The sequence below is a fragment of the Cornus florida genome, unplaced genomic scaffold (assembly GCF_030987335.1).
Source record: "Cornus florida cultivar Cherokee Brave unplaced genomic scaffold, ASM3098733v1 CherokeeBrave_3.0.0_Hap2_Chr02, whole genome shotgun sequence".
NCBI lineage: Eukaryota > Viridiplantae > Streptophyta > Magnoliopsida > Cornales > Cornaceae > Cornus > Cornus florida.
The window spans coordinates 38,296,279-38,368,367 of NW_026775572.1; the positions used below are offsets into that span (position 1 = coordinate 38,296,279).

Below are 72,089 nucleotides of genomic sequence, written 5' to 3' on the forward strand. Positions count from 1 at the left end.
TCATTTTATACAGATTTGTTAAATGGACACTACGAGAAATAATGCCTATATATATATATATATATATTATTTATGCCTACATGTTTTTCTTCTTCTTCTTCTTCTTCTTCTTTATATATATATTAGCATAAAAATATTGTTCCTTCTATGTGACTAATGTGAACTTGACAATCTAGTAAAATGTTAACATATTAAAAAAAAAAAAAAAACAATAGAAGTATTAATTTCTTTGAATGCTGTCTCTTTAGGTTATTTATTAAGAAAAAATCAAGACGCACTCACAAAGTAGATTTTCAAATAGGCCTAATGGGTATTTAAATTAATTTCTCTTTCAGCTAACGTCCGTTTGCTAAGTCATCCCCTTGGATAGTTAACGAGATTTTTTTGGCAAAACAATTAAAAAGGAAGATTTAATGCAAAACGTAAATAGAAAAGGGGAGTTTAACGTAGTTCACCCTTAAATTTATTAATATAATAATAATAAGGATAAGTTGTAAAAAATTCCCTTGAACTATTTTCCTTTTGCAAATAACCCCCTGAACTATTTTTCTTTTGCAAATAACCCCTTGAACTAAAAATTGCGTCAGTGAACTATTGGTTTATTGCAATTAAGGACAACCCCATCACAAAAGACTATTTTACCCTTTCTCATTAAAATTTTCATTTCTTATTAAATTATTTTTATTATCTTTTCTCTTATCTAAATATTAATTATAATATTTACCTTAATTTTATTATTAGTATCAACTTATCATTAAAATAAAAAAGATATAAATTTAAAAAAACCTTCTTTTCATGTAATATATTCATTAAAATTTAAAAACATTAATTAATTTTATTTTAAAAAGTTTCTACTAAAGATTTTTATATAAATAATTAATTAAAAAAAATAAAGGTGTATTTATGCAATTTTAATGGAGAATATGTCATCAAATTAGTATGATTTTTTTTTTCATAATTTATTTAAATAATAAAAATAGATTAAGTATAATTCAATAAGAAGGGGCATTATGGTCATTTAATAAAATATAGTATGGGCATTAGGGTATTTTGTAACAAAATATGATAATTTAGGGGGTATTATGCACAAAATATAGTTCAGGGAGGTTATTTGCAAATTCAAAAATAGCTCAGGTTTTTTTTTTTTTTTTTTTGCACTTTATCCTATATAATAATTTGTATTCTAGGAAATATAAAACATTATTTGTATTTTTAGCTTTAAAGATAGTGATTTAATTATGTAGTTAATTGATGTGTGAGAGAGTCAAAATAATAATAATAAATCTTGAACAATTATTGGTATGTAAAAAAAATTTAAAATTAGAAGAAGACAGCATGAGATTGTTGAAGAAAAAGAAAAGAAAAGAAAGTATTGATGAAATAAACTTTTCAATTAAATAAATTTATATTGACTAATATAATAACAATTGTATTTATTAATGGAACTTCTTCTTTTATTAGAAGCCTTGGGCAACCGTCTTAATTGCTCTAAAGTTGAGCCTTCCCAATACTTTAATCCTCAATTTTGAGCTTTAACTCTTTCAACAAGGTGATTGTGGAGGGAAAAAAACTCCCTCCAATAAAAAGCGCACACGTCATCACTACACATATCCACATTCCAAGGACATATAAGGCCCATCATGCTCAAGCCCAAATTGAGGGTATTTATAGCCCAAGACCATTGTTATTTGTCCTCCAACCTCCATCAAGGCCGAATCAAGAAGTCATCAGCCCAACTTGTTAATATTTAACATCCGGTCCGTTACTCAAGCCCAGCCGGATCAAAATATGTTCAGCCCAATTATTCAAGAATGCACAAGTCCTACCAGTTGAAGGATTTACCGTAGAAGGAAAATTCTGAGATAGGAAGTTCTGTACAAGGCAAGTTCTATGTATGGAAAATTAGACAATGGAAAGAACTCTATTAGTAAAGAATGTTTATATAGAAAGAATTGGAGGGCAAGCAACGCGAGTCCTACCATAATTTTACAATTTTTTGTATATAAATAGAGGCTAAGACCTCCAATAAAGGGATCAAGCAATTCTACGCTTCTCTATACACTGTTCTTATTTATTCTTATTATTTTTTTTGAGTGTGTTGTTCTATTTTTCTCAATCATTATTGGTTGAGCGAAATTTTGCACCTACACTTTGGCACCGTCTGTGGGAATCGTATAAAAATATACTCCCACTTGTTCTTCAAATCAAATCCTTAGTCGTATCTGGAATGTCAAACGGAGAGTCAGCAATGAATCAACAGATAGAATTGATGCAAAAGATGCGAGAAGAGTTTTTGTACCAATTTGAGACACTCCGGCAAGCAAACGATACGAGTGTCGCCCAGATAGCTGCGCTTCAGCAGCAGACTCATACGCTGCACACGGCAATGGCCAGGCTAACGCCACAACCACCACCAAGCGATGCTACAGCACCACCCCCCACCCAGAATTTACCTCCAGTTCACGAGCCTCCGGCCAACGGGACACCACCCAACGGGGCTCGACCTAATGAGGTTCAGCAAAAGCAAGGGACGAGGTCCGAGGCGGTTGCTTCGGATAACCTCCCGTGCCGCACACAGGACGAACAGGTCGAGTCCAGCCATAGGTTTACGGTATGGTCCAATGGCGTTCCAGATGGCGCACGCGTACAAGATGCCTTCGACGAAAAGAAGCTATTAAGAGTTCAGACACCAGCTGAGATGGCTAGAGAGCACAAGAACTCCTTGGTCAAGACCCCCTTTACTGACGATGTGTACCTTGTGGAGAGACCAAAGAAGTTCACTATGCCATCCTTCACCCAGTTCGATGGGGCAGGAGACCCCTCTCGGCATCTCGATCATTATGCGCAAAAGATGGCACTGGACGATCATAACGATCCGTGGATGTGTAAGGTTTTTCCTACCAGTTTAACCGGAGCAGCGTTAGAATGGTTCAGGAATAGGTCACACAAGTCTATCCCTGATTATGAGACCTTATGCACTATGTTCTTAGCCCAGTATTGCGGAAATAAAAAGCAGAAGAAAAGTATCGCCAGCCTTTTCACCATAAGGCAAAGGAAGGGAGAAACTCTGCAAGATTTCTTATCCAGGTTTAACATGGAGGCCTCGGAGATAGCAGATTGCCACCCTGCCACGGCAATCGAAACATTTAAGTTGGCAATGATCCAGGGAACCAAGTTTCACACATCCTTGGTCAAATATTCCCCCCCGGATATGCAGACTTTGAACGCTAGGGCACAAATCTACATTCGGTTGGAGGAAAACGTAGCCCACCGTGCACAGCACGCTACCCTCGTCACAGTGGAAAACAAGTCTCGAGAGAAAGCTGTGAGCACAAGGATGCAAAAGGTTCCTCATACCGCCACACAAGTCACCCAAGCGCCTGAGAAGAGGCGAAGGATAGAGGACAGGCTTACCCCTCTCCGTACTACCTTAGCGCGCCTATTCCAAGAGAATAAGACGAGGTTCGCAACTCCTCAGCCTATGAAACAACCCTTGGAGCAGAGGGACAAAAGCAAACATTGTGCCTACCATAGAGATTATGGGCATACCACCAATGACTGCAGGTACCTTCAGCGACAGGTAGAAAGCATGATAGCGAGAGGAGAGTTGGTGGAGTATCTCGCCACGAAGGAGTACGTAAAACCTCGGGAGGTTAACCCTCGACGGGTAGAGGGCGGTCAGGTAAAGGTTATCCATGCTATACACGGAAGGTCAGAGGATGATGAAGAGTCTGAAGAATTGTACAGATCCAGGCTGAGAGAGGCTCATAAGTTACGAAGATTGTCTTCGGTAAACACGGTTGCACCAGGCAGCATCAACATTGGATTCGGTAACAATAATCTGTCTAGAGTCCAGCGCCCACATGAGGACCCCTTGGTCATTAGCCTCCTGGCAGCGAATTATATGATCAGGAGGGTGCTGATAGATCCGGGAAGTAGCGCCAACATCATTACAAAAACAGTTTTTGATCAGTTAGGGGTTTCACCATCGTCCATTAGGCCAACTTCCAACCCCCTAATGGGATTTGATGGTACTAAGGTGAATCCGCTTGGGGTGATCGATCTATCCGTTACTGCAGTAAAGAGGACTCTGAAGGAGAACTTTGTCGTGACGGAGATTCATCCATCTTATAACCTCATTATGGGGAGAGGTTGGATCCATCGTATGAACGGAGTCCCCTCTACCCTTCATCAAGTAATGAGATGTTTATCCCCAGATGGCAGGGAAGTCATCGACCTCTGGGGAGACCAGGTTGCTGCAAAAGAATGTTACATGCTAACGCTACATGAAACAAAAAAGGCGTCGAAATCACCTACGTTAGAGGCGAATCCCGAAGACGCAATCAAATAGCAGTTACAGTATCCTCTGCCCAAGTATCTCAAGGCAGAGGAAGAAGCCGAGGCTGAAGCACCTACCGAGGAATCCCTCGAAGCTATAGAGGTAGTCCTTGGAGACCCTCAGAAAGTCACCTACATTGGCTCATCTTGCATAGCCGAAGAGAATGAAGCATTGATCAGGGTCATTCGGTGCAATTCAGATATCTTTGCCTGGGATCACTCAGACATGGTAGGGATCGATCCTACGGTCTCGTGCCATAGTTTGAGGGTTAACCCAGAATTCAGGCCAGTCAAGTAGAGGCATCGACGGTTTGCACCTGAACTGAATCGCATAATAGCCGAGGAAGTAAATAAACTATTACAAGCAGGATTCATTCGAGAGGTGCAATACCCACAATGGCTCTCAAATGTAGTAGTCGTTCAAAAGAAGAATGGAAAATGGAGGGTATGTGTAGATTATACCAACCTTAACAAAGCTTGCCCAAAAGATAGCTTCCCTCTGCCCAAGATTGATAAAATGGTGGATGCTACGACAGGTTATGAGAGGCTCACATTCCTCGATGCATACTCCGGCTATAATCAGATTCCCATGAACCCTGAAGATGAGGAGAAAACCAATTTCATCACAGAGACGGGCACTTACTGCTACAGAGTGATGCCCTTCAGTCTAAAGAATGCCGGAGCCACCTACCAGCGACTTGTCAATAAAATCTTCAATAATCTACTGGGGAATACAGTTGAAGCCTATATCGATGATATGGTGGTCAAAGGTATACGGAAAGAGGACCACCCGAAGCATCTCCAGGAGGTCTTTGATACTCTCAAGAGGTACAATATGAAGCTGAACCCCACCAAGTGCTCCTTCGCCGTCTCGTCAGGACAGTTCCTCGGACACATTGTAAATAAAAGAGGAATAGAAGTAAGCCCAGCTCAGGCAAAGACACTCATACAAAACCAAGAGCCAAAAACCCGCAGGGAAGTGCAGGTTCTAACCGGCCGAATTGCGGTTCTCAGCCGGTTCATATCCCGATTATCTGATAAGTATAAACCTTTCTTTGATGCTATTCGATCCAAAAACAAAGATATGTGGGGACCTCAGCAGTAGGAAGCTCTCAATCAATTGAAAAGCTACATGACAAAACCCCCAATCCTTTCTGCTCCAACGCCCGGAGACACTCTCATCCTGTACTTGGCAGTATCAGCTGTAGCAACAAGCGCAGTGTTGATTAAAAAAGGAGGCAAGGTTCAGCACCCAATCTTTTACACAAGCAAAACGATGACAGATGCCGAGACACGGTACAGCAAGACGGAAAAGGTAATCCTAGCGTTAATTTATGCCAAGAGGAAACTTCGACATTACTTCGAATCTCACAGCATAGTGGTACTTACAAATCACCCCATACGGACTATCCTAGCTAAACCAGACTTGTCTGGTCGAATTACAAAATGGGCTATTGAACTTAGCTCTTTTGACATCACCTATGCACCGAAGGTATCTCACAAGGGGCAGTCAGTAACGGATTTCCTACTAGAGTATGAAGATCAACCTGAGGAACCGACACTTCAAGAGCCGTACTGGGAGTTACAGGTTGATGGCTCTTCCAACCAGAAAAGGGCAGGGGCCGGGATTGACATCACAACACCCGAGGGTACCAAGCTGCAGCAGTCAATTTTGCTAGATTTCCCAGCTACTAATAACGAGGCCGAGTATGAGGCGTTGCTCGCCGGACTTCGGTTAGCTAAACAGCTACAGGTACGGTGTTTAAAAGTTTTTAGTGACTCACAGCTTGTGATCAATCAAGTGACAGGGCACTATTCTCCCAAGTAGGAACGTATGAAGTCATACAAGGATGCTGTAGAGAGTGCTATCCGGGAGTTCGATCAAATCGAGTTCCATCAGGTACCACGAGATGAAAATGCCGAAGCAGATCGATTGGCCGCAGCCGCATCATCTTCAAACGAAGAGTTGATTCGGCTTGTTCCAATCGATGTTCTCGAAGAACCCAGCATTAATCCCCGGCAAGAGGTGATGGTGATCCCGGAAGTTCCACGCGAGCCCTACTGGATTGATCCAATCGAGGCCTACCTCAAGGAAGGAGTTCTCCTAAATCAAAAAGCTGAGGCAAGGAAGCTTAGGCTTACCGCGGCTAAGTACTCAATCATCAATAACCAGTTGTACCGAAGGTTATTCTCCGGTCCTTATCTCAAGTGTTTAACCCCTACTGAGGCTCTCACAATTCTAAAACAAATTCATGAAGGAGATTGTGGAAACCACTCGGGAGGAAGATCCCTTGCACACAAAATTCTAACCCAAGGTTATTTTTGGCCATACTTGGCTCGGAATACCGAGGAATACTCAAGAAGATGTGACAAGTGTCAGCGCCATGGTCCAATAAAGCATCAACCTGCCGAAGGTTTGCACGCCATGGCTAATCCATGGCCGTTCGCCCAATGGAGCATGTGCTTCTGGCTACGGATTACTTCACCAAGTGGGTGGAAGCTGAAGCCTTCTCTAACGTCACCCACGAAGAAGTAAAGCATTTCATTTGGAGCAACATTATTTGCCGGTTTGGGGTACCAAAAGTCATCGTAATGGACAATGATAAGAACCTCGATAACAGAAGTACAAGAAAGTTCTTTAGCGAACATGGAATCCTGCAAAAATTGGCTGCAGTTAGTCATCCACAAGGCAATGGGCAAGCTGAAATAACTAATCGCACGATATTTGGGTGCTTAAAAAAAAAATTGGAGAAATTGAAGACAAAATGGTACGAGAATCTCCCTCAAGTGCTCTGGGCCTATCGAACCACTCAAAGACGACCCACGGGAGAAAGCCCATTTGCTATGGCATATGGATCCAAAGCTGTCATTCCTACCGAGTCCATAATCCCAACCCTTCGGACATCCTTGGTACTGGAAGGGAACAATGAGCAACAACTCGAACATAGCCTTGATCTTGTGGACGAAAGGAGAGATTCAGCAGCAATTCGGCTCGCGGCATACCAACAGCAGGTGTGTAACAGTTATAACAAAAGCGTCAGATTCAGGAGCTTTGTGGTAGGCGATTGGGTTTTGAAGTAGGAGACAGCTCATGTAAAGAAACTGGAACCTAATTGGACCGGACCCTACAGGGTTACCGAAGTAGTGGGGAAAGGAGCATATCGTTTGGCCGAAGCTGGCGGACGTCCCATTGCGCGTCCTTGGAATGCAATACACCTGAAAAGGTATTTTCATTAGTTAAGTTTGTCAATTTTGCTACAAATTCTTCACAAATAAGGCTGAGTATGTCCACAGTCAGCCAAACTTTTCTTTATTTTGCTTCTATATTCAGTACAACTCTCCTCTATTTTTGTTTCTTTTTATAAAAATGGGGGGCCATACTACTCTATGATTATGCAACTTTTATGCATGCATCGCATTAGGCAATTTTTATGCATGCTAAGTCGCACTATGCAATTTTTATGCAATTAGAAGCAAGCTGCTAAAAAGCATTGGGCTGCTAAAAAACATTCGTCACAATGATTTAAAAAAAAAAAAAAAAAAAAAAAAAAACACAAAAAACATGAGTTATGGCCTGTGCTTAAAACTTTCTATCCCACATCGACAAAAAAGTATGTGCTACATTCTGTTATATATGGGAATATTCAAATAGTTAATTACGGTGTAAGGAGGGCCCACTGGTATTTAAGGCTGTCAAGCTCGATACCAGAGGCATTCCTTACACCGACCTTTTTGACAAAATTTAGTCTATATCCCACATCGGATAGAAATAGAAAAGAAATACGGTTCATATATGCGTGGTTCACAACATTTGGTTGCCAAGAAGGAAGTATCAGTGGAGGAGGAAAATCTCCAAAGTCAACAAATAGGAAACTTCACAGCCACTGTTACTCGCTTTCTTGGCCTCTTATCATTTTTGAATCCTCGGCCTCATGATAGGTTGTTTGAGAAAAGATATAAACAAACTTCCCCTCAGGCTCAGCGCCGGGGAGTAGTTCATTCACTTCGGACCCTAAGTGTCCGGTTCGGTAAAACCTCCCCTCAGGCTCAGCGCCGGGGAGTAGTTCATTCGCCTCGGACCCTAAGTGTCCGGTTCGGCAAAACCTCCCCTCAAGTTCAGCACCGGGGAATAATTCATTTAAACCTCCCCTCAGGCTTAGCGCCGGGGAATAGATCATTCGCCTCGGACCCTAGGTGTTCGGCTCGGCAAAAATCTCGCCTCGGACCCTAAGTGTTCGGCTCGGCAAAAATCTCGCCTCGGACCCTAAGTGTTCGGCTCGGCAAAAATCTCGCTCCGGACCCTAAGTGTCCGGCTCGGCAAAACCTCCCCTCCGGCTCCGCGCCAAGGAGTGTTTAATTCGCCTCGGATCCTAAGTGTCCGGGATAGCTTCGGACCCTAAGTGTCCTATTCAGCACTATTCCTCCACGACTCAGTGCCGAGGAACAATCCGCCTCGAATCCTAAGTATCCGAAACAGCTTCGGACCCTAAGTGTCCTATTCAACAATATACCTCCACACTCAGTGCCGAGGAATAATTTGCTTCAGACCTCTGGTGCCCGGATCAGAACTCTTTCCTTCGGAATCCAAGTGTTTAATACCCTGTGGATGTGGATATATCATAAGTTCATCATGATCCACCCCACATCAGGAACACATGAGAAAGAAAGAGTATGTATACATCTACTGCAGGCAAGTAAAAGGCAAAGAGAGTTCACTTAACAGTGAAATCATTGTCCATATGAATCATCCTGAGATATCAACTAAATTGTTAAAAGGATCTCCTTCTTCCCACCATTCTTGTTTTTTTCTCGGATAGCATAAATCCGAAGCATAAAGACAATGTGTTTTGTTTAAACACATTACCAGTCAGAAAAATATGAACAGTATCAAAAGCATACAGCAAAAACAAATCAGGTATTGAAAGCCTAAAATAAAAAATTATATTCATTATCCCAAACATGCTGTCCATAAAAACAAAATACATGGTTCTACTTCCTCTTCGGATCGAATGGAGTAGATTCAAAGGCATCCACTACAGTAGGACTTGGGGTAGGAGGAATTGAAGCCGCAGGGGCAGAAGAGCTAGGAGTACCCTTCAGGTGCGCCTTCACCATCTCGGCAAAGCGGATTTCAGCTTCCAAAGCCTCTGGCCCTTCATCATATGGGAAGTGCACCCCCACCTGCTTGTCAAAAGCGTTCGGATCCATCGTCCTAGGGCCTGAGCCCTGATTATAGCCAGACCGGAACACTTTAGCACTAGCCAGGTGTGCCAGACAGGAGTAGCGCCCCTGCATTTGCTTCCCCGCCTTGAAGCAAGTAGTAAGAGCCTCAGTCAGGCGTTGAACTTCGGCCTGAAGAGAATCCACCTTAGCCTCAGAGGCTGCCAACTGCCTCTTATACGTATCCTTGGCTTCAGAAGCTATCTTCAGATTGGTAGAGGCAGTGGTGGCTCTCTTCTCTGCATTGTCAAGATCCGTTTCCAGCTTCTTGATGGAGATGGATTGGGCTTCAGCAGTGGCGCAAAGGGCCATGGTGTGGTATAGACTCTATATAACAGTGGAACAAATATGAGCATAAATGGAAACATAAGCAAGCAAGAGTAACATAATTCTGAAGGAACAATGCGAACCTCTATGGCCCGGACCAGGGCAGAGGGGAGTAGTTGTTCCAACCCCATTTGGCTGATGGCTTCTTCGTCCTTTGGGAGCCACATCCCTCAAGCCACCGCCAGTGCAGCTGAAGGGTCTGTAATCACAGAATCCCCTGAGTGCAGGACTGACTTATCAGCCCTGGAGAAGGAAGGAGTCCAAGGAGCCCCAGTCTCAGCCAGAACAAAGGCCCTGACTTCATCTTCAGGTTCGGCCTCTCTAGCCTTTTTCCCTCTGCTTTTAGAAGGGACCTTGCCCTTGCCAGAGGATGGGGGGTTGAGGCGAGATTTCTTCATTGGTGGTTCCTCAGCCTCCACCTCATCCTCAGTAGATCTAATAACGACCAAGGGTTGGGCATCTTTGGCTTTCTTTTTTAAAGCCTCAGCCCTCCGTATCTCCTCATCAGTCATGGGGAAATTGTCAAAGGATGGTAGAGACAGATCCATGAGGTCTGCAGCAACAGCACTGGAGGCAATATCCTTGAGGTTTGAAGAATTTAGCAGGTCCTCGATAGGCGAGGGGTCACTCCAGACTCGTTCCTCAAGAAAAGAAAGTTTGTTCCTTGCTACGGAGGATGGGAATGTAGCTAAAAAAACACCAAGAAACTCATAAGTACGGCGAAACATTAAGACTTGGCAAGGAAAACAGCCAGAACACTTGGTATGAAGGGAGGTTAAGTATTCTATACCTAATTTCCCGAACTTGCGCGGGATGGAGAGCGTAATTGATTGGGGCACGAACCATTTTCCTTTAACTATAACCATCCTTTCTTTCCACTTCTTTTTGGATGAAGGAAGGTTCGTGCATATCCTCTGATGAAGGGGAGAGGTAAAAAAGAAGCGACCAGGCTCGGTCCCATGCTTAGATATATTTTAAGTAAGCAGAAGGTCGGCAAGGGTCAAATCCAAAGCCTCTAATTTTCAGCGCACCAACAGTGCCGAAAGGATGCGAAAGAAATTAGGATTTACCTGAAGGGGGGCAAGACCTAACTTGTTTAAAACTAAATGATAGAAGGGATGAAGAGGGAATCGGAGGGCGTTAAGATGCCCTACCGAAAGAAGCAATTCACTCTCTTCAATTCCCTCGCCGGAGGTAAAATCGGCACCCTCGGGATATTCTGCAATTTCTACTCCCTCAGGAATATCAAATTCTTCCATTACCGAAGCAATAGAGAACTTGATACGGCGAATAGAGATGATTGCTTTCCTCTCTTCATGAGTAAGAACATAATCAGAGCCTGAGGTGGATGTCTCGGCTGGAAGGGGGGAAGTACCTAATGGATTCGACGAAACACGATCTGTAGAAACCCTAGGAGGGGGGGGCCTAATGCGCACGGGGGAAGATGAAGGTGTGGGTTCAGAATCCCCAATGTCTGTACGTTCGGAAGTAGATGAAGTACTCATAATGAAAGATTGAAGAGAAAGATGCAAAAAAAAACTAACCTGACAAAGCGATGGAATGAAGAGTGCAAAAGTGCAGCAAGGGCGAATGTAACTCTTGCAAAATCTTGTATGACGGAGTAATAAAGAAAGACCTCGAACCGTTTCTGAAGCAAAGTTAAAAACCGGTTTCAATTCCCTCTTTAATAGGAGCCGTCACTCAATTAAAAATGAAATTTGGGGCAAAGTGTGGAGGGAAAAAAACTCCCTCCAATAAAAAGCGCACACGTCATCACTACACATATCCACATTCCAAGGACATATAAGGCCCATCATGCTCAAGCCCAAATTGAGGGTATTTATAGCCCAAGACCGTTGTTATTTGTTCTCCAACCTCCATCAAGGCCGAATCAAGAGGTCATCAGCCCAACTTGTTAATATTTAACATCCGGTCCGTTACTCAAGCCCAGCCGGATCAAAATATGTTCAGCCTAGTTATTCAAGAATGCACAAGTCCTACCAGTTGAAGGATTTACCGTAGAAGGAAAATTCTGAGATAGGAAGTTCTGTACAAGGCAAGTTCTATGTATGGAAAATTAGACAATGGAAAGAACTCTATTAGTAAAGAGTAAAGAATGTTTATATAGAAAGAATTGGAGGGCAAGCAACGCGAGTCCTACCATAATTTTACAATCTTTTGTATATAAATAGAGGCTAAGACCTCTAATAAAGGGATCAAGCAATTCTACGCTTCTCTATACACTGTTCTTATTTATTCTTATTGTTTTTTTTGAATGTGTTGTTCTATTTTTCTCAATCATTACTGGTTGAGCGAAATTTTGCACCTACAGTGATCTTAAGATACAAATGAACAATAGCTCAGTTGGTACAAACTCACCTCTTCAAAGGAGAGGTCTGGGTTTATGCCTACGTGGGCCATAGATGTGCGAGTTTGTTTAACATTATTTCACAAAAGAAAAAACAGAAAAAAAGAAAAGAAAAGAAAAGTAAAGAAAAGTAAAGAAAAGAAAAAGTGACCATAATATTTCATCACCAACAAGGCTGATATTAGATTTTGTCCGCACACAATTATAAAACTTAGCTTTAGAAAGAATATATATATCTTTTTTTTTCCCCAGTAAATTAAAGTTGTATAGAAAGAGAAAACATGTAGGGAATACAAAAGGGCATAAACCCCAAAGAGAACCTAATAACCCAGAAACAAACCTTAGGCTAAACACATGAAATAGTTAAATACATCATACGGCCCAATACAAAAAATTAAGATTACCAAGACATTGAAGTCCAAAACACGCCCAACCCAAGCCCATGGTCCTTCATCCACCACAAGGATTTGAACGACAGCAACGCAAATAACAAAGAGTGTGGGAACTGGGAAATATCAACATAATTAGGGCAAAACCACATTTTTGCAGAGTAAAAGCACTATCTAAGAAATTATTAGATTATTTTGTATCATTTGATACTTAATGGACTTATTTGTTGGAAACTAATGTTTATATTTCTTTATAATATATTATTAATACACTCTTGCAGATCATTTTCTCAATTGGAGAGTTTAGATTGAACTGGTCCACAAAGTGTCAATCATGATTGAAAAAATGAGTTTGGGAGGTTCCTTTGATCAGAAATTTTCACAAATTAGATCGAGAAAAAAAAGTATTGCAAACTGATTCCCAGATTATATTTAGATTCCCAACATACAAACATTATCTTAACAATATCTATTCGATTAAACTGTAGGCATTTGCTGTTTTCAAGTATCAATTTATCCACTCAAATAACCCAATGAAGATCATCATTTAAGCAGCTCAAAATGCCTACTGTACCCACTATTCTAGCAGCTTTAAAAAATGGTATTTTCCATACTTCACAAAAGGTTAACGTGGAATTCAAATAGGATGAAAAAAAATCAGATTTGGGCATTTCACAAATAAGCTCAATAATTAATCATCCTTTCTCCTCCCATTGTCAGGGAAAGGATTGACCAAAATTGGTCATGTCTTGTCTATCATGTACGAAAGAGTTTGTGCAGTGGATGTTGATGAGAAATTATTAGATGTTTAGAAAATGGTTTCAAAAGACTAGTCCATCCCAAAAATATGACTCGTAATTAAATTGAGAGAGATTATCATCCCATGATTGAAAAATTGTGTGTTTTTTTATGAACATAATTGAAAATTCGAATCACAATTACTTGATTTTTTTTTTTTTTTTTTTTTTTTAATTCGCATAATTAAATGACACAATTTGCATAGGAAGTGCATCAAATTACGCTGTTATTCATTTTCTAGGGTTCTGGACTCTGTTTTGGATCAAGCAGATGGGATAAAAACGTAGACGGACGCATCAACTCTAATTTGCCCAAAAAACACATCTTCTAGATCAGTCTCACAAATTTCAATAGGTCGTTAACTGAGTTCATAACTTTACCAATATATACCTAATAGTTTTGAAAACCAATTTGAAATGGAAGTTGGATCAATAATTGTTGGATTTGCATAGAATTGAGGTGTATAGTAAATTGCAAAACATGATGATGGATCTTGCAGTCTTACATAGCAATTCACTGAAATACAAAAAAAAAAAAAAAATTAACATAATATTGAAGTTTTATAACATCTAAGGTTGCATATTACAAGGAAAGGTTAGGGTTACATTCCAGCACAAAGAAGGGGGCTGGTGAGGCTTCAAGAGGAAAATAAAAAGTTCCATCAAAACCCCCTGTGGATATCTTCTTCTTCTTCTTCAACCGGTGATTCTTCCGAGCTCGTCAGATGCCGACCTGGGAAGGGCTGAAGACATGGCACAAAACAGAAACAGGACAGCGCTTACCATTGAAAGCATGGAGAAATAGAGGAAGCAACTTGCAATCTTTGGCCTTTTGTGGAGGAAAACCGCGCTAAATGAAGCGGTGAAAGCGAAGATAATAGATATAACGAAGCCCTGGAAGATAGATGGGAGGCCTTTAAAGATGATAGTTGGAACACGAGTTTGATCTATGTACTGGTAGGGAAGTAAGAGCAGCGAAAAAGCTATGGCAGAGCTGGTGATCAATATACATCTTGAAAGGGTGGTTTCACTACTCTCTGATGGAGATGAAGACTGATGGATGTGAGAATTAGAGAGAGGAACAACAACAACAACAACTCTAGGCAAGCTTTGCTTTGTTGCCATTGATGGATCTTGTTTGGGACAAGAAAGAAATCACCTTGGTGATGGTGGAGATTGAAGAGACCAAGTTTCTTTTTGAGGAAAAGAACTCAAAACTCGTTTCTTCACCAACTCCTTGACTTTGGAAGCTTCCGGATGACTAAAACATATTAAAGAAAAGAAAACGCGTATTTAGATTAAAATATGGTACAGAAATTTGACCGTGATGAAATATTTGCGAGAGAAATTAAATTATCATCCTTTGTGTATTATATATGAACAGAACTGAAAATCTGGAATTTTACCTGCGAATATATATCGCCTCACATAGTTTGACCTAGCACTACGATCTCCGAATTGGCGAGCACACAGACACCAGTCAGCACTATTCCCCTGCTTCTATTACTATTGGTATTGGTTTACTAACACTATTTTCCTCTCCTTCTCACATACGAAGTTTTTTCTCAATTTTGATTGTGATTGAACATCTTTTTCTTAGATCTGGATTGGTTTTGTTTGTTGAATTCTTTGCGCAGACCAATTGATGGGAATATAAGAAGCATGTGCTAATCGTTTGGAACATTTTTTTTAGGAATTTTACAAAATATTGATCGTTCCTTCTCAGATCCGAGGTTTTTTTATCAGATTTGTTTGTGTTTAGATATTTTTTTTCTTAGATCTCTGCTGGTTTTGTTTCTTACATTCTCTCTCATGATTGCATATATTTTGAGATCTCTTTCTTCTCTGCTATTTTATTGCTTGCGGCAGAACAATTGATTGTAATTAAGCTCAACAAAAATGTCTTATTTACACCGTATGGACCAACAATTAGAACTGTGTAAACTGTACACCAGATTTTGATTTGAAGTTGATTCAATAATTTGAATATGGATTGAAATAGTAAAATACATAATATATTATATAATATTGCACTACATAATATATACATATTGTTAAAATAATTTTTTTATAATTTTTTCTTCTTCTTCTTCTTCTTCCATCTCCCAATTTTATATATTTCTTTAATAAATAGTCAAATACCTTAATTTCTACTCTTTTTCTTTTTTTTTTTTTTTTTTTTGTGGTTTATATATATTTTTTCATTTTCGGATTCTCTCTTCTTTCCTAATCATTGTTTGCTAATCTCCTTTTTACATTAAATCTTGGTTAACAAAAATTAATTTTTTTTCGGATCCAGTTCTTAAAAATTGGAATATGAATTTAATTCTAAATAATTCATTGAATTATCAAATCAAATGAAATCGAGAATATCTATTATTGGATTAAAAAAATGTTTCAAGCTGCAATTATTAAGAAAAAATTTCAGTTTAACATTTTATAAAATATGTTTTTAAAATACATAATTAAGTTCAAATTAAGCTGCTCACCAGAATTAGACAAAATTTTCAAAGGAAGATCATAGGCGGTTTCTTCTCAGAACCTTCATCCCCACCCTCTTATTCTCTGCAGAACATGCTATATAAGTTTAACATTTTATTCAATAAGAAGTACCAAAATTTCAGTTTTCCGACCTTGTGCAGTATTACAGCATAACACAAGCATTTTTTTCGCGATTAAGACTTGTCCTTTCGCTCCTACCAATTCTACCTTCTCGATCAATCTTAACTTGCAGAACAAAAGATGAAATCACTTTTGAGCGAGCAAGGGAACCTGTTGTCCAAAATAGCAACCAACGGTGGACGTGGCAAAGTCTCTCCTTACTTTGATGGACTAATTCAGATGGGTCTTGCAAAAAACCAGGTAACAATTTAATATGTAGTATTTCTATTCTTAAAACACACATTCCATCTTATAATGCTCAAACATATATATATATATACACGAGTCAATTACTTATCTGGTTTTTGGTTATTTTGCAGCTTTCCTTTGATTTGACTCAATGGTGGATTATGAATAATCCGAAAGCCTCAATATGTACGGTTGAAGAAGCCAACGACTTCAAGGACATTGCCATATATCAGGATTATCATGGCTTGCCAGAATTCAGAAATGTATGTATATATAAACTTTAGAACCTTGTAGCTCAAAATATATATGATCTAAAACCAGGTACCAATTTAACATGTAGTATTTCTATTCCTAAAACACACATCTTATAATATCAGTTGTATGTTAATTGAGTTTACTGCATAAATTGCTTTGCTTGTTCATCAAATTATAATCTTCTTATTGAAGCTGGTGTGACACACATTCTAAAAGCTGGAGGAGCTCAGGTTGTAAATCATAAAATTTTGGTCCACCTATTTTGCGTATATACTATATGCAACATGCCTATGTGTACAAGCAAGGGAAAACCAAGGAATAAATAGATAAATAAAATTTTCAAACCCATTTGATTATTGCATGCAAATTCATTCAATGGGTGAATGGGTCGATCTTTCCTAAACTTTTTTTTTGTCCTTGCAATTGTTCTCGCAGAGCATGTCAAGGCAATATGAAAATGATCTTCTACTGGCAAAGCAATTGATTAAACATATGGAGGAAACGGTTAGATATGATGATGAAACATCTGCATTGATTAGGGAGTGTATCGACTCTCTAGACAACGCAATTGCACTATCAAGAAAGAATATTTGCTCTACAATATGCTTCTCAGACCACCAGACCTTTTCGTGTCCTCTTTGTGACTATGTGAACACCAAGCGCTCAGGCGCGAAGCGTCACAATCATTGCAAGAACTGCGGCACATACTGGATCAAGGACGACGTCCCGGTCGCGCGAGGCTACGGGAAAACCAAGGGGTACAAGTCAAAGGAATCCTCAAAAGCGGCAAAAAATCGCAAGTCCAACAGCGAGAACTCCAGCCTCACCCTGGCCGCCGCAACTGCCGTGGTAGCGTCCGCAATCACCTCGACCGTACCAGGGCTCAGACACAGTTTGAAGGCAACAAAGGCAAAGTTGGGTGATTCCTCTTCGAACAGCTCCTCTGCACCATACCAGGAATGGAAGAGTGAGTATCTTCTCACATTGACACCGGATCAAGATGGCACTGAACGAGTATTTCACATTGGAGATGAGAGCAGTGATGGGTCTCATCTCCAGTCAGGAGTGGATGCAACAGAGATGTCCACTCAACATCTAGTTGAACGGGAAGACATGGAGATGCTTGCGGATCGGCAGGCAAGCAGTTGTCAAACTGCTTGTTCTTCAACAAACAGTGCCGTTCAAGTTACCTTGTTTTCCAGGGTTAAAGCGGTAGCTAGGTGGCCTTCTGTCCTGTTTAACAGGGCGCGTTCTTATTTCACACACAGATCAGATCAAGAAGGGGATACATCACTTCAGCCCAATGGATCATCTCAAGATCTAGAGGCAGGGAATGGAACAGAGATGTCAACTACCCCTCCAATCAGCGATGGATCATCTCAAGATCCAGAGGAAGGGAATGTCACGGATGAGATACATCAGAATCCGCAGTCAAATCATTCTCCGAAGCATTTCGGGATGTTTATATTTTTCTTTGCTGTTAATCTTGTTCTTGCTCATGTGAGGGACACTTACAATGACTCGTCTTCGTCGACTAAAGCTAATTGGCATTCCTACTATTTTGGAGGTACAATTACAGTTAGCTTCATTAGTACTCTATGTGCCAATATACTTGCCAAGTATGAAAAGCCTGCTCGTTTCCTCGAGAAAATTGGTATCGGGTTTGGGGCAAGTGGGTTTATTATGGCAATGGTGGAGTTGCTCCTTCCGAACGTGACGTGGATCGCTTGGATTGCTACTCCCATCGTCTGGATTGCTGTCATTTTGGGCTAAACACTCTACGGTAAAATACTTGACCCATTACTCGAGTCGTTTCCTTCTTTTTTTTAATGCGTTTACTTTCAGGAAGTCATGTAAGAGTGACGTTATTTCTGCTGCTGCAAAATATATGATAATAGAAATTTGATGATAGTCAAGGAATCCATATTGAGTGATACTTTTGCTTTGTTTTTTACTCGGCTCTTCTATCATTAAATTCATTGTTTCCATCTTCTCTCACGTTAGCCAGAGAGTGACAAATCTTCTCACGCTGTGGTTCTAAAGATTTCTCTTTCAATCCTTCAGCTTTTCAAACCCTATTTCAAGTAAAAAGGTACCATCTTAATGATCTTTTTAGTGCATAAATTTATTTTTCAAGTAATGTTGTCACAAGAGCCTTGACAATGTGAGCACACTCCTATCCAATCAATGAATTGAAAAATACATTAAATTACTCAATTCTTTATTACTGGCTATAAGCAGTGAATTATAAAAATATATACATATATGAGTAAGAATGTATCAAATAAAACAGATCTAAGAAAAAAAATCTTTAAGCAAAAACAAATGTGTGAAAAACTATGGATGTGAGGAAAGAGTAAGAAACACGAGGGTGAGAGAGAATCTGACGAAGAGAGAAAACTTGCAACATGTAAGCCATTGGCATTATTCCCCTGTTCCAAATCTATACATAGTACAGTAATAATCTTTTACATATATGACTTTTACATGTTTTCTAAGCTAGATAAGGAGGCTTATAGATTAATATTTTTGCAATTGAGAGTAATTTTTGCAAAATATCATTTTGAGTATTCAGTGTATTTTGATTATTCTGTATATTTTTATATCTTTGAGAGCATATATCTTTGAAATCATAGCGTAATACGAGAAAAACCTTGTAGCCTTTGGGTTGTTTGGAAAGAAAACATAACAGACACAACGAAACCCGATAGATGCAAGGGAGGCCTTTAAAGATGATACTAGGGACTTGTTTTTATCCATGTATTCGCAGGCAGAGGTAGTGATCAAAATACAACTCAAAAATGTCGATAAGCTTGGCTTTGTTGCCATCTTACTCTTTCAAAAGTAAGATTGTTTGTACCATGTGATTGTTTAGGTTGATCATGAACAAGGGCGGAGGTAACGACTCAAAACTAATATTTTTTAAACAAAAAAAAATTCGGCATGACCTCCCCTAAAAATAGGCCTATCATAACCTGTTTAATTGCATTTTTAACCTGTCATGGCTCAAATTCCAAATTCACGACAACAAAAGATAATGATACAACCAACTAATCTAGACAATGCTTCAAACTAGGATTATCCATCCATTCATCAACAAGTTGCATACTATCAAATCCCCATCCAAAACATCATCAATACTTTAGTTATATTATATGACAAAGTTCCACAAAATAATTATACATCTTTGCACTTCTAGTGTTTTACAAAATAATGGGGAATATACAAAGATACAAAAGTGGACTTCTAACGCCGTTCAAGCTTGAGGTGGGTTGTCATCCACCAGTTCCTTTCCAAGACCTGAAAAAAATATATATAGATATAGGGGTGAGCATATAGCTCAGCAGGTGACACTTAAGACACGCATCTTGTGTCACTGTGAATCCATACAAAGAATAGATCAATAGGAATGGGGATCATACAGTGTCGGGATAATACAACATTTCAACCAAACTCAAGTACAAACAATGCAATGCCATGAAATGCGAATGCATGCCGATGTCACTCCCCGTTTTCACATTTAAAATCCATCTCTTTCAAACTGTTAATATAACCCGTCCTTTGGTGACCCCGCAGCGACACGAGAGGAGGATTGGCTAGTGTCCCTGACCCTTGGTAACCCCGCGGCGTCATTATGGGGCCCAGCTAGCTCAACCACGCTAGGGCGACTCCCTAATCCCCTCTAGGCTATATTAACACTCCGGCCCTTTGGTACCCCCGCGGCGACCGGGTTTTCATAAAACCATTTCGTAAAAACTTTTTTCCCAAAATTTCCCTTTTTGTTTCAAGCAAATTCTCCCATTTCATGCAAACCCAATGGTATGTACATGTATATATATCCCATGCTTTCAATATTATGGCATTTAGAATTTTACACCACATAATTAAGCATACATCATGTTCAACATCTCCAAATGAAATATCAAAACATTAAACACAACAAGACAACCTCTAAGCATGCTTTTCTACTCATATTCATAATCATGAATTTTCCCAAACATCATTTATATAATCATTGAAACAATTAACTTCCAAATTAAACATGCTTGTCACAACAAGAGAGATATAATTCACAATGGAGCAAGAAAAACATGGATTAAGAGCCCCCACCTCTAAATTGAACAAAACCCTTGAAATTGGGTCCTTAAATTCGAAGCCCCTAGGAAGACCAAAAACTGAAATTGCTTGTATGAGCGCGTAGAGCTCGTCGCGGGCTTTGTTTTGCCTCAAACGATACTTAAAAACACAAAGAAATGAGGGAGCAATCAAGGATTGAAACCTTGAAGTGGAAAAAGGAAAAAGAAAACAGAGAGGAAGGTGGAAGCGGGCAGCTGGGAAAGAGAGAGTGAGATAGCAGAAAACAAAAACACAAATGTGGTCTTAATGAGTGGGTCCCTCCACTAACACACATATATATAAAAATAAAAACTTAAACATTACAGCGGATGCATGAATTGTAATAGGATGGACTAATATTTCTTTGGGTAGAATAATAATAGTAATTTTTTATTTTTATTTTTATTTTTTTGAGTTGGGCTAAAATTAAGTACAGTAAAAAAAATTTCTAATAGTGACGCATAGCTCATAATAGTGAGAACATATAGGTCAACAACAAATTTTTTGTGATGGTAAATCATGAAATAATTTGTGTGATGTCTATGATTCTATCATTGCTCTTCAAATTAACAAACACTATGTGTTTCATTCTCACCATGGACGGCAAGCATGGTGCAAACAACTCTCATGAGACCACTGTGTCACTCACCACGGTGATATGTCATTTTCAAACCTTTCAAGCTTCCATAATAGCGTCACAAATTTCTTCTGGTACCAGGTGTGCCCTGTCTTTCACTTTCCCCCCCACCCAAACAACCTAACTTTCTTTTCTATTCCTTTCTGTTCCTCTCCTGAGGTCATCACATTCTGATTGGTTCAAAGAGGCTAAGCTCATCATCATCTATAATTCTTTCTCCATCATTTCTTGTCACACCCGAGCAAATCACTGAATCCACCCATGATAGTAAGACCAAGTTAAACTCCTTCATCTCTGAGTCCTCATGGTCCTTCCCAACCACCTCACAACCATACTACCCCAATTACAGCATACATACAGACTGCCCTGTTCACAAAAACATGACAATTTCAATTGGATACCATCTGCTACTGCTACTGGGGAATTCCCAATCGCACAAACAATGGAACATCTGAACCAACACTTACCTAGCATCCCTTGGTCTCATTTGGTCTGGTCCAAGCCAACAATACCAAAACATTCATTCACATTGTGGGTGGCCATCCATCATAAGCTTCCAACACTGAACAGAAGATGTACTGCACACATCAATGCTACATTGTGTATTCTCTGCAATAGGGAGTTGGAATCCCATGATCATCTATTCTTCAAGTGTTCATATGCAAGGTCCTTATGGGCATTTCTACAAGCATGTTGTGGGTTCTATATCCAACCATCTAATTGGTCCCACCTAATTGCATGGTCTTCCTTCCATTGGAGAGGTAATTCAAACAATCACAGTTGCACACTATCAAAGCTCTCTTAAGCCTCCCTGGCTACAATATCTGGAACTAGAGGAACCGAAGGATCTTCCAAAAGAAATTACTCTCTCAAAACTCTGTTTTGCATCTTACTTTGGAGCCGATTAGATTGAAGCCCATGTCTTCAACCATCCCAGATTCCGCTTCAGCTAGGAGATTAATTGCCGAATGGTAACTGCCATCATCCATCTTGAGACCTCCTGCCAGCCTCCTGATAAAAGGAACTGACGAGATTAATTTCCATGGAGATATTCTCCATGGAAATCACTGGAATTGTGGTAGACCAGGGTCATCTCCTCTTTTTACTCTTTGGGTATTGATTCCTTGGGCTGGGTACTCTTGGATCCAATTGAATGTTAGTTGGGCTAACTCCCCTTTTATGGGCTTGTAAAATCTTATACATATTTATAAAATGAAATTTTCATTTCAATTATATAGATATATATATTCTTTCTCCATCATATTTTCTCTTTCTGCTTATTTTACAAATTACTATAAAGTTCATAATTTTTGTTTTCTTATTAGTATAATAATTATTATTTTTAATCTGTGATTCATTTGGTGTGAACTTTGTCCCGTAATAATAATTGGAGATGGTGGGCTTTAGAATAATACGAATTTAATTGTCCGCATGTTTTGTCCTTACCTAAGCTTGTTGAGGTCTCAAGCCACTAACAATACCCATATATGAGTTGTTTTAAAGTAATGGGACTTGCCTAATCAATTATCATTGTCATTTCTTAATTCCAAGCAGGAGAGCAATGCTATTCATTGCGAAAGTGACATCCACTATGTGACCCGTTAATATGGAGCTCATTATGTGACAACAATCGATTCCACATTAACTGTGCTCGGTGTCGACATTTTTTTTTTAGTTAGGGGTCGGTGTCAACTTCTTTCGCAAAGAATATAGTTTTTTTTTTTTTTTTTTTTTTTCAAATATAATTTTATATCAATCCCTTAATCTTATATTAATATAGTGTCACACTTCAAGTCGTGATTGCTTCATGTGCAGCAAAAGAAGCCATTCTCCAGGGGCGCCAAAGCCAAAAATATTCATTTGGGAAGCAAATTAATTATATAAAATTAAATTTTGAAAAAATAATTGAAACAATTGTTCTTTTAGTTAACAACTCATAAATGATATTGCATAGTACTAATAAGTTGTAGCATACAAGGATTACAATAATGGCAAACATTTTTTTATTTATTTTTTTAATACTAAATTTGAATTTTTAACCCAAGACTAAAAAAGTTTATTGAACTTTGAAGGAGTTACAAGTATTTATGTATTTTATTTTATTTTTATTTTTTTTGCAAATAGCATGTAATAACCACATATAAATAATAAATAATTTTTACTGTAATTTTTTTTTAGATGTAGGGTCCAACTTTAATTATTCTATACAAAATCATTACTTATAGTCATAAATAAGTACCATAAATGAAATATTGAGAAAAATGGCCCCTCACTTGCATTCATCTATCATCTGACAAATATATTTATAAATGTGAGTATTTGTCACAATTTTGTACGACTTGTACTAGTCACTTGGCTGTCAAAGTTGAGACCACCTATATGCCACATAGTGATGAGTCCCTCTCTTGTTGAATATTGAAGATGAATTGCTACCTTATACTTGTGTGTGCAAATAAACTTTTATGAATAGTTTGGTCTCGACTCGTTAAAAATTTGATTCGGACTCGTTCACCTAAGAAACGAGTTAAGCTTGAGCTTAATTTTTAAACTCGTTTAGTAAATAAGTCGAGCTTGAACATTGTTAAGCTCGGCTCGTGAGAAAGCTCGTTTACATAAATATATATTTATAATATAAATTATTATATTTTAAAACAAGTCCATATATATAATTCTAGGCCCAAATTCATAAAAGTATTTTTTCATTAGCCCATTTAGTATTTGGGCATTTAGAAGCCCATCTAATTAAGTAGTCCACTAATCAATAATAGATTCATCTCAGCCATTTGACTGTAACTTATCAGTCTTTAAGGGTTAAGAAACCCTAAAAGTAGTTGTGAGATGTTGCGACGGCTTCTGCAATCCAACTGGGGGCTGTTATAAATAAAGAGAGAATATAACAACTCAAATCTCAAGGTTGGCTCCAATGGTAAAGTCATAGAACTTAGTGTCTCATGAAACATTAAATCTCAGGTTCAAATCTTTTCGAGTGCCTATTGCTTAGGGACTATGATTGCAGACATAATTCGAATTTTATCCGATTAATGTGAGTGGACCCTTGATTATCCCAAAAAACAAAATAACTAAGCATAGCAACTCAAGTGTTACAATTCTATGTATGCTTGTTATGAGTGTTCTTCCCACTCTTTAATCATCTCAATAACACACTCTCATTTCATCTCAATAACACACTCTCATTTTTGTGAGTAGAAGTTATCAACCTATATAACTACTAATTTCAATAAATATTAAAATTCATTATTTCCCAATAGTTTATAAGAAAAATTCCTAACAATTCCTACTTTTCTCATTGAAATACAAATAAGTTCTAATTTTTTTCATTAAGACTACTACATCTTACTTTTGAGAATTTTTTTTTTTTTTTTTTTTTCATTTAAGTCATAAATTACTAAACCTTCCATTTATATTCTAACTAAATACAAATAAAATTTGTAATTATAAATTAATTCAAGAATTGATATATAATTTATTTTCTTATATATTCTTTTAAGTTTTAGTTACTTAATAATATTTCATTATGAGTTTAAATAATAATTATTTTAATATTAAAATTCAATTAAAAAACTCTTTGGTGGAATACAATTAATACAAAAAAATTAATTATTTTATTAAATATCAATAAAATGTATATTTTTTTTATTCAAATTTTATGTCTAATTTTGTAAGGGCATATATAAAAATTTGAGTCTAAATTTTATATATGATTTAGGAAAAGTATATCTAATTTAGTAAGGATATAAATGGAAGATTTAGTGATTTATAAGTTAAATAAGAAAAAAAATATCTCAAAGTAAGACTTGTTAGTCTTAAAAGAAGTTTTTAGGACTTATTTGTCTTTCAATAAAAAAATTAGAACTTGGTAATAATTTTTCCTAGTTTATAACAAACTTTCTTAAAAATTAGAGCTCTAAACAAATTCTAATTAAAATTTGAGACAGTATCCAACAGATTAATCCTTGTGGAATAACCAAAAAGCTATTGTCTATAATTGATTGGCCACACTTATGTGAGGTCAATGAACTGATTTTAAATGAAATCAAAGAAGTTGATATCAATTATTTATTTATTTATATTTTTAGGAATGGATTATGTAATATAGGACATTTCAAGCATTCTCCCACTAACAACAACCAATTCTCTAATGACATCAGATGCACAAACGCACACCACACACACTGGCAGGCATTATGGAATTAAGTGCTTACAGTCATCTTTGGACCTAACCTCAAAAGTGGTGAAAACATGTCAACTTCAAAGCTTTTTGGTGTTCCCATTATTAACTTCATTGTCTCATCAAACACTAACTTAGTTTCAAACATTTCCAACAATTGTAACAGAAAGTTCCAAACAAAAACAGTAACACTGTTAGAATTTGAAGAATAGCTCGCATGATCTTAAATAATAGAGAAAAATGAAAGTACAAGACAGTGAAGCAAATAAAAGGAAAATAAGTTTTCCCTCGTGTATTTGTTAGCTTGAAAATTTTCAAAAAAATTATGAAAAATTGCCATTTCAGGTATGACTGTAAGCCAAACCGCGTAAAAAGATGAACAAAGCATTGATTTTGACAATTTTGGAAGTTCACAGGTCGTGAAAGCAATTCCACTCGCCTCTATTGTCAATATAAACTTGTGAACAATTTCAAAAGCCCTTCAATCTTGTGACACCTCGAGGGAAGTGAATAGGTACATATATTTGATTTTTTAATTATTATTATTATTGATTTTAATCTCATTATTTTTATCAAGTTGATAATTTAATCGATTAATTAATCATAAGTGTGACTAAACCTTATAGAGTACATGTTGGGGATAATTAACTTCCTTTAACCCACTCAACGGTCGGCTATTATTGAGAGTTAAATCACTCCTTCATCACACACAGCGAAAACATCATCACATCATATCAACACAAGCATATATGGAGATAACAATCATAAATATCAACGCGCAACACAATATTTTACATGGTTCACCTAACTCTAGAGTTACGTTCATAGGAGAGAAAGATTTCACTATTATAAATAAAGGACAACCACATGTCAAAATCCCACTCACTCACTCATCATCTCTTTTGAGGCTACATGTATACACTCTGGAATTACATATACTTTCTCTCCTCCTCACAACACTCACCCTTAAACCCCTTACATCTTTTCTCTCTTCTCTCTCTCTCTCTCTCTAAACCCCTCATACTTATCTCTATTTATAGAGTATTCAAAACTTAATTTCTTGTTGGACAAGTATTCCTCAAATCCAACTTCTTGTTGGACAAGAATCAACTTGCCTATAAGGAATTACCATATCTATCTTCAATTCTAAAATAGCAGGTATAACTTTTTTTCCAAATCTTTAACCTTTTTCCCCAAGTCTTCCGGATTTCAAAACCAATTAGGAAACTATTTCTCGCAGCTTCCAAAACAAAAAAGAAAACTAATTTTCTGCGCACAAATTTTGAGCTATAAACCCAACAATCTCTACCTTGGCTCAAAATTCAATCTTCACGTGCTTCTCCATAACTCCACCTTGAACAAGGATCTCTTCATAACTTTACCTCAACTGAAGATTTCTCCACCTCAAATAAAGTACTATGATGAACTTGAGAAACACTCTAACAATCTCCACATTTTCTCAAATTCATCATTCTTCATTTTTTCTTCTATCTTCTCCATTCACACTATTGGTATTCAATTGCTCACGCATGGCAACCCACCAATCTTTAACTCATCTTCATCAATTGCTTTTCTAGCCAAAGCAACAAACCCCTCCTCTTCACTCTTCATACTTCCATTTGCTCTTTATCGGGCTTAAAGCAAACCCCTTCATTCTTCACACCCCTTGCCCCATCTTGAGAACTAGCACCACTCTTGGCTTGTCCCCAAAATTTGTTCCTCGTGGGCTTCATCTCTATCACCTTTACCCTATCTTAAAAACGAGCATTCTTTGGCTTGTCACAAGACTTGTTCTTCATGGGCTTCACACCATCACCTAACTATTGTCCTTTTACAAACAACTCACCTGAACTAAAAACTGCCCCTGAACTATTGATTTGTTGCAATTAAGGACAACTCCATCACAAAATACTATTTTACCTTTTCTCATTAAAATTTTCATTTCTTATTAAATTATTTTTATTATCTTTTCTCTTATCTAAATATTAATTATAATATTTACCTTAATTTTATTATTAGTATCAATTTATCATAAAAATGAAAAAAAAAATATAAAAATAAAAAAAAAAAACCGCTTTTTTTTTATGTAATATATTCATTAAAATTTAAAACACTAATTATTTTTTTTAAAAAATTTTCTACTAAAAATTTTTACTTAAATAATTATTTAAAAAATTAAGGTAAATTTAAGCAAATTTAATGGAGAATATGTCATCATATTAGTATGATTTTTTTTTTCATAATTTATTTAAATAATAAAAATAGATTAAGTATAATTCAATAAAAGGGGCATTATGGTCATTTAATGCAATATCGTTTGGGCATTGGGGTATTTTTCAACAAAATGTGATAGCTTAGGGAATATTATGCACAAAATATAGTTCAAGGAGGTTTTTTTTTTCTTTTTTTTCTTTTTTTTTGGGCACTTTACCCTATATAATAATTTGTATTCAAGGAAATATAAAACATTATTTGTATTTTTAGCTAAAGAAAAGATAATGAAGTTTTGATGAAATAAACTTTGCAATTAAATAAATTTTTATTGACTAATATAATAACAATTGTATTTAATAATGAAACTTCTTCTTGTGATGTTTCTAAATTTTCGCCATTTTTTATTTTTTCAAAAATTTTGTCGCAGTAAGGGTATTTTCGTCTTTTGTTGTTTTTCGTACCGGATACTGTGCAGTGTGCCAGTTGTGTTTGAGAGTTGTTTGGGGTATTTCACTGAGTCCAAAACTTTTTGAAATATAAGGGTGGTCATTTTCGCATTTTTTCCGTTTTTCTGTTCGGACGGTTCCGTGTGGGACCCGTTACCGGAATTGTTACATACATAATTTTTGTTTGGGTTCATTTGCATCATAATCATTTTATTTAATGTATCTTATATAGTTGTAAATTAATATATGTATATGTGTATGTATATTTGTGTGTGGTGTAAAATGAGAAGAAAAATAAAAGAAAAAGAAAATATTTTTGGTGGTAGGACCCACCACCACTTTATTTCGTTTATGTCTCACATTTCCTCTCTCTTTTCTATCTCCCCCCGCTGGTTTCTCTCTCTCACCCCATTTCCTTGCTTTTCTTTTTCATTTTCTATCAAGGTTACAAATTTTGATTTCTCCTTCAATACTTAGTATTTTTAAGTACTGTTTGTGGCAAATTGAAGCTCATGGCGAGAACTACAAGTTTATTGGAGCAATTCCTAATTTGGTGCACTCTTAATTTTTGGGATCTAGGGCACAAAATTGGGGGTTTTGCTTAGATTGAGGTAGGGGTCTCTAATCTATATATTCTTGGGCTTTTGTGAGTTAATTTCAAAAAAAATTGTGTTTTAGCATATTTAAATTGTGAAATTTCATATAAATTTATTTACTTACTATGTGAAAAGGTGTGACTATATTTTATGTGATATATAATAATGAAAACATACTTAATTGATGAATTTACATGCCCATGGTATTAAATTGTTATGTTTATGTGATGATAAAATATAAATTATAAAAAATAATAAAAAAAATAATAATAATAAATAAATAAATTTCTTACGAAGCATGTTAATTGTTGATTAATTTAATCATTTTGTGCCTTTAGTGCTAGTTTGGTGATTAGAAAACACGAAATATAATTTTAGAAATTTTTATGTTGTAAACATGTATATTATTGAATAATAACTTAATGAGTATGAATTTCTCTATTTGTATAACATTGAGATATATGAGACATTCATCCATAGCATTGGGCATGAAAAGAGGAAAATTGTTTTGAAAGGAAAAAGGAATTTTGGGACAAAGTTTTGATTAAAGTGATTTTTATGAAAACCTGGTCGCTGCGGAGTCACCAAAGGGTCGTGGTGTTAGTATAACTTAGAGAGAATTAAGAAAACACCCTAACATGGTTAAGCTATCTGGGCTCCAAATAACGCCGCGGGGATATCAAGGGTCAGGGACAGTAGCCAATCATTTTTTCGTGTCGCTGCGGAGTCACTAATGGACGGATTATATTAACAGTTTGAAAAGTGATGGATCTGGATTTTGGAAATGGGGAGTGACATACATGGCGTTGCATTCATGGACAACATTGTTTGTTTTGACTTGAAAAGTAATGTTATATTCTTTCCCGGCTTAGCATGACCTCGCTCCCTATTGCCCTATTTATTGTTTGGATTTACAGGGTCATAAGAGGTGTGTCTTAGGCACCACCTACTGAGCTTTATGCTCACCCTATTATTTTAACATTTTTCAGGACATGGGAAAGAAGTGGCGGATGGCGTTCCACCACATGCCTAATTTGGATTAGAAGATCATTTTACTATTTTTGTATTCAAGTCTCACTATTTTTGTAAAACTTAGTATATTATATTCTGTACGGAAACTTATGGACTTTTGTTATTGTAATTATATTCATGGACTGTAAGTACATGTAATTGGAGTAAAATTTTAGTATGTGAGCATGAAACTATGTATAAAATAAGTACTCCTTTATTCTGCATGAATGGGTTGATGGTGATGGGCTATTTTGAGGAGATTGTTGATGTTGTTATTTTGGAAATGTTTTATATTATTTGCATTGTGTGCTGGGACAGGTTAGATAAATTTTGAAGGTTCAAGAGAGGCCATTGCATTTTTTATGCATTTAAACAGGTTGACGTAAGACCTTTTTTAGTAGATGTCATGCCAAATTTTTTTTTAATTGGTATCAATTTAAATGTCGTTACACTTCTTTTATTAGAGGCCTTAGACAATGGTCTTAATTGCCCTAAGGTTGAACCTTCCCAATACTTCAACCCCCATTTTGAGCTTTGACTCCTTCAACAAGGTGACCTTAAAATACAAATGAGCAATAACCAAGCTGATACAAACTTACCTCTTCAAAAGTGAGGTCTGGGTTCATGCCCAAGTGGGGCAAAGATTTGCGAGTTTGCTTCAAGGAAAAAAAAACAAAAATAAAAAATAAAAAACAATAGAAGAAGAAAAAGAGGAAGTGACCATAATATTTCATGACCAACACTGATATTACATTTTGTCCGCACACAATTATAAAACTTAGCTTTATATATATATATTTATATTTATAATTTTTTTTCCCCAGTAAATTAAAGTTGTACAGAAAGAGGAAACACGTATGGTAAACAAAAGGGCTTAAACCTCAAAGAGAACCTAATAACCCATAAACAAACCTTAGGCTAAACACATGAAATAGTTAAACACATCATACGGAACAAGCCCAATACAAAAAATTAAGATAACAAAGACTTTGAAGTCCAAAACACTCCCAACCCAAGCCCATGCTCCTTGATCCACCACAAGAATTTGAACGACAACGGAGGAAATATCGAAGAGGGTGGGAACTGGAAAATATCAACATAATTAGGGTACAACCATATTTTTGCAGAGTAAGAGCACTATCTAAGAAATTATTAGATTGTTTTGGATCATTTGACACTTATAGACTAATTCAATAGAAACTAATATTTAGATTTCTTTGTAATATATTATTAATACACTCTTGTGGGTCATTTCCTCAATTGCAAAGTCTAGATTAAACTAGTTTAGCAGGTGTCAAAGAAATAGAAAAAATGAGTCCGAAAGATAAAAAAAAAAAGGTGATTACAAACTGATTCCCATATTAGAATTATATTGCCAATGCCAACATACAAATATTATCTTAACAATATCTATCAATTAAACAGTAGGCATTTACTGTTTTCAAGTATCAACTCAAATAACCCATTGAAGATCACCATTTAAGCAGCTCAGAATGCCTATTGTACCCACTATCCTAGCAGCTTAAAAAAAATGGTATTTTTCATACTTCACAATAGGTCATATAGGGTGATAAAAATCAGATTTTGGGCATTTCACAAATAAGCTCAATAATTAATCACCATTCCATCCGGTGTTGATAAAAGACATTGTCAGTAAAAGGATTTGCCAAAATTGGCCATGCCTTGTCTGTCACAAGGCACTGTAGTGAATGTTAATGAGAATTTATTAGATAGTAGATCAATTTTATTTAAACTCTTCAATTGAAAAAACGACTTCACAAAGAAATCTCAACAATTGAAATAGTCTACTGCAAAAATATGACAGTTGTCAATAAATTGAGAGAGCTTATCATCCCCTATACGGAAAAGTGTGTGTTTTTTTATGAACATAATTGAAAATCTGAATCACAATTACTTTTTTTTATTTTTATTTTTATTTTTTACCTTCATGGCATAATTGAATGACACAATTTGCATAGGAAGTGCATCAAATTACTCTGTTAATCATTTTCTAGGGTTCCGGACACTGTTTTGGATCAAGCAGACGGGATAAAAACGTAGACGAACTCATCAACTCTAATTGGCCTTAAAAAGCACCTCTTCTAGAGCAGTATCACAAATATCAATCTGATGTTAACTGAATTCATAACTTCACCAATATATACATAATAGTTTGGGAAACGAATTTGAAGTGGAAGTTGGATCAATAGTTGTTGGATTTGCATAGAATTGAGGTATATAGTAACTTTAAAACATGATGATGGATCCTGCAATCTTAATTAGCAAGTATTTTTGGAATCAATTCACTGGAATACAAAAAATGTAAAGTTTTATAACAACTAGGGTTTGCATATTACAAGGAAAGGTCAGGCTTACATTGCAGCACAAAGAAGGGCATGGTGAGGCTTCTAAAGTTCAATAAAGAGGAAAATAAAAAGTTTCATCAAAACATTTTTTCCCCCTATTGGTGCTGTGGATACCTTCTTCTTCATCATCATCTTCATCTTCCAGTGATTCTTCCGAGCTCGTCAGATGCCCACCCGGGAATGGCTGAAGAAATGGCACAAAACAGAAACAGGACAGCGCTTACCATTGAAAGCATGGAGAAATAGAGGAAGAACCTTGCAATCTTTGGCCTTTTATGGAGGAAAACCGCGCTAAAGGAAGCGGTAAAAGCGAAGATAATAGATATGACGAAGCCCCGGAAGATAGATGGGAGGCCTTTGAAGATGATGGTTGGAACACGAGTTTGATCTATGTACTGGTAGGGAAGTAAGAGCAGCGAAGAAGCTATGGCAGAGCTGGTGATCAATATAGATCTTGAAAGGGTGGTTTCACTACTCTCTGATGGAGATGAAAATGAAGACGACTCATGGATGTGAGGATTGGAATGAGGAACAAAAACAATCACTCTTGGCAAGCTCGGCTTTTTTGCCATTGATGGATCTTGTTTGGGACAAGAAAGTGTAATCACCTTGGTGATGGTGGAGATTGAAGAAGACTCCCAAAGTTTCTTTTTTAAAAAATATAAAAACTCAATTCTTCACCAACAACTGGGTGACTTTGGAGGCAGCCGGCCGAGATTAAAGAAATGAAAACGCGTAGTTAGATTAAAATATTGTTATTATGTGGAAGGATGAGGTGAGTGCCGAGAGCCGACTCTTTGGGCATTTTTCTATTGTTTAATCTCGGCCAAATTTATTTTTTAAAAAATATAAAAACTCAATTATTCACCAACAGCTCCGTCGTGACTTTCGAGGCAGTCGGCAGAGATTAAAGAAATGAAAACGCGTATTTAGATTAAAATATTATTATTATGTGGAAGGATGAGGTGAGTGCCAAGAATCGACTCTTTAGACATTTTTCTATTGTTTAATCTTGGCCAAATTTCTTTTTTAACAAAATATAAAAACTCAATTATTCACCAACAACTCCGTGACTTTGGAGGCAGTCGGCAGAGATTAAAGAAATGAAAACGCGTATTTAGATTAAAATATTGTTATTACGTGTAAGGATGAGGTGAGTTATGCCCAGAGCGGAGTACTCTTTCGGCGTTTCTATTGTTTAATCTACTCCATGAGACCCTAGTGTGTTTCAGATCAACAAAATTGAAAATCCATTCACAGTTGGGTTTTGACCTGCACATAAACACTTTTGGTATCGGCGATGGAGACGACGCCAATCAGCACACATCCTGAGGAGTCCTTTGTAAGTTTTCTCTCTCTCATCCTTATTTCTCTCTTCTCAAATTATCTCTCTCGTCCTCGTGTCTTTCACTCTTTCTCAGATATGAAGGTTTTGTTTGTTACATTATCTCTCATATTATATCTCAAGATCTCTTTCTTTTCTGCTACTTTATTGTTTGTTTGCGCAGATCAATTGATTGGTCTAGAGAAGAAGTGTGTGCTAATGGGTTTGGATATATATTTTTTTTATTTTTTACTTTTACAAAATTTTGGAGAGACTAATATTTCCACTATTTTATAATGGAAATATACCAAAAAAGAATGAGTAAATAAGATGCCAATATTGTAATTTTTTACAATATATTTCTTGTCTTTTTCTTCATTATTTTCATCTAAGTGTATTAATTGTAAAAATGTTATTAACTATTTTTTGTCTGCAAATGTTTGCACATACAGTTATTTTTCACTGATTTTGATTCATTTTTGATAATTTTTCTTTTTTAGTGTGATGATGAATGTATTCTAGCCGAAATCAGACAGTAGCTTTTAAACTCCGATGAACAAGTTGAAGTAACAATAAGGTGCTTAATGGAGATTACATACGAATCACTTTAATAGTTCGGTTTAATTGAGTTATGATGTGGATTTGGCTTTCAACATTTTCTAAAAGTGTAAACTTTTAAACATTAATTTAAAGCATAGACTTGGAATTTGTAAAATCCATGTTGGGATGTAAAATTTTCATCATTGGGTTTTTCAGATTTATTATGTTACTTTTATCCTAAGGCTTGGAAGAGAAAAGATTGATAAAGAAATTCAAATTTGTTTTTTAAATAGGCATATTAAAAACTAAAAAGAAAAAAAAAAAAAAAAAAAAAAAAAAAAGAGACCACTGTGGAATAGGATAATGAATTGATAGAGTTACCACTTATTGTCAATTTTGTCATTTAAAATTTAATTTAGAAGGTTTAATAAATATGTAATTATTTTTGATCAAATTACCTTCATACGGTTCCTTATTAGTAATTAATTTTTAAATTTGATGATTATCATCTTTTTTGAACTTTGTGGTCACTTTAGAACAATATTTTTTATTTTTTTAAATTTAAACACCAAACTCTAATTTTTTTCTTAAAAAAAAAAAATCACAAAACACAAAAAATGAAAAGAAAATGACAAATTAGGTTGCGTTTAGTAACGAGAAACGTTTCTTGTTTTCTGTTGTCAACCTCTAAAATGGCAAAACGAAAACAAAAATCATGTTCAATAAAATGTTTTTGTTTTTCTATAACAGAAACGTTTTTAATTTTTGTGAAAAAAAAGAGAAAACATCAAAATGATGTTTCTTATGTTTTTAACACTGTAGCAAAGAAATGTTTTCACTAATGTTAGTGCACAGACACTATTCATTTCAAATAAATTCATATTATTTGTATTATATACTAAGTTGCATATTAAATGTTAATAAAAATATATATTTTTAATATAGAATAAATTAAATATTGTATATTATTTTTTATTTGATAAAAATATATTTTAATATATAATATATTAAATAATAATGTAAATGATTTTTTGTGACAAAATAATTTTTTATATAGAATATAATGTTATTAAATTATTAAGTAGTAGATATTTTATATTATTATGCATCATATCTATATTATATTATATGTAAATATTAAATTATAATTAATTTACAATATTATAAAATAAATTATATTTTATTACATATAAGATATATTATTTAATATTTTTTATTCATAATAAATTATCACATACTAAATATATTATATATCACACAATAAATGTATACATCTTGCATATACATGTATTTATATACATAATTGGTCGCAATGTTTTTATCTTGATATATTTAATTTTGTACTTATGATGTATTGGGTATTTTTAAGATTTATAATTTTAAATTAGATTTTCTAGATTTATGGCTTTTTGATATTAATGGAAGCAAGTGTCGTGCCTGAGTGGTTAGATTGCTACCTGTGCTCGAGAGTTCGTATTCAAGTTTTCTACCCTCCCCTCTAATCACTAATTCCTAAAATTCTTGCCATGAAAAAAATAAAATAGAAGTGAAAAAAATAAAAAAAAATTTAAAGAATATTATGTAAATTTTGTAACAAATATGTTGTATTACTAAACACAATTATTGTTTTATGTTTTTAAATTTTTGGCAACAACATGTGTTAATAAATATCATTTTGTTTTCTATTTTCACTTAAAAAATAAAATTATGTTTTTGTTTTCTTAACACTGTAAAAATAAAAAACGAAAACGTTACTAAACATACCCTTAATTAATCAATTTTTAATAGCTTTTGCAGAAAAAGAAATCAAATTGTAAGTTAAAAAAATATACATATATATATATATATATCTGGAGTATATATTTTTTGCATCCGAACTCATTGCTTTCCACGAAATTGTAGTATCAAAATGTTGACGGTGTTTTCATCCAAGCTCTTGTTGATTTTGCACAACTCTTCTTGTAGATTGCAGAGTCAATGGGTTGCGAAAGTCTGGAAGGGGCGCTTCGAAGAGGACAACGGAAGTCGGAAAGGAAATATTCGTGGATACCTGATAATTACCAATCACCGGAACAGGTAAAAACATATGCAGTTGCATTATCAATTACCCTCTTTAAAAGACTTCTGCTTTTGACGCATGTCCATAGCTCATGGATGCTTGGTGTGTGACACAAATATCTCAAAAAATTTACTTCATTTTTGTGATTAGTATTAGAGACCTGACTGTATGTCTTCTCATCAGGTCACTGCTGCTCTTGCCGAAGCTGGCCTAGAATCTACTAATCTCATTGTTGGCATTGATTTCACAAAGAGCAATGAGTGGACAGGTTCAGCTTTATCCAGATGCTTACAACTTCTATAATGACAAGTGATGCAGCACACTATATGCTAACCTTTTTCATGAAAATCAGGTGCAAGGTCATTCAACAGACGGAGTTTACATGACATTGGAAATGGTCTAAATTCCCACGAACAAGCAATATCCATCATTGGAAAAACCTTATCTCCGTTTCATGAGGATAACTTAATTCCTTGTTTTAAGTCAGAAATAATTCGCAAGCTACTGAACAGCACCATTCGAGGAAGCAGACATTGTTTGAAAGCATCAAATAAAAAGTTTGGTAATTCTTCTTCCAACAACTCCTCTGCTCCATACCAGGAATCGAACAGTGGGTCAGAAATAATTCTCAAGCTGGGGCAACTGCTGCATAATGAAGTAGAGATGTCAGCTCAAAGAATGGACGAACGGGAAGACATGGAGATGCTTGCGAATCCACGGGAAATCACTGGTCAAACTGGCTGGTTTTCCGGGGCTAAATCGATAGCTAAGTGGCCTTCTGACCTGTGTAACCGGGTGCGTTCTTATTTTGCACCGAGATCACATCAAGATAATGCAACAGAGATGTCAACTACTACTACTACTTCAATCAGCAATGGATCATCTCAAGATCCAGAGCAAGGGAATGTCACGGAGATGCCTCAGAATCTGCAGTCGAATCATTCTCCGAAGCATTTCGGGATGTTTATCTTTTTCTTTGTTGTTAATCTTGTTCTTGCTCATGTGAGGGACACTTACAATGACTCGTCGTCTTCCTCGGCGGCTAAAGCTAATTGGAATTCCTACTATTTTGGAGGTACAATTACAGTTAGCTTCATTAGCACTCTGTGTGCCAATATACTTGCCAAGTATGAAAAGCCTGCTCGTATCCTGGAGAAAATTGGTATCATGTTTGGGGCAAGTGGGTTTATTATGGCAATGGTGGAGTTGCTCCTTCCGAACATGGTGTGGATTGCTTGGATTGCTACTCCTATCGTCTGGATTGCAGTCATTTTGGGCTAAACACTGAAAATAGCTGCTGTTTTCAGTGTTTAATTGAGTTATGATGTATCACACAATATATTATATATCACACAATAAATGTATACATCTTGCATATACATGTATTTATATATATAATTGGTCGCAATGTTTTTATCTTGATATATTTAATTTTGTACTTATGATGTATTGGGTATTTTTAAGATTTATAATTTTAAATTAGATTTTCTAGATTTATGGTTTTTTGATATTAATGGAAGCAAGTGTCGTGCCTGAGTAGTTGGATTGCTACCTGTGTTCGAGAGTTCGTATTCAAGTTTTCTACCCTCCCCTCTAATCACTAATTCCTAAAATTCTTGCCATGAAAAAAATAAAATAGAAGTGAAAAAAATAAAAAAAAATTTAAAGAATATTATGTAAATTTTGTAACAAATATGTTGTATTACTAAACACAATTATTGTTTTATGTTTTTAAATTTGTGGCAACAACATGTGTTAATAAACATCATTTTGTTTTCTATTTTCACTTAAAAAATAAAATTATGTTTTTGTTTTCTTAACACTGTAAAAATAGAAAACGAAAACGTTACTAAACATACCCTTAATTAATCAATTTTTAATAGCTTTTGCAGAAAAAGAAATCAAATTGTAAGTTAAAAAAATATACATATATATATATATATATCTGGAGTATATATTTTTTGCATCCGAACTCATTGCTTTCCACGAAATTGTAGTATCAAAATGTTGACGGTGTTTTCATCCAAGCTCTTGTTGATTTTGCACAACTCTTCTTGTAGATTGCAGAGTCAATGGGTTGCGAAAGTCTGGAAGGGGCGCTTCGAAGAGGACAACGGAAGTCGGAAAGGAAATATTCGTGGATACCTGATAATTACCAATCACTGGAACAGGTAAAAACATATGCAGTTGCATTATCAATTACCCTCTTTAAAAGACTTCTGCTTTTGACGCATGTCCATAGCTCATGGATGCTTGGTGTGTGACACAAATATCTCAAAAAATTTACTTCATTTTTGTGATTAGTATTAGAGACCTGACTGTATGTCTTCTCATCAGGTCACTGCTGCTCTTGCCGAAGCTGGCCTAGAATCTACTAATCTCATTGTTGGCATTGATTTCACAAAGAGCAATGAGTGGACAGGTTCAGCTTTATCCAGATGCTTACAACTTCTATAATGACAAGTGATGCAGCACACTATATGCTAACCTTTTTCATGAAAATCAGGTGCAAGGTCATTCAACAGACGGAGTTTACATGACATTGGAAATGGTCTAAATTCCTACGAACAAGCAATATCCATCATTGGAAAAACCTTATCTCCGTTTCATGAGGATAACTTAATTCCTTGTTTTGGATTTGGAGATGGTAATTTTAATCAAAATGGGCCTTGCTATATATATATATATATATATATATATATATATATATATATATATATATTATTTGATTAATAGGGGTCTTGACATGGTTCTTTATCTATACCGTTATTTTGATGGTATTCCTATTATATTGTTTTCAGCCGAAAGTCATGATCAAGAAGTCTTCAGTTTCCACCCAGAGAGAAGATTTTGTAATGGATTTGAGGAAGTATTAGAACGAAACAGAGAAATTGTTCCCCACCTTCGACTTGCAGGTGCCCTTTCTATGCAGTCCAAGCCAAAGGCATCCTCAAAAGCCACGGAAAATCTCAACAGCACCATTCGAGGAATCAGACATTGTTTGAAAGCATCAAATAAAAAGTTTGGTAATTCTTCTTCCAACAACTCCTCTGCTCCATACCAGGAATCGAACAGTGGGTCAGAAATAATTCTCAAGCTGGGGCAACTGCTGCATAATGAAGTAGAGATGTCAGCTCAAAGAATGGACGAACGGGAAGACATGGAGATGCTTGCGAATCCACGGGAAATCACTGGTCAAACTGGCTGGTTTTCCGGGGCTAAATCGATAGCTAAGTGGCCTTCTGACCTGTGTAACCGGGTGCGTTCTTATTTTGCACCGAGATCACATCAAGATAATGCAACAGAGATGTCAACTACTACTACTACTTCAATCAGCAATGGATCATCTCAAGATCCAGAGCAAGGGAATGTCACGGAGATGCCTCAGAATCTGCAGTCGAATCATTCTCCGAAGCATTTCGGGATGTTTATCTTTTTCTTTGTTGTTAATCTTGTTCTTGCTCATGTGAGGGACACTTACAATGACTCGTCGTCTTCCTCGGCGGCTAAAGCTAATTGGAATTCCTACTATTTTGGAGGTACAATTACAGTTAGCTTCATTAGCACTCTGTGTGCCAATATACTTGCCAAGTATGAAAAGCCTGCTCGTATCCTGGAGAAAATTGGTATCATGTTTGGGGCAAGTGGGTTTATTATGGCAATGGTGGAGTTGCTCCTTCCGAACATGGTGTGGATTGCTTGGATTGCTACTCCTATCGTCTGGATTGCAGTCATTTTGGGCTAAACACTGAAAATAGCTGCTGTATCTAATGTACTATAAACAGTTTCCTTGTTTTTGGATGCATTTAGCTTGAGAAAATTCATGTAAAGCAGGGACGATCGGGGCACCCTTGGCTTGGGTTGAGGGGTGGCCCGCCCCTAAGCTGGCTCCTTTACTGCATTTTCAATTGATTAAAGCTACTTGAGTTTTTCTTTAAACTTGCTTTTTGACATAGTCAATGTTTAAGTGACCTCACCTTTAAAAAGAAAAAAAAAAAATTCAGACTCAAAATATCATCAATAAAATTATATGAAACGGTCAAAATAATAATTTAATTTCGTTAAATCAAATTATAAGAGAAATAATATAGAAGTTTGACTCATTTGCGTGATATACAATAATTGAATTTTCATATGAAATTTTAAAATATAATCGCCATATAATTTTCTTTTCAAACGTTTAGAAGGGTAACTCAATATTTGTAATCATCATAAAAGGTCATGACACTTGATTTCTGACTTTTAAAAGATTTCGATTCTCAATATTTTCTCACCTAGTGAAACCCGTAGATGTAAGTTACAAGCCGAATTACATTGAATCTATGCATTTTGACTTTTCATTTTCTATCAATTTTTAATTGTTTTGTGGTAATGCCGGAGTACATAAACTAAAATTCTCACTTCAGAAGGCATCCAAGAATTCTGAAATTGCCCTCACACCTTGAGAGGCAAGGAATTGTGCAGGAAGAGTATAAGTCAAAGTAAATAAATCTTTATATATATATATATATATAGTGTGGTGCATAGTTTCATGCTTCCTGTCTTTTTTATATTATTATTATTGTATTTGTGGTTTGAGTCGTTTGACAGTGTGTATTGCAACAAATTGGAATACTAACTCAAGGAGGATTCTTAGGTGAGCCATAAAACCACATTAATGACAAATAAATGACCGTAGAGTAAAAGCTACATAAGGAGTTAATTTCATTCTACCAAACAAGTAACAAGTTTTTTATGCTTCAAAAAATTTTTGTGCAATTAACCCAATTATTTGAAAGGATTAATCGAGACCTTGCAAACATTGCATGTTTGGCTACTTCAGAATAATAAAAAAAACAAAGAAAAAAAAAAAACAAGTCAATTTTTAAAATTATTATTATTATTTTTTAGCACAAGTTTATTTTTTCGTTTGTTCTCAAGCGCCTCTTCCTCCAAGTCATGCCATTGCAATTAGTCCAGACGTTTCTTAAAAGTAAAAACCAAAACAAAAACTATCCTTTTGACATTAATTTTTTCTTTAATCTGGTTCTTCCCTCTCCACTTATCATTCTCAATCTTTTTCAATTTCTTATTACAGTATCATATTTTTAAAGTTAATTAAGACATTGATAAAATATTGAGAAGTCAAATTGATCAATACTAAACCGGTTGGTGTTGGTTTTGACATCTTTTTTAAAAATGTTTCGGTACTATTTAAATTACAGCAAACGTTACCAAATACACTTCCGTGTTTTATTTCGCTACACTTAACTTTCCAAAACAAAAAACACGAACCATTAGCGGTTGGCAAACAGGGCCTAAGATGAGTGTTGTTGCGGTTAATATATGAGTTCAATATGTTTACTCCTAGGTGATAAATACATATATTTCACTTTTTCCTTTTCCAAATTAATTCATCTCAGTATATTCTACAATTAACCCATTTCAATTTTTTTTTTTCCTTACAAAAGATAGCCATCAATTTTTATTTGAAAATTTTGAGCAATGTTTTCGACACCAAAAAAAAAAATACATAATGCAAGCTGTAAATAAGAAATGTGACAATGCACATACAAATGGTTAACAAACGGAAAGCTTATAAGAAGCAAACCCGTCCTTTCCCAATAATTCCCATCAACGCCTCTGAGCTCAGTCGATCAAATGAGGCACTACAACATGCATGTTATGAAAGGTACATACAATGGTATAGTTGTACGGTACCATGTTACCTATATTTTTTTTGAAATTCAACTTTATCTTTATCAATAGTTACGATGATTGAATCAAAACATTTTCCCGAAATGTACAAGATTGAACTATGAATTATCTAGGCCCAAACAGTACCCTCCACAAATACGCAAGTGCCAATCAACTTCAACTTACTCTTTATTTCTTCAATTTATTTTTTATTTTTATCTTTTTTTGTCTTTCATTGATGTTGAAAAATTAGGCTCTTCAACTTTGGGTGTGCTTTGATTACAAGTGTGTTTTGGCCTTTTGGGAGCATTAGTGTTTGCGATGTACAATCGTGAACCATGAACAATGATGCAAGAACACAAATAACAAAGTTCATTAATTTTGAGAAAAGACAATCTGGCTGTATATTTTATAAATTAATTCATTAGTAAAGACAATCTGGCTATATTTTATAAATTAAGTTATTAGTAATTATATATTATGAGTAATAATTATTAATGAAGACATTTAATTTGAAATGGAGAAAGTAAATCTTAGTATTACCGAATCAACTTTTTAAATTTAAAAAATTATTTTTTTTATAAATTCAAATCAAGACATTGATTTGATGGTCCAAACGTAGCAAGAGAGTACTAAAATCACTTAACAAAAAATATACACACACACCACCCTGTATATACTAAATCTTGATATTTAAAATCCTTCTTAACTTATCATTGAACAAATACACAAATCCTTTTAGGCATGAAACATGTTATTAGGCGCGGACAAGTTCAGGCCCAGTTGGAGCATCAAATTTTTTCTAAATTACATTATTACTTATAATTATAGTTAAAATTCTAAAAATGTCTTTACTCAATTTTTTAAAATGTCCCCCCTTCACATTTTTATCTCACTTATTTCTCCACTGAATTGTTTCAATTTATATTATTACATAAAATTTTTGTTAAAATTTAAAAAATGCCCCACTTCACATTTTTACCTCACTTATTTCTTCACTAGATTGTTTCAATTTATATTATCACATAAAATTTTAGTTAAAATTTCAAAAATGCCCCCACTCAAATTTTTAAATTGCCCCACTTCATAAAATTTTTTGAAAAATTGTGTACAATTTTTATTTTTTTTTATTTTTCGACGACGCTCCCTTCAAAAAAAATATCTGGATCAATCACTACATGTCATGACAAAGATAAACTATAAATATTGTAAATTAGTACCATACTGATAGAAAAACGTAAATCAGCACCATGAAACACACAAAAATTTACGTGATTTGTTATATGGTATATGCTTAGTATAAAGATGGAAGAAAAATTTTCACTTTGCAAAGAACAAAATGAAATTACAAAATTTTAACTCCATTAGCAATTTTACAAACAACCATCTCTACAAACATTTTGAGGTGAAAGGAGCAAGCCATTACATCAATTGAGACATCACCTAGAACCAAAGGATCCTTCTCATTATCATTTGCTTTTCTTGATGCTGTAAGATTATTTATTTAATTGTGACCTACATGATTTGGACATGTGACATATTATTTGGTGGTTAAATAAAATAGATATCATATTAATATTGTATTATTTGGTTAATTTATAAATTACCTTTTTGGTAATTACTTATTGGAGAAGTGTTTTCCTTTCTTGTTCCTTACTTTGATGGAAAGTGGAATTAGGTTACTAAAGAAAAACTGGTCCTCTCTCTGCCTTTATAAAAGTGCGTATACTTCATCAATTATGTACATTTAATAATACAACACATAAAAGTTTTATGTGTGCAAAAGACCAAGAGAGAGAGATCGGTTTCCACGTTTTGACTATTGCAGTTTAACACGTTGTTCGTTTCGCAAAAAGAATCTCGACGTTGGACTTGATCTCTACAATATTTGCAATCACAAATCGAGGTATTTATATATAACTATATTTATTTATGCATTATAGATATGTGAGAATAATGAAGTTCTAAAATTATAGGATTCATATTTATTTGTAATGAATGACTTAATACGAATTAATTATAGTTTACATGTGGTATAAGAGCTTATGGTTTAGGAACTCGTTATTTTCCACTAAAGTTTGCATAAATAATATATATATATATATATATATATATATTTAAATTTAAATTAAATAATTAAATTTGTTTTGGAATCATGGGTTCATAATGAATTAGTATGATGGATCAGTTAATCAAATTTTTTTGGTTTGCATTATCTATTTTTGAGCCTGTAAATTGATTTCTTATCCTTATTAAATTGTCTGATAGTAGAAGTATATGTATGAGTTTGTTTTTTATTCCGTGCATAACTAAAATAGCAATTGGAATTGAAATAGTTGGTTTTGTTTTTGGGTAAATCGATGTGATATATTTTAATGCTAACTACTGTTTTTGTACAAACTTATATATATACTTGTTATCATATATCATTAATTACATATATGATAAATTAATGGAGAATAATTTATTTTATTATAGAAAATTAAATTTTTGGAATAATGTGTGAGTTTAGAAATTTAATTTAATTTTGCTAGACATATAAATAAATTATTGTATTTGTACCCATACTTACATACATTGATTCTATTATGATCTTCAAGTCTGAAAATAAAAATAATATATTTTATTATGTATATAAAGTAAAAGGATATTTTTATTGAATTTTTGGACTATTAAATTTCTAGGATCGAACCTACCTAAATTTGGATCGATCAGTATGAGTATGTATGTATAATGTTGAATGGGTAAATTAATGATGAATTAGTAACTATCTAATTTAATATTCATATTATGTGAGGGTTAGTTGCTACCAAAGTGGCCTAATCATAATGATTGATAAATATTAATTTTAGTAGTAAACATAATTAATGATGAATTAGTTACTAACTAATTTAATATTCATATTATGTAAAGGTTGGTAGCTACCAAAATGGTCCAACCATAATGGTTGATGGATATTAATTTTGGTAGTAGACATAATTGTAATATTTCATAAATTACGATGCTTATGATTTATTGTAATATTCATAAATATTGGGTTTATTTGACCATAAGAAATAATTCTCTAAAGGGAATTGATTGTCAAGTGATTAAATAAAAATAAAGTGGTTGTATGTATTTTTTAATTAAATAGATATAGGATATTCAAATGTAACTTATTTGTTTAATTAAATAATGCATCACCAATGAAAGCATACATATAAATACATGTAAGTATCATTATTAGTATTTTATAATTGCCACTCAAAGGGGTTACTATAGTTATACAGTGTATTTATATTTTTAAGTTATATATACGTGTTGTTAACTCAAAACATTATTGTTGTGAGTATTTTATTTTATTATGTTTATTTTATTACATCTCTTAATACGCATACTACATCTGTTCTGCTTCTCAATAGGACTAACTTCTCATAATGGAATGAATAAGCTAAGTTCAAAATTTAGGTGTGCTAAATCAAAATTTAGAATTTTAAATTGAGAAACCTACTATTATTACTGATAAAAACAAGAAAGAAGAAAAGATTCTCCATAAACTTGGGAGAGTCGAACAGATTAAACATTATGGTTATGCGAATAATTGTTCCTCATAATAATAGTGCTAAGGAATATTTGATTATAAGAATGTTTTCGTATTATAGATAAATATCAAAAATGAAAATTATTAATTGATATAACTACTATGCATTTTTTGTAGGTACTCGTACAATGTATTTTTAGATGACTATTGTTGCTGCAAAATTGAGAACCTTATGGATGATTGTGAATGAGAATTTTCTTATTTAATTTATTCTCAATTTCTTATCTATTCAGTATAGGTCATTTCAAATTAACACTATTAAGACAAGTGGAAAGTGATTTGATTGACCATTATGTTAATTTAGGAGGAGACGAGACTTAAGTAGCAAGGTAATCATTATGTTCATATGATGACTCAAGAAATTATAAATAAATTTTAGGAATAAGTTTGAAAAGGCATTAAGTGAGTAACACCCAAAATTAAAAGATTTAGGTCAATATACTAAAAAAAAAGAAATGTAATAATGTAAAAGTGTCATTTATGTATTGAACACTTTTAGAAAGATTACATAAAACATAAAGAATGATTTGAAAAGAAAGATAAGTCTTTTAACTTTTGTATATTTCGAATCACTTATTGAAATTCTTTCTAATACATGATAGGTTGACTTAAGTACTAATATTTATGTTTCTAATAGATGCAAGAATTTCTTATGGCCTAAATCACAAATTCAAATAAGAATTTCTTATTTATGATAATTGGGAAAAAAGTTTTGTTGAAACCAATGTGACATTATGTTTAATGTTAGACAGTGGATTTTATTTAAATTATTTTAAAATTTCTATATTTATTCAATTTCCTATAATTTGATTTTATTTCGAAACTTTATGTTAATGGTTTTTTATTTAAATTTGATAATGATGTTTATTCAAGAAATTCTAATTTGTGAGTTATGGTATTATTGTTAATGATTTTTATAAATTCAAACTTGATAGTTTATTTATTAAAAATCTTTTGATCTTACATCATAATGTTAGGATTAAGTATGACTCAAGTAATAAAAAATTTATCTTTCTTATAGCATCAAAGACTAGGTCAATATCTAGTGAAATGTTAAAAAAATTAGTAAAGGATGTGATTATTTTGGATCTAAACTTTACTGATTTTGGGGTGTGTGTGGATTGTATTAAGGGTAAATAAACTAAACACACAAAGAAATGAACCACAATAAGTACATAGCTTCTTAAAATTATTCATACAAACATTTGTAAACCTTCTGACGTTCCATCTTTTGGAGGAGAAAAGTATTTTATCGCCTTTATAGTTGATTTTTCACGTTATAGATATATTTATTTGTTGTATGAACAATCTCAAGCAGTGGGTGCTCTTGAAGTATACATAAATGAGGTTGAAAAATAATTAGATAGAAAAGTGAAAATCATAAGATTATATAAAGGTGGTGAATATTATGGAAAGTATGATGAAATGAGTTAATACTTTAACCGTTTGTTAAATTCCTTAAAATGCATGACATTTGTGTTCAATACACTTTGTTGTACATGCCACAATAGAAGTGTGTAGCTGAAACGCGTAATCGTACTCTTATAGATTTGGTTAGGAGTATGTTGAGTAATTTCTCGTTACCCATAATGTTGTGGATATTAAGTAATCTAAAGGGTACAAGTTTTACTATCCTAAACATAGTACGATAATTATTAAAACCGGTAATGACAGATTCATTAAAAGTGGTGAAATTAGTAAGAGTGATAAAAATAAGAATTTGATCATTCCAGAAGTTAGGGTACAAATCTCTTTACCCATAACTTTTAAGGAAATAATTATTCCTTTAGTTGTTGAACCGTATAACAACGAAGAACAATTGAATGATCAACAACTCTATAATTAGATTATTACCAATGAATAGATTGTAGAAGAATCATAAGTAATAACATTAAAACGATCTCAAAGAAAAAGGAGATCTGCTATTCCGGATGACTATGTGATATATCTGCAAGAATCTGATTTTGATATATAATGAGATATATACGAATCCGGTTACATATTCACAAGCCATTAACAGTAATGATTTTACTAAATGGATTGGTGCCATGAATAAAAAGATTATAAAAAAAATCTTCTCTCTAGTATCTAAGAAGTAATCTTTTAAAATATCATGGCATTAGTAGCTATTATGATTTAGAGTTACATCAAATGGATGTGAATACAACTTTTATGTGATACCCCTCGGATCCGAGACACGGGTTGAACAAGCCTGGGCCCAAACCCGAGGGAATATCAAACAATTAAAGTATTTTAAAGCGAACACAGATGACAAAATGAAACAAAAGTGATGGAATAAAACTGAAAGTAACATTAATTATAAAATCCTCCATGTATAATAGAAAATTGAAAATCCAATCCTCCAAAACTTCAAGGTTACAACTTGGGAATCCACTGATGGACCCCTAACCAAAAGTTCAACTGAAACTGAAAACTGGAAATAGATAATGCTAGAAATATCGAGAGAAGTCCTACGTAATCAGATGAAGGTGAGACTGTCCTCGACAAGCACGATCAAGCTCTAAGGCTGGAACCGTCCTGTACCTGAAAAGAATAATAAAGGAGTGGGTCAGACCCACGAGCAAGTTCTAATCTAACTGCAATCCATACAGTGACCCGATACACAGATACACCGTAGACACCTCACAATATCTATCTAGTCCATACGTATAAATATATCCATACTAAGGGACATTCACCAGTCTATAATAGGGGTCTCAACTTGAATAGAAGGCAACATGCGAATACGCACCCAAAGGTGGGCATGAGTACCTAGACCTAACAGGGTACACCTCAACCTACTATAACCAGCTACGCATCCACTGCATATATGCACCCTAACCAACGAGTCTGAGACTCAGGCTCAACTCGTGGTACCATAACCATATATCTAAAGTCCGTCCAAATCCAGGGTATGCAGTTCAACTATTTATTAAACTGTCATACAATAAACCAACTAGTTAGTCATTCAACTTATTCAGTTGATATGATTTAACTACCATCCGTTAATCCAGGAAGTCATCCAACTTGTTTACAGCTGATCTGACTTAGTCACAATTAGGATTCGATATCTTTCAATCCATTCCATTAGGTTAGGTTTATGCGTTTTGAGCTAAACCGTCCCTAGTATGTCACCGTCCCATACCGGTACATACTATCCTCCATATCCATGTAAATTACAACATATATAACAGTTCAATAATTTACAGACCAAAAACTACCATCCAAACAATTGCAGAAAAATATTTAAAGCTTCAGCAATTTAAATCCAAGCATTTAACCATATAGTTGCAGGAGACGATTTAACAAATCAACAACTAACATCCAGAGCATGCATAGACCGAAGTTAATATGTCAGGGACTCCATCATGCATTTGAATAAGTTAAATAATCCTATTATTAACCAATAAATTGCTAAAACAATTTAGAAGATTGTTTAAATATTTCAGCAGTTTAAATCCAGACATTAACCATATAGTTGCAGTAAACAATTTAATAATTCAGCAACTAGCCTCCTAAGCATGCATAGATCAAAATTAATAATTAAATGACCTTATCATGCACTTGAATACATTCTAAAACAAGTTTTATAAACACATTATGTTCCATCAAATTGCTGAATTTTAATTCAACAATTAATTTAACTTCCATTTATTAAGTGCCTTAATTTTTACACTGCTTGTCCCGGCAACTTAGAATTAAACTTTACTCAATTCAGGGTCTTAATAACACTCAAAATTCATTCCTTGATCGCTCTGTAAAGTTCCAGATTCATTCAAACAGTCCCCATGCTCCAACAGTGAACTTAGTATGTAGAAAATTAAAAAAACGTAAAATAAATCAAAAATACCAAGGGAGCCTGCTCCAGAATTTGGAGCAGGCTCTTTTCCAGCCTAGAGCCGGCTCTAGGACTCCCTAGAGCCGGCTCCACTTTGTTGTGGGAGCCGGCTCCCACTTCCATGGAGCCGGCTCTCACTTCCTCTGAGAGCCTTCGTCCCCGGTGCGTCGTTTCAGCTCTTGTGCTCCTTCTCCGGCTTATTCCTAACCCTCTGTTAGTCTCTAAAACAAATCTTAGGACTCGTAATTTAGTCTAGAAGCATTCCCCAAGATTGTTTACGATAGTTTTGAAAGCAATTACAGAGTTTAATCAAGCCATTTAAACTAGCGTTGTTGAAGAACGGCACTGAAACTAAATTGCAAGATCAGTTTTATCCCAACCCCTCTGTTCTTTCGCCAATTTAAATTTGAAGTCTTAATTTACATCTAGTATCCAGTCAGACCTTGGTTGATTTCAGTAAGATTCAAAATAAAAATTAGAACAGTGGGACGTTATGCCAAAACAGAGTCAAGAAAACATATGCGCTATAATTATTTTGTAAATAAATTTTGCACAGATAAAACGATTAAGCAAATCATATATCAAACATGCATGGTTCAGTTTAAGGCCAATTAATCTCCTAGAGACTGTCTAGGTGCACAGAACATAAGCCAAAGGGAAGGAGAAAGAGAATAACTTGCCTGTACAGTTTTATAAACAGAACGTTGACGCCGTTGTTCTAAGCTTTCCGGCAACCACTGACTACCTTCTAGCCTCCTCTGGTTCTGATCTAATCCACCAAACACCTCCCTTGGTCCTCTCTGTTATTCTCCTTGACAGACCGTTACGACGCTCTGTTCTCTCAACTTCTCTCTTTACTGTATACGGGAATATGGTGAATAGGGTTTTAGAAACCCTCGGCAGAAGTATACCCATATATTTATAGAGTTATACCAAAACCCTAAATTAATTAAAGCCCTCACTAAATCCTAACCGGCCCATAGAACTTAATTAAATACTGTGTCGGCTAAAGAAACTAAACCCTCAATTTTGAAAAATCGTTAATTAAAATACTTCCTAAATTACTTCCTAAATTAAAACCTTTAATAATCAATTAAATAAATAGAATGCAATTTAAACAAATAAATAGATACCAATTAAATACACGAATAATCAATTAAATAAATACAATGCAATTTAAACAAAGAAATAGATACCAATTAAATACACGTCACACAGGTAGACAATTAAATAAAATAATTAAACCAAATAATCATGCAAAAATACAATAAAAATAATAAATAAATGCCGAGACTATCCTTTTAAAATTAGGGGTATTACATTTTATGAATGGGAGTTTATAAGAGAAAATCCATATGGAACAACCCGAAGGCTTCACATTAGAGAGTAAAAAATTCATGGTCCATAAACTTAAGATGCTAATATATGGAGGATTTAAACAAGTTTTCTAACAATGGTATATTAGGTTTAATGATACCATTATTTCTTTTGGTTTTAAGGAAAACACTGTTAATCAGTGTATATACTAGGAAGTTAGTGGGAGTAAATTTATATTTCTGATTCTATATATTGATGATATTATATTTGCTAGTAGTGATCTTAGTTAATTATATGAAACTAAAAGTTATCTCTAAGAACTTTGAAATGAAATATCTGAATGAAGTATCGTATGTGTTAGGAATAAAAATATTTCATAATAGATCACGTGAATTTTTTAGGATTGTCTCAAAAAGCATATATTGAAAGAGTTCTAGAAAGATTTGGTATGTAACATTATTCAACCAGTATTGTTCCATACATAAAAGTGGATAAATTCAACCTATTGCAATCCTAAATAATGAGTTAGCTAGAAGGTAAATAAACGAAAAATATTCCTTATGCATATATTGTGGAGTTTGATGTATATACAAGTTGGTATGTGATAAAAGATTATATACTCACACTCAGGAAGACATTTTTTTATTAGTTATTTGTTTCTTTTAGCTGGAAGAACAATATTATGAAAAAATATAAAGTAATTTTTTATTACTTTGTCTATTATGAATTTTTAATTTGTAGCATACTTTGAGGATACAATTTATTATTGCAGAATTTATTTCAGAATTTGGAGTTATGGGTACCATTTTCAGATTGCTGAAAATTTATGCTGCAATTGTTGATCTTCTTGTATGAAAAATGATAGGTATTCTAAAGTTGAAATACTTTATCATTAAAGAAGATGTTTAAGAAACAACGAATGTCTATTGAATATATAAGTACACAACTTATGATTGCAATCCATTAACGAATGGATTACCACCCAAGACATTTATGGAACGTGTTAAAAGATTAGGTCTGTAATGTAGTTAATGATGATTATTTTTTAATTGTGGATTGTTTAACAGTGCTTATATATATTTGACATTTTGCGCTAATTAAATGTGTTTCTGATATTTCCTATTAATTAATGTACATGTACGTATTATTTTAATAAATGATAATAGGAATAGTCTTGGAAAAGACATTATTGTTAGATCATTATTGATATTTCTCATTTATAGACTATGTTGAATAGGTTATTAGTGTTGTGGTACATGGAAGGGACTATATCATTTAGGGACATATAACCACCATGACTCGCATTGGTAGTTTATTTACTAAGATATTTATGATGATTAACTTAATGAGTCAATCTGATTTATGGTGCACACTAATGACTATTTTCCTAAATCACTACAGAAATTATCATATGTGTCAAGTAGGAGAATGCAAGATTATTTATTTAATTGTGGCCTACATGATTTGGACATGTGACATATTATTTGGTGGTTAAATAAAATAGATATTAGATTAATATTGTATTATTTGGTCAACTTATAAATTACTTTTTTGGTAATTACTTATTTGAGAAGTGTTTTTCTTTCTTATTCCTTACTTTGATGGAAAGTGAAATTAAGTTACTAAAAGAAAAACTGGTCCTCTCTCTGCCTTTACAAAAGTGCATAATACTACATCAATTATGTACATTTAATGATACAATACATAAAAGTTTTATGTGTGCAAAAGGTTAAGAGAGAGAAATCGGTTTCCATGTTTTTACTATTGCAATTTAGCACGTTATTCGTTTCGCAGAAAGGATCTCGACGTTGAACTTGAGCTGTACGATATTTGCAATTACAAATCGAGGTATTTATATCTAACTATATTTATTTATGCATTATAGATATATGAGAATAATGAAGTTCTAAGATTATGGGATTCATATTTATTTGTGATGAATGACTTAACACGAATTAATTATAGTTTACATATGCATCTAGTGGACATCATTATGTCATTTAATTTTTTTGGTGCATCCTTCTCATTGTGTAAAGCCTCCACCCAACTAAAATTTAAAAAAAAAAAAAGAAAAAAAAATCAATTTTTAAATCTGAAAATTTTAAAATTGCCTGAGCCCTCAAATTCTTCACTACTGCGTGAGAGATGCACTAGAATACAATTTTTTTGTATTATTTTACATAACCTGTGTTATATAAATATGCATAATTTTTTTTTTTTCTTAAATCTTGTATGAAAATTTTGCTTAGATACAAAAATTAATTAAGAATAATTGTAAATGTGACAAATTTAAAAAATCTATTATTAATTAAAATTATGTTTTCTATTTATTACGTGTAAGGAGAGATTAATTTCTTTGTTGCAATGGTGTTGATATGCATGTATGATGTACATGGCTTGGTCCGGCGGCAAAACAGATGGGCGCCAATCACCTGCAGTGCACTTTCCATGCAGTTTCTTGCTGTAACTTTTAAGTGGTCCATAATTGGCCACATCATTCTTCAGCTAATGGACACTAAGACCATGTTTAGCTAATTACACCACTATTTACAAGTAACATTTTACTACCATTTTTAAGAAACGTCACAGAAATCTAAAAGTAATGTCACATAGTCTAAAAAGTAACATCACTACCATTTATAAGTATCTTTCAATCTCAAAACGTGGTGATGTTACTTTTTAGACTATGTGACATTATTTTTAGACTTTTGTGATATTACTTATAAATAGTGATGAAATGTAAAAATAATCTAAAAAGTAACATCACCACCATTTATAAGTAACGTCACAGAAGTCTAAAAGTAATGTCACATAGTCGAAAAAGTAACATCATCACATTTTAAAGGTGAAAGATACTTATAAATGGTGGTGATGTTATTTTTTAAATTATGTGACATTACGTTTAGACTTCTATGACGTTATTTAAAAATAGTAGTGAAATATTACTTATAAATAATAGTGTAATTACCAAACACAATGTTAATATCTATTAAGTGAAGTAAAATGTGACCAAACCAAAATTACTTATTGTTCATTGTAAGAAACTGTACGAGAAGTACTCTGCAGGTGATTCGCGCTCAAAACAAATAGGGTAGGAGGAGATGGGCCGACTGGAAACCGCAAAGGTGACGAGAGTGTTAGTAGGTACGGGGGAACCGGATTTTACGGCATCCATTTTGCTGTCACAGACATCGTTTGGATAGAAAGCGACAAAAATAATCGATACCTAGATATATATATATATATATAAGTATATTATATATCTCTCTCTCCAAAGTGGTCCCTTGTTACATTCGCGCGTGGGTAGATGGTGCAGACCTGCCACCCAATTGCACATCTTGTCAATTCAAGCCGACAGCTCCCCTCCCCTCCATATCTCTCAAGGCCATCCTTCCCCACTCATTTATGGGGAATCAAAGATCTTCCTTTTCTGTGCATACCAGATAGTAAGTGGTTGTTAACATAATATTAAAGTCAAATGTTATAAATTTAAATTTTGTCATCATTTTAATTAAAAAGTTTAAAAATACATATTGAACTAAAAGAAAACTGCACATAAAGAGGTTATAAATATTAAAATTACATTTTTTTTAATAATTTAAACTTTTGAATTAGATAATTGTTAACAATATTATTATTGTATTTTGTAATATAATTGTATTGTATTATAATATAAAAGTTATTGGATTAGACAAAGATACGTGTACATGATTTTCTCACAAAGAGGGAATCTTTGGATGATTATCTTTGGATGTCTTAGACTTGTTGTTTCTAAGAAGTAGACTAGTTGGTATATATTCCACTTATCTTCCCCTTTTAGTCAAGTGAAATTACAAAACTTCACACATTCAGCTGGACGCATTACAAATTAGGGTACTGGTAATATTTCATTTGTGTGTATTCAAAAAGTTGTATGTATTCAAAAAGTAGACTTATATGAGATCTTGTCTTGTTGAAAGTTTTAATTTTACTAATTTGCCCTTTAGTTTAATATAGATTTTTTTGTTCACATTCACTTGCATTACAAGGATAAATATGGAATTTTAAATAATTTTTCTGTTGAAATAAGGAAATTTCAATATGTTCTACTCTAAAGAAGAGTGAAAAATGTCACCAAAATATAAAGTCAAGGGCAACTAGTGTAATTTTTGAACAAATAGTGGAGGTGATATATATGGGTAAAGTATGTGCTAAAAAATAAAAAATAACTCCTCTAAAAGACAAAATGTGCAAAAATTACTAGTGTTAAAAAAAACTCTTACATTATTCAAATTGAGTAAATAAAGGCAATTCTTTAACTTGAAGACTTAAATACCAAAAATTCCCTTAAGACAAAATAAAAATTAATAAACAAATAAACAAAAAAAATAAAATAAATAGTAAAAAAGGAATTAAAAAAATTATAAAACACCAAAAAATAAATTTTATTTATTTATTTATTATTTTAATTTTAGTTTTTTATTTAATAAATAAAACCTAAAATTCCCTTAAATGTATTTTGGATTTTGTATATAAAAAAATTGTTCAAAATTAATGACCAGGGGCAATTTGCTCCCAATTTTTAAAAATAAGGGGATTAATATACATTTTATAAAAAAACAAAGAATTTTTTTGCACATTCTTTATATAGCAGATATTATTTTATTTTTTTATTTTTCTCACTTTACCATATATAGGGTCACACTATTAAGTAGATGCATCCTTTATCACAATAATATATATATATATATATGTGGGATAAAGTATGCATCTACTTAATAGTGTGACCCCTCAATTTTTACTGGATTTTTTTTTTTTTTTTTGGTATTACTACCTATGTATTTGTTAAAATTTAAGAAATGTCACCACTCAATTTTTTAAAATACTTCATTATATATTCTTGCCCCAATCATATTTTTGGATTTAAAATAAAAAAAAAAAAGTTTTCTCGTTAAGTAATTAGGTTATTATGATTATTATTTTATTTTTTAAAAAATTATCTTTAAATTCATTTTCTTCAATGCTTTCCAGTTCATGCATCTAACAGAAATTTCGATCACTCTGTGTCAGAATTAGTAGTGTGACCTAAATTTCCTAGTTCATGTATCTCATATGAAGCTGGTTAAAGTCATGTTGTCTCTCTACGCGGATAGAGACACGTAGGAGTATAGGACTACATAGCTCATAATACTTGGAATAAATATGTCAACAACAAAATTTTTGCGATAGTAAATCATGAAATAATTTGTGTGATGTCTATGATTCTATCATTGCGGTTCAAATTAACAAACATCGTGTGTTTCATTCTCACCATCGACAGCAAGCATGGTGCAAACAACTCTCATGAAACCGGTGTGTCTCTCGCCACAATGATATGTCATTTTCTAGAGGTGCACAAAAGAATCGAAACCGTAGAACCGTGGGAACCAGAACCGTTTTTTTTTATTCTCACGGTTTCCGGTCCCGGTTCTTAATTTCGGAACCGTGCATGTACGGTTCCGGTTTCGGTTCCAACCCGTAAGAATCAGTAGGAACCGGAACCGTGTGTGTGTATATATATATATCTATATATTTAATTAGTTTTCCTATTTTCGTTCTCAGATCTGAACCTCTCTCTCTCTCTCTCAGCAACTACAAAATCTACAAGAATCAGAAGTTCGAAACCCATATATTTTAGTTTATGTATCTGTACTGATGCAATCTTATGTCCCATTTACTTGGTTCTATATCGGCATATAATTTCAGATTGTTCAAAAAATCAGAACACGTATCTTTCAGTTTCCATCGCTGCTTGCCCCTCTTTCTCTCTCTGCAATTGTAAACTACAAAATCTACAAGAATCAGAAGTTCAAAATCCATATATTTCAGATCTGTTTAGTGTTTGCAAGATCAAAAGTTCAAAACCCATATCGGCATATCATTTCAGATTGTTCAAAAACATAAAACCCATTTTTTTAGTTCCCATGATCCCATCGCTGCTGTTCCAGTTCGGGTTCGCAAGCTTCAGCCGGTTCTCATGGAACGGTTTGGTTTTAGTTCGGTTCTAATCTATACGGTTCCGGTTCTACGTTTTGGTTCCGGTTCGGTTCTAATCTATACGGTTCCGGTTTCGGTTCCTAAAAAACGAAACCATTCACAACGGTTCCGACTCCAGCCGGAACCATGAGAATCGAAACCTTGTGCACCCCTATCATTTTCAAACCTTTCAAGCTTCCATAACAGTGTCACAACTCTCATGAAACCACTGTGCCTTGTCTTCACTTTCCCCCCACCCAAACAACCCAACTTCCTTTGTGTTCCTCTCTCCTGAGGTCATCACATTCTGATTGGTTCAAAGAGGATAAGCTCATCATCATCTATCATTCGTTCTCCATCATATTTTCTCTTTCTGCTTATTTTACCAATTAATATAAAGTTCATAATTTTTTTTTTTCTTGGTAATATAATAATTATTGTTTTTAATCTGTGACATTGATGCATATGGTGTAAACTTTGTCCGATAATAATAATTGTAGGATGGTGCGCTTTAGAATAATACTAATTTAATTATACGCATATTTTGTCCTTACCTAAGCTTGTTGAGGTCTCAAGCCACTCGCAATAAACATATCAGAGTTGTTTTACAGTAATGGGATTTGCCTAATCAATTATTATTTTCATTTCTTAATATAAAACGCGAGAGCAATGTAATTCATTGTGAAAAGACGGACATCAACTGTGAGACCGTCAATGTGGAAACCGTCATGGGACAGAAATAAATTTCACATTAATTGTCTCATGGTCAGAGTCGACTTCTTTCACAAAAAATAAAAAGAAGCCATTTATCTACGGGCACAGAAATAAAAAATATTCATTTGGGGGGTAAATTAAAATTATAAAATTGAAATTTGAAAAAATAATTGAAACAATTGTTCTCTTAGTTAACAACCTATAAATGATTGCACGGTACTAATAAGTTGTAGTATACAAGGATTACAATAATGACAACCATCTTTTAATTTTTTTATACTAAATTTGAATTTTTAACCTAAGACTAAAAAAGTTTATTGAACTTTGAAGGAGGGTTACAAGTATTTATGTATTTTATTTTATTTTATTTGATAAAGAACAGTCTCTATCCATTTGAACATTTTATCAATGATGAGTTACCCTATTTTGAGTAGACTTTGTTGTACAGATGGAAGGCACAAAATAATGATAAGCAATTGTACAAAGAAAATAAAGATTTAATGTGGTGTGAAAAAAGTATGATTTTCTATAATATTTTTTTTAAAAATAAAAAAGATACAGATATTCTCAAACATCCTAGAACCAAATTCTTGTAACCGGTCCATTAATATTCAAGTCATTAATTTTCAAAAAAAAAAAGAAAAAAAAATCTGAACTCTCATTGTAGGTATAGCAACTCAAATTTCAAGGGTTGATTCCAGTGGTGAAGTTCTAGGACTTAGTGTATCAGGAAATATTAAATTTTAGGTTCAAATTCTTTTGAGTGCGATCAATTTCTTAAGAATTATGACTATATATATAGTCTGAATTTTAACCGATTCGTATGAATGAAGCCCCGGTTAAAAAAAAAAAAAAATGTATAGCAACTCAAGTGTTACAATTCTATATATGCTTGTTATGAGTGTTCATCCTACTCCTTAATCATCTCAATGCAACTCGTTGTCAATCTTTAGTTTAGGCCTCTCTCTCTCTCTCTCTCTCTCTCTCTCTAACCTTTCTTTCTGCAACAAATTCCTTTTTCCCCTGTTTTTCTCCTTACCCCCCATCCATAGGATTGGGAAGGTGCCGTTTTTGCCTCCCACAGCTTTAATAAATTCGGCATGTGTCAATAAGTTTACTCTGTGGGTGTTTTTCAAGTCATTTTTGCTTTTGTTCGGCTAAATCAGCTCATGTTTGGATTGTTTCCAATTAGTATGGGTGGATTTGCTATTTTCTTTTCGGCTAGATTTATGATCTATGTCAGTTTTAGTTGTTCTTGACTTGATCTAATCTTGTATAGGTTTGGGTGATTTTTCCCTCTGTCGGAGGCGCACCTTGTGGTTGTAACTTTGGAACTGTTGCCTTGATGATAGCCAGGTTTTTGGGTCTCTCCTGCTACTCTTCTCTCTTAGTGGTTTCTGTTCTTGAGCTTTGACTCATGTTCTAAACAAATTTGGAACATATTCTTCATTTTTTCTTGTTTTGCTTTAAAATTTGTATGTCTTTATCTAGTTTGGTTTTTGCCTTAGTATTGCCATTGATGACTTGGCCTTTGTGTCTTTACAATGATAAAAAAAAATAAAAATAAAAATAAAAATAAACTATAGTTTAGGCATCTATTTATAGAGTATAATTACTAATTTCAATAAATATTAAAATTCTTATATTCCAATAGTTTATAGGGAAATATTTTTTTTTTTTTTTTTTACCAATTCCTACTTTTCTCATTGAAATACAAATAAGTTACAATTTTTTTTCATCAAGACTAATAAGTCTTACTTTTGAGATTTTTTTTTTTCATTGTAAGTCCTAAATTACTAAACCTTCCATTTATACTCTTACTAAATACAAGTAAAATTTGTAATTATAAATTTATTCAAGTATTATTGATATATAATTTATTTTCTTATACATCCGTTTAAGTTTTAGTTACTTAATAATATTTTTTTATGAGTTTAAATAATATTTAATACTTGTATATTATATATTCATGTATAATTAATACTTTCATTATGAGTAAAATGTATATATTTTTTCTTTTTATTCAATTTTATGTCTCATTTTGTAAGGGTATATATAAAAATTTGAGTCTAAATTTTATATCTGATTTAACAAAAGTATATCTAATTTAGTAAGGGTATAAATGAAAATTTTAGTGGTTTAGAAGTTAAATTGAAAAAAATATATCTCAAAAATAAGACTTGTTAGTCTTAAAAAATGTTTTAGAACTTATTTGTCTTTCAATAAAATAAAATAAAAAGGACTAGGTGGTGATTTTTCCTACTTTATAACTAACTTTCTTAAAAAATTAGAGCTCTAAACACATTCTAATTAAAATTTGAGACAATATCCAACACACATATCTTTCATTAATCCTTGCGGAATAACAAAAAAGCAGTTGTCTCTAATTGATTGGCCACACTCTATCTTTGGTCAATGAACTGATTTTGAGTTCAAATGAAATTGAAGAAATTGATATCAGGATTTTATTTTTATTTATATTTTTTATGTATGATGTAATATACAGGACATTTCAAGCATTTAGAACCACAAGACTTCTCCCACTAACAACAGCCAATTCTCTAATGACATCAGAAGCATAAACACACTCCACACTGGCATTATGGAAGTGCTTACAGTCATCTTTGAACCTAACCTCAAAAGTGGTGTTAACATGTCAACTTCAAAGCTTTTTGGTGTTCCCATTATTAACTTCATTGCCTTATCAAACACTAACTTTGTTTCAAACATTTCCAACAATTAAACAATTGTAACAGAAAGTTCCAAACAAAAATAATTACTGTTGAATTTGAATAATAGCTCACATGATACCTTAAAGAATAGTGACAAATGAAAGTACAAGATAGGAAAACGAATGAAAGGAAATTAAGTTTTTCTTCGTTTATTTAATTAGCATGAAATTTTTTTAAAAAAAATTCATCTTTCCTCAAAATTTTTCTTTTCCTAGCTACTAAACAAACTTCTAAAGTATACACTTACAGTTACCTTTCAAAAAGAAAAAAACTTCTAAATTATTGAAATATATATATATATATATATATATATATATATATATATTTGTAATTTTCATCAAACCAAACAGAGTCTTAATATGATTGTAAGCCAAACTGTGTAAAAAAAATGAACAAGCATGGATTTTGACAATATTGAAAGTTCACGGGACTTGAAAGCAGTTCCACTCGCCTCTATTGTCACTATAAACTTGTGAACAATTCAAAAGCAGTATAACTTTAATCATACACATCACGGACCTTTTTATCATATGCATCACATATATGAAAGAAATAATGATACCAAAGAAGAATGGCAGCTGAATCTTGTGACACCTCGAGGGAAGTGAATTGGTGCTGTATTTGTTTATTTATTTATTATTATTATTATTGATGTTAAACTTTTGATTATTATCAAGTTGATAATTTAATCGGTTAATTAATTATAAGTGTGACTGAACCCCATAGAGTACATTCTTAAAATATTCCGATTATACATTTCTTCTCCATACTTCAACAGGACAGATTTGATATTGTTTGAGCCCCCAAAACAAATTAGCTAAATTAGGCCTTCTCACATCTAATATATTTACTACTAAAGGCCTTAAGCAAAATGGCTGCATTACAGCTAACTTCTTATATTAAATATAGTTGAAAGGGAGCAATTTAGACATTAAGTTTTCTCATATATTTTTCAGACAAAAATGTCCCAATACCTATTTTAATAACCCTACATATATATTTATTCCATTTTCACTCTTAACCACATATTCTCAACTCTTCTTCCACATATCCTCCACTCTTCTTGTTGCTCAACTTTTTTTATTTATCCATCTCTCTCTCTCTCTCTCTCTCTCACGCACACGCACACGCACACGCACACGCACAATATATATATATATATATATATATATATATTATATACACTATTATAATATTTATATATAATATGTATCATAATATAATGGTATATATAATATGTACCATTAAATATTATTTATACTATATTTGCATTTCCATCCAGCCTTCAGACCTATATAAATTTGATTTTTTCCTTGAAATTTATTTACTCTATATATATATATATATTATTATTATTATTATTATTTTGAGAATTATATTGTGCATTCATTTCTTTGATTTTTATTGATTTTCATTTTATATAGATTTGTTAAACGGACACTACTAGAAATAATGCCTATTTATATATATATATATATTTTAGTATAAAAATATTGTTCCTTCCACGTGACTAACCTGAACTTAACAGTCTAGTAAAATGTTAACGTATTAAAAAAAAAAAAAAAAAAACAACAATTAATAGAAGTGTTAATTTCTATCATTGCTGTCTGTTTAGGTTATTTATTAAGAAAAAATCAAGACGCACTCACAAAGTAGATTTTCAAATAGGCCTAATGGGCATTTAAATTAATTTATCTTTCAGTTTTCTTTCAGCTAACGTTCGTTTGCTAAGTCATCCCCTTGGATAGTTAACGAGGTTTTTTTTGGCAAAACAACTAAAAAGGAAGATTTTAATGCAAAACATAAATAGAAAAGGGGGGGTTTAATGTAATTTACCCTTAAATTTATTAATATAATAATAATAAGGATAAGCTGCAAAAAATTCCCTTGAACTATTTTCCTTTTGCAAATAACCCCCTGAACTATTTTTCTTTTGCAAATAACCCCTTGAACTAAAAACTGCGCCCGTGAACTATTGGTTTGTTGCAATTAAGGACAACCCCATCACAAAAGACTATTTTACCCTTTCTCATTAAAATTTTCATTTCTTATTAAATTATTTTTATTTTCTTTTCTCTTATCTAAATATTAATTATAATATTTACCTTAATTTTATCATTAGTATCAATTTATCATTAAACTAAAAAAAGATATAAATTTAAAAAAACCTTCTTTTCATGTAATATATTCATTAAAATTTAAAAACATTAATTAATTTTATTTAAAAAAGTTTCTACTACAGATTTTTATTTAAATTATTATTTAAAAAAATAAAGGTATATTTATGCAAATTTAATGGAGAATATGTCATCAAATTAGTATGATTTTTTTTTTCATAATTTATTTAAATAATAAAAATAGATTAAGTATGATTCAATAAGAAGGGGCATTATGGTCATTTAATAAAATATAGTATGGGCCTTGGGGTATTTTGTAACAAAATGTGATAGTTTAGGGGGTATTATGCACAAAATATAGTTCAGGGAGGTTATTTGCTAATTCAAAAATAGTTTAGGTGTTTTTTTTGCACTTTATCCTATATAATAATTTGTATTCTAGGAAATATAAAGCATTATTTGTATTTTTAGCTTTAAAGATAGTGATTTAATTATGTAGTTAATTGATGTGTGAGAGAGTCAAAATAATAATAATAAATCTTGAACAATTATTGGTATGTAAAAAAAATTTAAAATTAGAAGAAGACAGCATGAGATTGTTGAAGAAAATGAAAAGAAAAGGAAGTATTGATGAAATAAACTTTCCAATTAAATAAATTTATTTTGACTAATATAATAACAATTGTATTTATTAATGGAACTTCTTCTTTTTTTAGAAGCCTTGAGCAACTGTCTTAATTGCTCTAAGGTTGAGCCTTCCCAATACTTCAATCCTTAACTCTGTCAACAATGTGACCTTAAGATACAAATGGACAATAGCCCAATTGGTACAAACTCACCTCTTCAAAGGAGAGGTCTGGATTTATGCCTACGTGGGGGCATAGATGTGCGAGTTTGTTTAACATTTCACAAAAGAAAAAAAGAAAAAAAAAAAGAAAAAAAAAAAAGAAAAAGTGACCATAATTTTTCATTACCAACAAGACTGATATTACATTTTGTCCTCACACAATTATAAAACTTAGCTTTAGAAAGAATATATGTATTTTTTTTTTTCCCCAGTAAATTAAAGTTGTATAGAAAGAGAAAACATGTAGGGTATACAAAAGGGCATAAACCCCAAAGAGAACCTAATAACCCAGAAACAAACCTTAGGCTAAACACATGAAATAGTTAAATACATCATACGGCCCAATACAAAAAATTAAGATAACTAAGACATTGAAGTCCAAAACACGCCCAACCCAAGCCCATGGTCCTTTATCCACCACAAGGATTTGAACGACAGCAACGCAAATAACAAAGAGTGTGGGAACTGGGAAATATGAACATAATTAGGGCACAACCACATTTAAGCACTATCTAAGAAATTATTAGATTATTTTGGATCATTTGATACTTACTGGACTTATATGTTGGAAACTAATGTTTATATTTCTTTATAATATATTATTAATACATTCTTGTGGATCATTTTCTCAATTGGAGAGTCCAGATTGAACTGGTCCACAAAGTGTCAATCATGATAGAAAAAATGAGTTTGGAAGGTTCCTTTTATCAGAAATTTTCGCAGATTAGATCGCGTAAAAAAGGTGATTGCAAACTGATTCTCAAATTATATTTAGATTCCCAACATACAAACATTATCTTAACAATATCTATTCGATTAAACTCTAGGCATTTGCTGTTTTCAAGTATCAACTTATCAACTCAAATAACCCATTGAAGATCATCATTTAAGCAGCTCAAAATGCCTACTGTACCCACTATTCTAGCAGCTTTAAAAAAATGGTATTTTCCATACTTCACAATAGGTTAAGGTAGAATTCAAATAAGATGAAAAAATGGGATTTGGGCATTTCACAAATAAGCTCAATAATTAATCATCCTTTCTCCTCCCATTGTCAGGGAAAATGATTGTTGGTAAAATATATGCTTAATGTGACTTTTAAAATATAACAACTTTTATATTAATATGATATGAGATAATTAACAATATGCTAAGAAATGATTAATTAAATATGCAACTATATATTTAATAAAATACGCAAAATAAAGCACTAAATTAATAAATAGTAAATAAAGAACCTGAACCGAGGCTAGTATTGAATACTATGTCCTTAAGACAGATTCGCCCCACTATGGTGCTAACGGACTCAGTGGCGTCTATATCCCAGGATACAACGGTTTACATCCACTAGTAGTAGCACTACAAACTTGTGGATACGGCGAACCTCCTCCGTGTAATACCCTCTCTGACTAAAAAATGCATCTATACTATATAAATGTGCAATTGGGTGCAATCCGAACCAAATGGTTTGGACCAATCTTAATATGGCTCGATGAAATTGGATTAGGGTCTAAGTGGTTCGGACCACTTAACCTATGGTTTGAACCCACTTGGGTTGGGTTCAAGTCTAGAGAGGGAGATAGAAGAAATGAAAATGAACGATTTGCAAATGATCCAAATGGGGGTATTTATAGGCAACAAGGTGCCTTTTCGGATTGGGTGCAACCTTTTGGAAAAAACTAAAAAGTAATTTTTAATTAATGTGCCTTTTCGGATTGGGTGTAACCCTTTGGAAAAAACTAAAAAGTAGTTTTTTAAGTAAGGTATCTTTTCGGATTGGGTGTGTCTCTTCATCATTGGACACAACCATTTATATGTGTCTCTTCACACTGGACACATCCACTCCAATTGGTTGCAATGGTTCACATGGTGTCTGTTTACCAATAGACACATCCACTCCAATAGGTTGCAATGGTTCACATGAATAGTTATGTTTGTTGGTTTTGAGTTGCAACCCTTTAGAAACAGATGCAACTTTTTGAAAAATAGATACAACCCTTTAGAAATAGATGCAAACCTTTGGAAAAAAACTAACTTTTAATTTAAATTCAAAAACCAACCACCCATTTAAATAAGCTCAGTCCAAAATTAAAGGCTCAATCCAAGATTCCATTTAATAAAAAGAATAATTGGACTTTACAATTAGGCCCAAGCCTAAGCCTAAGCCTAAGCCCAAGCCCAAGTCCAAGCCTAAATTTGGCTTATTTAAATTTCAATTGGTTTTAACATTTTTTCCATGTGGGCCAAACACTTCCCACATTTTGCATATCCATTTAGGCTTATCAAAACACCACACTTTGGAGCTAATTTCTCATTCACCCGGAAACGGATTTGAGAAAGTAAATATACCACGTTCATCTCCTTCCGGAGAAAAATGTGCGCGTCTAAAGATTCGCAAAAAATTATTAGCGGAATCTATTCCAAATCTCATCCAAAGTTTATGTTTTTAATGCCCCCGTGTCCAACAATCCCCCACATGAATGGAAATTTGCGTAAAATGCAAAAGATGATCATGCAGACACTAGAGAGAGTATAGTCGGAAAGTTATTGCATCAGGATAGGTGGCTTTTGGCTTTGAACCTTCCCTAGTGTATTGCTATCAGATTTACTGGCTGACCAGTGAACGCGATGTCTTGAACTGTTCAGCCGTTTGTGTAAACCAAGACAATAACAAACACACAGTACCTTTCTTCACAAAGTTGGTTCTTATTGTTGTGTTCATTTTGGCCCTGAACAAGTCCTTGTATTCAATGAGTGCTCTAGAAAACTTAGCCTTTATAGTTCTCATAGAAGCGGCCCCACTTCACACTCATATAGGTGACTTCTTATTAAGAGTATCCTACCATACCCCACTTGAATTTTCAAGGTATAAGAGTCATTAAAAGCGTACCTTATCCTAATCCTCGCTATAGGTAGCACTGTCTCATCATAAAAATGGGCAGAAGATTTACATCTTCCCAGTGTTTCTGGTGAGTCACTCAGAATTTCTGTTGTCCCTTTGAACCTAGATCTTGGGATCTCCAGTCAACTAGGTTAGGTTTCCATTAAGGTGACTCGTTAGCTTTCGACTTTTAATCCCATTCCCCTCGATGATCTGTATAATTGCTCTCTAGTACAACCCTCAATTTTATATGTGGCCACAAGGTTGTGTTTAGAAATATTACACTCTGCAGAGATTTCTCCAGGTGAGAGCAACTGTATACTTTGTGCCCTAAAATTGTTTATTGTTAGCAATATCATTTTCTTTAGTGGCACAGGTGTAGACTTACTTTGAAATGTCCTCTAGGTGAAGTTTATTGACTTTCCTAATTAATTTATTTAAAGTTTCTAACTTTGAATTATATTAAGAACATACAACTACACCTTTAATATAAAAGACATATCCACTCTTGGATTTGAAGTCTTTAATATCCCATATCCAAATTGCATCACTATTACACCTCCAATTTAGTTAAATACCTCGATCTATGCAATATTGGATTTAGGGTGTATCTCAACTACCTAATTTATTTTTTGCCAGTGATCCGATCCTGGATTGAAAATGTGCAATTAAACACAGTTATTAAGATGCCTTGCAATCTCAACCAATGATATACTTTAACTATTATTTATATTTTAGATTTATATCTACAAAAGTTAGCTAGGCTTTTGTGGTCATAACTAGTATTATCCCAATCTCACTCTATTGAGAATAAACTATGTTATCAGATGTTAAATCTTTCATATCAAATATATCATTAGTATATCATTAATTTTTTTAAGGCATATAATGACTTATGCATCACATTTATGTCATTATCTCCGTATCAGCTTTAATCCACTCAAGGACTTATAAGCTTGCACATTTGACTCTTCAACTAGAATAAATAACTCAGCTCTTCAGCTGAAAAAAAAACTCTTCTAGTTGTTATATAATATTTTTATCGTAGGAAATGATATGCGCTATTATTATAATACAATAAATAATTTTTGGTTTTATCCAAAATATCTTAGAATTAAAAATCCCCATATTTATAAGTATTTCTTATATGATGAAGTAACTCGTATCAAATTTCATTTATGGAAATATTCCCCTACAACTTTGGATAATCCTGAAATTTTATATATGACATATTTCTTATGATTTTCCAACTCCTGAAATATCATATATTAAATATTTTACCTCATGTACTTTTCCAAGGTTCTATATTCATTTCTCAACAAGCATGTATAATAGTTTCTAGTGCATATGTATTCACTTTATCTCTAACTTATTCTTAAAATAAGTCAAAGACGTTACTATGAATTAATGCTAAAGATATTAATTACAATGAGCTCTAATTAATATTTACTTCTACATCTCTTATATTTATGAATTGAGTTATTCATATTTAGGTTCATGTTAAGTCAGTCATATTAACATGTCATAACCTTTCATGTGTCATACATCACATAACTCAATCATTTAAGCAAATAATTATCTTATTGTTTAAACTTTGGATACAATCACCACAGAGTGAACACTCACTTCTCAACTATCATTACTAGTTAAAAATGAGTTCTTAGCTATCAATACTAGCTTAGATTAAGCACACTCTTCTCATTTATCACAACTAGTTTATAATGAGCACCTACTTCTCTGCTATTACCACTAGCTTGAAGTTAAGTTTACTCAATTTTCAATTTTAGTAACTCTTAACTTTAGTACACACTTATCTAAGTAGTTTATCTTGGTAGTAGAGTAATTTTCTTTGAAGAATATTCTTCAAAAACTACTACTTTACAAGTAGTATTATTCACTCATACATGAGCAGATATGATGTATAGCTAAAATAGCTTATGACTAAAATGGCTACTCATCACCCCCATGTTTTTTTTTAATACCAAGTTGAGAGATAGAACCAACTAACATATTTTTCATCTTCCTCTTAGGTTCTATGTACCTCATTAATCATTTTATCTTATAACTAAGCTAACTAGTTTGCAACTCAGTAACATTTTAGCTTTTAACTAAATTGTACATTAAAGCTAACTAGCTTGATTTAGCTTGTCTCAGTGTACTAGCTTAGTGTATCCATAACATTTTCCATTAAACTCTTTAGAGTTATCGGAAAATCTTTTCTTATTTAGCCTATTCATAACTATACGTGTCTTAGACATTAGTATAGATCTTTTTCCTTTGACTATGAGGAGAATTGACATAACTAGACTAGTCAATTTTTGTCTGTTGTATTAAATACATAAACCAGTCATGAACTCATAATAATATCACACATTAGATAAATTATATTGTAAAATAGAATTACAATGCATACTAAGTAATCCAACTTCATAGCTCAATATTATAGTGTTAATATAACAATATAGTGTTAATATAATTAATCTAAGAAATAATAATATCTAGGAGAAAACTTTGCTTCCTTAAAGCTTTGTAACTCATTCTCTAATAAACATGCTAGAAAATCATGTCCTAAAAAGTTTAGACGTTTAGCCCTCTTGCTACGTCTAAGCTCATCCTTACATGATTTTGTTATTGGGCTTTATCCCAAACGACCTTCATACCAATTGGAGATAACACCACTACATAAAAGTATTTCACATTTCCTTTCCCTAAGCGATGTGGGACTGTACACCTATAGTTCGCCCGGTGTGGTAGCTTATCGGTGACTCTTGCATCCGCCCACGACACACCTACCTCCAAGATCGTTATATTTTAGGTCATACTTTAACTTTCTTAGGAGTAGGAACTGTAACCTTAACTAGACACCCCAACACTTTTAAGAATTTATAGGAAGATTTTTATTTTCTTTTGAGATATTTTATTAAGAACATAATTTGCATAAAGCAAAACTCCCCCCACAAATTCTAGGTTAAACCAGAACTTATCAATATATAGCATTTATCATTTCTTTTAAAGTACGATTTCATCTTTGCTTCGTAGCAAATATATACAATAGTATCTCGTGCAATCATTGATAAAAGTAACGGAGTACCATTTTCCATCTCTAGTTGGCACATGTTTAAGGTAATATAATATATCACATAATATCATATTACAAAATTAAAATAATTCAACGAATATTGAAAATAATAAATAATTCAATAATCTACTTATATAACATGCTTCAATTTCACATAATATTGAACACATCAATATTTAGCATATTATCATATAATAATGTATATAACAATATTTTATTATATCTCAATTATTAGTATAATCTCTATTTGGTTATATCTTAAATAATATCTACGGAAGGATAGAGTCCGTCTTAAGATTGCTGGTAAAATATATGTTTAATGTGACTTTTAAGATATAACAACCCTTATACTAATACGATGTGAGATAATTAACAATATGTTAAGAAATGATTAATTAAATATGCAACTATATATTTAATAAAATACGCAAAATAAAGCAATAAATTAATAAATAGTAAATAAAGAACCTGAACCGAGGCTAGTATTGAATACTATGTCCTTAAGACAGATTCGCCCCGCTATGGTGCTAACGGACTCAGTGGCGTCTATCTCCCAAGATACAATGGTTTACATCCACCAGTAGCAGTACTACAAACTCGTGGATACGGCGAACCTCCTCCGTGTAATACTCTCTCTGATTAAAAAATGCATTTACACTATATAAATGTGCAATTGGGTGCAATCCGAACCAAATGGTTCGGACCAATCTTAATATGGCTTGATGAAATTGGATTAGGGTCTAAGTGGCTCGAACCACTTAACCTATGGTTTGAACCGACTTGGGTTGGGTTCAAGTCTAGAGAGGGAGATAGAAGAAAATGAAAATGAACGATTTGCAAATGATCCAAATGGGGGTATTTATAGGCAACAATGTGCCTTTTCGGATTGGGTGCAACCCTTTGGAAAAAAACTAAAAAGTAGTTTTTAATTAATGTGCCTTTTCGGATTGGGTGCAACCCTTTGGAAAAAACTAAAAAGTAGTTTTTTAAGTAAGGTGTCTTTTCGGATTGGGTGTGTCTCTTCATCATTGGATACAACCATTTATATGTGTCTCTTCACACTGGACACATCCATTCCAATTGGTTGTAATGGTTCACATGGTGTCTGTTCACCAATAGACACATCTACTCTAATAGGTTCCAATGGTTCACATGAATAGTTATGTCTGTTGGTTTTGAGTTGCAACCCTATAGAAACATATGCAATTCTTTGAAAAACAGATACAACCCTTTAGAAATGATGCAACCCTTTAGAAAAAAATTAACTTTTAATTTAAATTCAAAAACCAACCATCCATTTAAATAAGCCCAGTCCAAAATTAAAGACCCGATCTAAGATTTCATTTAGTAAAAAGAATAATTGAACTTTACAATTAGGCCCAAGCCTAAGCCCAAGCCCAAGCCCAAGTCCAAACCCAAATTTGGCTTATTTAAATTTCAATTGGTTTTAACATTTTTTTCATGTGGGACAAACACTTCTCACATTTTGCATATCCATTTAGGCTTATCAAAATATCACACTTTGGAGCTAATTTCTCATTCACCCGGAAACAGATTTGAGAAAGTAAATATACCACGTTCATCTCCTTCCAAAGAGAAACGTGCTCGTCTAGAGATTCACAAAAAATTATTAGCGGAATCTATTCCAAATCTCATCCAAAGTTTATGTTTTTAATGCCCCCGTTTCCAACAAGGATTGACCAAAATTGGTCATGTCTTGTCTATCATAGGTACCAATGAGGCTGTGTAGTGGATGTTGGTGCAGTGGATGTTAACGTTGATGACAAATTATTAGATGATCTTGAACCTATTCAGGCTCTCTAGAAAATGATTTCAAGAGAGTGTATCGATATATTTTAAAGAAATCTCAACAATTGAAATAGTCCATCCCAAAAATATGACTCGTAATTAAATTGAGAGAGATTATCATCCCATCATTGACAAATTGTGTGTTTTTTTATGAACATAATTGAAAATTTGAATCACAATTACTCGGGTTTTTTTTTTTTTTTTTTACCTTCGCATAATTAAATGACACAATTTGCATAGGAAGTGCATCAAATTACGCTGTTATTCATTTTCTAGGGTTCTGGACTCTATTGGATCAAGCAGATGGGATAAAAACGCAGACGGACTCATCAACCCTAATTGGCCCAAAAAGCACATCTTCTAGATCAGTCTCACAAATTTTAATATGACGTTAACTGAGTTCATAACTTTACCAATATATACGTAATAGTTTGGAAAACCAATTTGAAATGGAAGTTGGATCAATAATTGTTGGATTTGCATAGAATTGAGGTGTATAGTAAATTGCAAAACATGATGATGGGCCTTGCAGTCTTACATAGCAATTCACTGAAATACGAAAAAAAAAAAATTTAACATAATATTGAAGTTTTATAACATCTAAGGTTGCAAGTTACAAGGAAAGGTTAGGGTTACATTGCAGGAAAATAAAAGTTTCATCAAAACATTTTTTCCCCTGTGGATATCTTCTTCTTCTTCTTCTTCGACGGGTGATTCTTCCGAGCTCGTCAGATGCCGACCTGGGAAGGGCTGAAGACATGGCACAAAACAGAAACAGGACAGCGCTTACCATTGAAAGCATGGAGAAATAGAGGAAGCAACTTGCAATCTTTGGCCTTTTATGGAGGAAAACCGCGCTAAAGGAAGCGGTAAAAGCGAAGATAATCGATATAACGAAGCCCTGGAAGATAGATGGGAGGCCTTTAAAGATGATAGTTGGAACACGAGTTTGATCTATGTACTGGTAGGGAAGTAAGAGCAGCGAAAAAGCTATGGCAGAGCTGATGGAGATGAAGATGAAGACTGATGGATGTGAGAATTAGAAAGAGGAACAATAACAACAACTATAGGCAAGCTTTGTTTTGTTTCCATTGATGGATCGATCTTGTTTGGGACAAGGAAGTAATTACCTTGGTGATGTAGAGATTGAAGACTCAAGTTTCTTTTTAAGAAAAAAAAAAAAAAAAAAACTCAAAACTCAATTCTTCACCAACTCCCTGACTTTGGAAGCTTCCGGATAACTAAAACATATTAAATAAAAGAAAACACGTATTTCGATTAAAATATAGTACACAAATTTGACCGTGATGAAAAATTTGAGAGAGAAATTAAATTATCATCCTTTGTGTATCATATATGAACAGAACTGAAAATCTGGAATTTTACCTGCGTATATATATATCGCCTCATATAGTTTGACCTAGCACTACGATCTCCGAATTGGCGAGCACACAGACACCAGT

At 33.5% G+C, this 72,089-nt stretch overlaps 1 protein-coding gene and 2 long non-coding RNA genes across 3 annotated transcripts; 2 read left to right on the forward strand and 1 right to left on the reverse strand.

The window, feature by feature from the left end:
* Positions 1 to 13,981: 13,981 nt before the first annotated feature.
* On the reverse strand, positions 13,982 to 14,965 carry LOC132294735 (uncharacterized). Its single transcript, XR_009478184.1, has 2 exons — positions 14,846 to 14,965; positions 13,982 to 14,700 (listed from the first exon to the last, which is right to left on the reverse strand). It is a non-coding gene; the product is annotated as an uncharacterized LOC132294735 (long non-coding RNA).
* Positions 14,966 to 15,385: 420 nt separating this feature from the next.
* LOC132294733 (uncharacterized) lies at positions 15,386 to 18,455 on the forward strand. Its single transcript, XM_059792704.1, has 3 exons — positions 15,386 to 16,301; positions 16,421 to 16,552; positions 16,980 to 18,455. The coding sequence occupies exons 1-3, from the start codon at positions 16,182 to 16,184 to the stop codon at positions 18,315 to 18,317; spliced, it is 1,590 nt and encodes a 529-aa protein (XP_059648687.1). The 5' UTR covers positions 15,386 to 16,181; the 3' UTR covers positions 18,318 to 18,455.
* Positions 18,456 to 28,530: 10,075 nt separating this feature from the next.
* On the forward strand, positions 28,531 to 29,977 carry LOC132286635 (uncharacterized). The gene is made up of 2 exons (XR_009472828.1): positions 28,531 to 28,757; positions 29,732 to 29,977. It is a non-coding gene; the product is annotated as an uncharacterized LOC132286635 (long non-coding RNA).
* Positions 29,978 to 72,089: the final 42,112 nt, after the last annotated feature.

Coding starts and splice junctions, on each gene's coding strand:
- LOC132294733 (XM_059792704.1), top strand. CDS start 16,182: ATGAAATCACTTTTGAGCGAGCAAGGGAACCTGTTGTCCAAAATAGCA. Junction 16,302..16,420: donor TGGGTCTTGCAAAAAACCAG/GTAACAATTTAA, acceptor GTTATTTTGCAG/CTTTCCTTTGATTTGACTCA. Junction 16,553..16,979: donor GCTTGCCAGAATTCAGAAAT/GTATGTATATAT, acceptor TTGTTCTCGCAG/AGCATGTCAAGGCAATATGA.